The sequence below is a fragment of the Lactuca virosa genome, chromosome 7 (genome assembly GCF_052849685.1).
Source record: "Lactuca virosa cultivar CGN04683 chromosome 7, Lactuca_virosa_CGN04683_v6, whole genome shotgun sequence".
Lineage (NCBI taxonomy): Eukaryota > Viridiplantae > Streptophyta > Magnoliopsida > Asterales > Asteraceae > Lactuca > Lactuca virosa.
In genome coordinates, this window is record NC_136432.1 from 286,176,215 (window position 1) to 286,243,346 (window position 67,132).

The following is a 67,132-nucleotide window of genomic DNA, read 5'->3' on the forward strand; positions in this document are numbered from 1 at the left end:
CAGATACCACGTAAAGTTGCAAACTTTACGTGCATGCAAGGCCCTCCAAGGCTATAACATCAAAACTAAGCTTCCTACAAGGTTTTAGTGCATGGAAAGGGGCTAAGCTATATAAAAGGAGCAACTTTATGTCATTGGGGACCTATAGAGGTCCAGATCTGGAAGCATATCCTTGTGATAAGTCCAAATCTGAGTTTGACTCCATTTTGCACCACATATGGTCGTTTACTTCCAAGAAAAGGGATCTAAGCAACAAGAGATCAAGGTAACAACTTTATACCTCAAGATGATGGCCAATACAGAGTAGATGTCAGATCTACTGCTTCTCTCCTTGCTCCTTCTTCTTCAATCTCTAAAATCCTTCACAAATACACCAAAATTGCTCACAAAAGCTCTTTCTCTCACTCAAGAAGGTGCAAGGTCCAACTAGGGTTTTCTCTGGCTAATAAAGTGGTAAGTGAGGCCACAAGAGGCGGATTATGCTCTTTAAATAGGGTGCAAACCCTAAAAATTAGGGTTTCTCTCTACAGCGCCTACTCGTCGAGCCGGGGCCTTCCGACTCGTTGAGTAGGATCCAAATCCCGCGTCCTCATAATAGTCTCTACTCGACGAGTTGGAGCACCCCAACTCGCCGAGTCCATGCACAAAACCTTAAAACTTAGATAAATTAAATAATACCTAGAACAGGTGTTACAAGTCTCCACCACTTGAACTAGACTTCGACCTCGAAGTCTGCTGGCCCAAACAAATCCAGGTAGTGGTCTCGCATCTCATCCTCCGGCTCCCAAGTCCACTCGGAGCCCCTCTGGTGCTGCCATTGCACCTTCACCAGCTTCACTTCCTTGTTCCGAAGAACCTTAGTCTTCCTATCTAAGATCGCAACAGGCCTATCAATGTAGTTCAGGCTCTCATCCACCTGAATGTCATCCAGAGAAACGACTGCGGCCTCGTCGGTGACACACTTCCGTAGCTATGACACATGGAAGGTGTTGTGAATCTGGCTAAGCTCATCCGGCAGATCCAAGCGATAGGCCACCTTTCCCACCCGGATCGTAATCCTGAATGGTCCCATATATCGGGGCCCTAGCTTGCCCCTCTTCCGAAACCCGATGACTCCCTTCCATGGTGACACCTTTAATAATACAAAGTCCCCCACCTGGAACTCAAGATCCGATCGTCGCCGGTCAGCATAACTTTTCTGACGGCTCTGCGTGACCCGCAGCCGTTCGCGCACCTGCACCCTGTGTCTAGCCACCACCTCTCGTGCATAGATGTCTGCCAACTTTTCAGTGGATATACTCTCAGAGATCGGAATAAAGTGGGCACTCTTTGTCAAACGGTCTACAATCACCCATACGACGTCCACACCCATCGCCGTCCTCGGTAACTTCGTGATGAAGTCCATAGTGATATCTTCCCACTTCCACATAGGAATGGGTAGCGGCTTAACCTTGTCATGAGGCCGCTGATGCTCGGCCTTGACCTTCCTGCAGGTCAAGCACCGCTCCACGAACCAGGCGATCTCCCGCTTCATGCAGGGCCACCGGTAACTCAGTCTCAAATCTATATACATTTTTGTAGCCCCTGGATGTATAGAGAACTTGGACTTATGTGCCTCCACCAATATCTTCTGTCTCACTCCTCCAGTCACCGGTACCCACACTCGACCACACTATGTCAGAAGACCTCGGCTATCCTTAACAAACAAAGGATATTGTCCCCAAATCCGCTCTATCTTCCAATTCTCCTTCTTCACCCCCTCGACCTGAGCCTCCTTGATCATATCCAACAATTGAGAGATCACCGTCATCCTCAGACAAACGTTCCCAATCAGGGAAACTGCCGCCTTGTGGCTCAAAGCATCGGCCACCACGTTGACCTTCCCTGGATGGTACAAGATCTCACAGTCATAATCTTTCAGCACATCCAACCACCTCCTCTGCCGCGTGTTGAGGTTTTGTTGATCCATCAAATACTTCAAACTCTTGTGATCAGTATAAATAGTGCACTGTACCCCATATAGATAGTGCCTCCAAATCTTGAGGGCAAACACCACTGCCCCCAATTCCAGGTCGTGAGTGGGGTAATTCGCCTCATGAGGCTTCAATTGCCTCGAGGCGTAAGCTATCACATGCCCCCTCTGCATCAGTACCGCGTATAACCCTGATATCGATGCATCACAGTACACCACCAAATCATCTAACCCCTCAGGTAGTACTAGAATCGGAGCCTCGCATAACCTCCGTCTTAGGGTCTCAAAAGCCAACTGCTAATCCATACCCCACCGAAATGTCACATTCTTCTTGGTCAAGCGAGTCAAAGGAACAAAAATCTTGGAGAAATCCTGGATGAATTTCCAATAATAGCCCACCAGACCCAAGAAGCTACGGATCTCGGAAGCATTCTTCGGCACTTCCCACCGCATCACTGCCTCAACCTTGGCTGGATCAACCCAAATGCCCTCCTGGTTGATGATGTGCCCCAAAATCTGTACCTCTCGTAGCCAGAAATCACACTTGGAGAACTTGGCATACAGCCTCTCCGCCCTCAGGGTCTCTAACACCTCTCTCAGATGCTGCTCATGCTGCTCCTTGGTCTTAGAATAGACCAGGATATCATCAATAAAAACGATCACCGACTGATCTAGCGTCGGTCTGCACACTCTCTTCATGAGATCCATGAACGCTGTTAAGGCATTGGTGAGCCCGAATGGCATCACCATGAACTCATAGTGCCCATACCGAGTCATGAAAGCTGTCTTCGGTATATCCTCATCCCGAATCCTAATCTGATGGTATCCCGACTGTAACGCCCGTGTTTCTAGGATAGGCATTAATATTGACATAATGGTCTAAGTTAACCTTTGTAACTCATTTAGAAGAAATGAAAAGGAATTATGTGTTTTATGCTTAATTATTAGGGTTTAATTAATTAAGAATAAAAATGAGCGTCAAAAATTAAATTTTAGACAAAGCCGATATCTATAAAGAACCTTGTAGTGGGCGTGACAAGGATTACGGATATATAAAGAATGCCGAAATCCGAGTTATAACGAAGAAGTTATGACCTGTCGAAGTTTCACGATAAACCGGCACGGTGCCGAATGTCGCAAAAAGTGAGTTTTTGATAAACTACTTTTTAGCCTCAGTGATCTAAACGAAACTCGTAGTGTTCGTTAAACCGCGAGTAGGTATAAAAAGAACACCCAAATCTGACTTCGTATGGCGAAGTTATGATTTTTCGAAGTTTCAGCTTAGCAGTAGACAGCTAAAAACTCGAATTTTAGATCGAGTGATTTTTAGCCGACACGACCTAAATGAGAATCGAAGGTCTCGTAAATAGTTGCACAACGGTAAAAAGTCTGACGAAAACGGACGTCGGATGAAGAAGTTGTGAATTTTTAACAGATTTCCTGTCTCGGTCTGTTAAAATAATAATATAAAAATTAAAGTCAAAATTAGCCGACAAAGTCTAAACGGAAGTTGTAGAGCGTAATTTTACCTACGTGTGCATATAATGAACGTCAAAAACGGAGCTCGTATGCGAGAGTTATGGATTTTAGAAGTTTTTGCATAAAAACCGAGAAAATTCGCATAGTCACAATTGCCACGTCACCCTCGCTTAGAATGTGACACGTGTCCGAAATCTGTGACTCATGCGAAGCCACGTGGCGAAGCTGCTAAGTCATCCGAGCACATGGCCTTATCCGAAGCGGTCCAGTAGCCATGCGACACGTACCCTCTTAGCACGAGACCGAACCCTCGCTGACTCCCACAGTGCCTAGGCTTCGGACCAGTAGACATCGGTCCAATAGGAGACTGCCAGCGAGCCTTCGTAGGTGCGACCCACGTGCAGCCCTCGTGCGAGCCTCCTCTGCGAGCCGTCGGATCCGCGGAGCGTGGCCACTTCTCAGCCATTGGATCAGGAGGCTCGGCCTTATAAATACAAGGGTGCGAGACCTCCCGGGGGTACTTTTGAAAATTGTCAATTTTAGCCCCTAAACTCATATTTCTTTCATATTATCACCCCCCGAAGCCCCGGTATCAATTATAAGCCCCGGTATCAATTATAAGCCCCGGAATACGCCCCGAAGTGCCCGTGAAGCCCGGAAAATTTATCTTTTCGGTTTCGAAGCCCGACCCTTGCAGAGCCCGGTTTCTCAATAAAACTCCCGGTTTTATTAGAAACGATCATTTTAGGAAACGAATTGCTGCCCGATGTTCATTAAATCAAGTGAGTGTATAGTCACTTTCACCTTACACATAGATATGAAGTATTTACCTTAAAATACATGCTATGTGTAAATATATTAATTGTTTATTTGAGGTGACTGTTGAATTGATGTTTTATACAAGTTTTAAACTGTATATATATATTTTGATCTACAAATATGTTGGGTAAAACATGGGTAGATTAATTAGATGATGTGTGATAAAATAAAAGTGATGAGAGGTATCGATGTTTAAGATGATCTAGTCATCTAGCAGAGTATAGACAACGGCCACAGACTATTTTAGATAGTCCAGTGGAACGTTAGTAGACTTGTAATCGGTACGTATGTTTGAACTATATGTTCATAAAGTGTTCTTGAACTATATGTTCATTAGGTGTTTTTGAACTATGTGTTCATCCATTAGTTCTTCCTTTTGACACTATTACGTGTCGGGGTATGGGAGCGTACGGGAGTACTTTATCAGTATTTTCCCTATACTTTTATTTGGAAGAACTTTGGAGTCTTTGTTCTTTTATGAAGTGATTGGACAAGGTTCATGAGTTAGTGATATAGATCATGAGTTAAATAGTGAGTGGTGAAATATGGGAAAAGCTTTTACCCAGATGTTGGCGTGAGTGGTGCAATATGAGAAAAGCCCTTACCCAACGTTGACCCCCGTCATTCAGCAGAGTATGGATGACAACCATGGACTGTTTTGATGGTCTGTGGAACACTAGCAGGCTCGTAACCTGTAGGTGTTAATGGACTTAAGTGTTCATTCGTTGTACTCTAAACCCCCGTCATTCAGCAGAGTATGGATGACAACCATGGACTGTTTTAATGGTTTGTGGAACACTAGCAGGCTCGTAACCTGTAGGTGTTAATGGACTTAAGTGTTCATTCGCTGTACTCTATTCCCCTCATGAGTGCCTTTAGGGCAAGTAAGGCTGGGGAAAACCCCTTAAGTATGTTCATCAGCTGTATGGAAAAACCCATTGACATGTATTGCGGGGGAGAACTTCCGTGGGAAATACCGTCGATGAATAAGAGCTATGGACTTAGTATATGGAAAACCCATTGATATGTATTGCGGGGGAAAACTCCCGTGGGAAATACCGTCGATGAATAAGAGCTATGGGCTAGCACATGGCGACGATGTGACTTCGTGCCTATTTGACATAAATTGCTGAAGGAAAGCAATGTTGTCACCTTGTTGGTTGTTTTATGTTAGGATGTCTTGTTTGACATAACTTGCTGAGGGAAAGCAGTGTTGTCACCCCCGATGTTTGTTTTATTTGACATAACTTGCTGAGGAACCCCCAAAGCAATGTTGTCACCCCTAGTGATAATCCTTAGGCTAGGTCCCTTATGATAGTTGTTTTAGGGACGTAAAGTGAGGATAAAGGGAATGGGTAATTAGGGTTATTTTTGTTGATGGAATTAATAAATTTATTGTTGATTGAGAACTTAATAAGTTTATTATTTATTGTGGGTTGAAAACTCTATATGCTCACCAGGCTCCCAAGCCTGACCCACTCAGTTTATTTGTATCACAGGTATCGATACGAAGTTGCTTTACACTAAGAGATTAAAAGAGAAGTAGATCACTAGTGTAAATGAATGTAAGTTTTGTTTATGCTTATGTTTTTGTATTGACAATGACATCCCAATGGTTTAAGTGATTAAAATACATTTCTTCGGAAATGATTTGATAACATTTTATCATGTTTGGTTTTGGGAACAAATTCCGTAACACTTTTAATCAAATGATTACTCTGATTTTATTTTAAAAAGCATAAACGAAATCGGTCTTTTCTGGCCGTGAAATTGGGGATGTCACAGTTGGTATCAGAGCATTAGTTTAAGCGAACTAAGAAATTGTAGGATTTCTAGACTTAAACTTAGAATGCTAAGTGATGATTGTGAGATGAGTGTCTGCTATATTTTAGACACGAGCACAAGTTTATTTTAGGAAAGATGCCTAAAATGTTTTATGTGTTAAATATTTTATGTTATAGCTATAAGGATGCCTTATATGCTATTATTTGTTCGGATCTATGGTCTGTTGCCGACCGGATCTGGAAACCTTATGTGTGTAGGATTCAAAGCGTATGATTACGAGATTAGAACTAACATGTAAACGTTTCAAAGTGATAAGGAGATTTATACGTTTATCGTAAATAAAGCTTTCCTATCTTAAATTCTCGCCCGGTACACCGAACGTCTGCTTGGGTGTACAAAACGTTATGGTGAAGACTCGTAGAGAATTGAGTAGATGGAAGAAATGAAAAGCTTATGATAGTGAATGATACCTATCAGAAGATATCGTAAGAGTGGTATCTTGTCTTAGAATATGTTTGATAAAATAATGAAACGTTTAGAGGATTATGGGACGTCTGAAGTACACCTCCGATTGGTAGGATGATGAATGGTTGGTGAATTTCTTGAAGTTGTTCCATCATCTGGAATTTCTATCACCAACCAAGTTGAAGTAGAATTGATGACTGAAGATACGCATGGAAGAAGTCCTAGTAGAGTCTAGGAAAATTCTATAATTAATTGGACACATTCGTATGTGTTAAATTGTTTTGTGATTTTAGGATTTGGGGACTGCGAGACAGTACTTGGGACGAGTATGAGTAGGTGTGAATAGTAGTAGAGATCTATACTACTGGAAGCACAGGACTCACACTTGGATCAGGGAAAGTCACAAGGTTACCAAGGAACTCGTAATTGATTCCGTCTTATTCTAGTATGTCGTTACCATCGTTTCGGTAATGACTAAGAAGATGATTGTTATTCCGACCCTAGTGGTCATATCGAATTGAGTCCGACTACGATGAGTTTGTTATGTAGTTCAGAGAACCAAGTTCGATGTAGCAGTTGACTTAAGCCGAATTGAAGTAAAGGCTGATCAAAGCGATCAATAGAAGTATCGCGTTCGTTGTTAAAGAAGTTGGGTTAGTTTGTGTTCTGACCCAAAGGGATAAAGTGATAGCGTATGCATTGAGGCAATTGAAGGAGCATGAAAAGAACTACCCCACTCATGATCTGGAGTTGGCAGTGGTAGTATTCGCCTTAAAGATAGGGAGGCACTATCTTTATGGTACTAAATGCAAACTTTTCACTGATTATAAGAGTCTTCGATATCTCTTTAATCAGAAGGAATTGAACATGAGGCAACGACGCTGACTAGAGTTACTCAAGGACTACGACTGTGAGATGCTTTACCACCATGGTAAAGCAAATGTTGTTGCTGATGCTCTCAGTCGGAAGGTAAATCTTGAAAAGAAAAGGCCAAGAGCGTTGAGAATTGAAGTTGTCTTGACAATTGTGGAAAGTATAAAGAACGCTCAAGAGGAAGCTTTAGAGAAAAAAATGACCGAAAGGAAGAACGTTTGGGATAAAACGTTAGTGTTTGATACAAACGGTCAAGGACTGAAGGTATTCAAAGATAGGATTTGGGTACCTAAGATGGGAGGAGTAAGAGATCTTCTGATGGAAGAAGCTCACAAGACCATGTACTCGATTCATCCCGGCAGTATAAGAATGTATAGGGACCTAAAACCCTAATACTGATGGCCGACGATGAAGCTCGATGTTTTTAAGTATGTGGCCGAGTGTGTAACATGTGCTAGGGTTAAGGCACAACATCAGAAACCGTATGGGAGTTTAGAACCTTTGCCTGTACCCATGGGTAAATGGGAAGGTATCACTATGGATTTTGTGACTAAACTGCCCAGAACAAGGAACGGTCACGACATGATTTGGGTGGTCGTTAATCGCTTCACTAAGAGTGCGCATTTCATAGCAGCCAACGAGAAATGGTATATGGATAAACTTGCGAATTCTTATGTGAAGGAAAGTGTGAGGCTTCACGATGTTTCGTTAACGATTGTATCCGATCGTGACAGCCGTTTTACCTCAAGATTTTGGAGGAGTCTATAAGCGGAATTGGGTACCAAGTCGTGTTTGAATACAACTTACCATCCACAAACCGATGGTAAGAACGAATGAACAATTCAAACATTGGAGGATATGCTGAGAGCATGTACCCTGGAATTCCAAGGTAACTGGGGTAAACACTTACCTCTAGTAGAAGTTTCCTATAATGATAGTTTCCACTCGAACATCTAGATGGCACCTTATCACGCTTTGTATGGGGAAAAGTGTCGAATGCTGTCATGTTGGCTGGAAGCTGGGGAAAAGCAGTTTATGGGACTTGAAATAGTCCATCAGACTGCTGAAAAGTTGAAAGTGATTAGGGAAAGGAGGTTAGTTGCTCAAAAGAGCTATGCTAACAAGAAAAGACAACCGATATCATTCGAAGTTGGAGATTCGGTTTTACTTAAAGTCTCGCCGTGGAAGGGACTTATAAGATTTGGTAAGAGGGGAAAATTGAGTCCAAGGTTTATTGGACCATTTAAAGTTCTTCAGAGAATCGGGAATCAAGCTTACAAGCTAGAATTACCGGAAGAACTGGAGGGTATTCATAACACCTTTCGTGTGTGTTATTTAAGAAAATTTACGGGAGATGTGCCTGACATAATTCCCATTTCTAAATTAAGGTTGGATGAAAACAAGAGGTTGATTAAAGAACCCGAGGAAATCGTTGACCGTAAGACTAGGAAGTTGTGACGTAAAATTGTCGAATTAGTGCTTATGTGTTAGAAACATACGAATGGGCCAAATCTCACCTGGGAAACGGAGAGTGACATGAGGAGTCGCTACCCGTATTTGTTTGCTGATGTGTGATTCCGGGGACGGAATCATTCTAAGGGGGAGAGAGTTGTAACGCCCGTGTTTCTAGGATAGGCATTAATATTGACATAATGGTCTAAGTTAACCTTTGTAACTCATTTAGAAGAAATGAAAAGGAATTATGTGAATATTATGTGAATTATGTGTTTTATGCTTAATTATTAGGGTTTAATTAATTAAGAATAAAAATGAGCGTCAAAAATTAAATTTTAGATAAAGCCGATATCTATTAAGAAACTTGTAGTGGGCGTGACAAGGATTACAGATATATAAAGAATGCCGAAATCCGAGTTATAACGAAGAAGTTATGACCTGTCGAAGTTTCACGATAAACCGGCACGGTGCCGAATGTCGTAAAAAGTGAGTTTTTGATAAACTACTTTTTAGCCTCAGTGATCTAAACGAAACTCGTAGTGTTCGTTAAACCGAGAGTAGGTATAAAAAGAACACCCAAATCTGACTTTGTATGGCGAAGTTATGATTTTTCGAAGTTTCAGCTTAGCAGTAGACAGCTAAAAACTCGAATTTTAGATCGAGTGATTTTTAGCCGACACGACCTAAATGAGAATCGAAGGTCTCGTAAATAGTTGCACAACGGTAAAAAGTCTGACGAAAACGGACGTCGGATGAAGAAGTTATGAATTTTTAACGGATTTCCTGTCCCGGTCTGTTAAAAATAATAATATAAAAATTAAAGTCAAAATTAGCCGACAAAGTCTAAACGGAAGTTGTAGAGCGTAATTTTACCTACGCGTGCATATAAAGAACGTCAAAAACGGAGCTCGTATGCGAAAGTTATGGATTTTAGAAGTTTTTGCACAAAAACCGAGAAAATTCGCATAGTCACAATTGCCACGTCACCCTCGCTTACAATGTGACACGTGTCTGAAATCTGTGACTCATGCGAAGCCACGTGGCGAAGCTGCTGAGTCATCCGAGCACATGGCCTTATCCGAAGCGGTCCAGTAGCCATGCGACACGTACCCTCTTAGCACGAGATCGAACCCTCGCTGACTGCCACGGTGCCTAGGCTTCGGACCAGTAGACATCGGTCCAATAGGAGACTGCCAGCGAGCCTTCGCAGGTGCGACCCACGTGCAGCCCTCGTGCGAGCCTCCTCTGCGAGCCGTCGGATCCGCGGAGCGTGGCCACTTCTCAGCCATTGGATCAGGAGGCTCGGCCCTATAAATACAAGGGTGCGAGACCTCCTGGGGGTACTTTTGAAAATTGTCAATTTTAGCCCCTAAACTCATATTTATTTCATATTATCACCCCCCGAACCCCCGGTATCAATTATAAGCCCCAGTATCAATTATAAGCCCCGGAATACGCCACGAAGTGCCCGTGAAGCCCGGAAAATTTATTTTTTCGGTTTCGAAGCCCGACCCTTGCAGAGCCCGATTTCTCAATAAAACTCCCGGTTTTATTAGAAACGGTCGTTTTAGAAAACGAATTGCTGCCCGATGTTCATTAAATCAAGTGAGTGTATAGTCACTTTCACCTTACACATAGATATGAAGTATTTACCTTACAATACGTGCTATGTGTAAATATATTAATTGTTTATTTGAGGTGACTGTTGAATTGATGTTTTATACAAGTTTTAAACTGTATATATATATTTTGATCTACAAATATGTTGGGTAAAACATGGGTAGATTAATTAGATGATGTGTGATGAAATAAAAGTGATGAGAGGTATCGATGTTTAAGATGATCTAGTCATCTAGCAGAGTATAGACAACGGCCACAGACTATTTTAGATAGTCCAGTGGAACGTTAGTAGACTTGTAATCGGTACGTATGTTTGAACTATATGTTCATAAAGTGTTCTTGAACTATATGTTCATTAGGTGTTTTTGAACTATGTGTTCATCCATTAGTTCTTCCTTTTGACACTATTACGTGTCGGGGTACGGGAGCGTACGGGAGTACTTTATCAGTATTTTCCCTATACTTTTATTTGGAAGAACTTTGGAGTCTTTGTTCTTTTATGAAGTGATTGGACAAGGTTCATGAGTTAGTGATATAGATCATGAGTTAAATAGTGAGTGGTGAAATATGGGAAAAGCTTTTACCCAGATGTTGGCGTGAGTGGTGCAATATGAGAAAAGCCCTTACCCAACGTTGACCCCCGTCATTCAGCAGAGTATGGATGACAACCATGGACTGTTTTGATGGTCTGTGGAACACTAGCAGGCTCGTAACCTGTAGGTGTTAATGGACTTAAGTGTTCATTCGCTGTACTCTAAAACCCCCGTCATTCAGCAGAGTATGGATGACAACCATGGACTGTTTTAATGGTTTGTGGAACACTAGCAGACTCGTAACCTGTAGGTGTTAATGGACTTAAGTGTTCATTCGCTGTACTCTATTCCCCTCATGAGTGCCTTTAGGGCAAGTAAGGCTGGGGAAAACCCCTTAAGTATGTTCATCAGCTGTATGGAAAAACCCATTGACATGTATTGCGGGGGAGAACTCCCGTGGGAAATACCGTCGATGAATAAGAGCTATGGACTTAGTATATGGAAAACCCATTGACATGTATTGCGGGGGAAAACTCCCGTGGGAAATACCATCGATGAATAAGAGCTATGGACTAGCACATGGCGACGATGTGACTTCGTGCCTATTTGACATAAATTGCCGAAGGAAAGCAATGTTGTCACCTTGTTGGTTGTTTTATGTTAGGATGTCTTGTTTGACATAACTTGCTGAGGGAAAGCAGTGTTGTCACCCCGATGTTTGTTTTATTTGACATAACTTGCTGAGGAACCCCCAAAGCAATGTTGTCACCCCTAGTGATAATCCTTAGGCTAGGTCCCTTATGATAGTTGTTTTAGGGACGTAAAGTGAGGATAAAGGGAATGGGTAATTAGGGTTATTTTTGTTGATGGAATTAATAAATTTATTGTTGATTGAGAACTTAATAAGTTTATTATTTATTGTGGGTTGAAAACCCTATATGCTCACCAGGCTCCCAAGCCTGACTCACTCAGTTTATTTGTATCACAGGTATCGATACGAAGTTGCTTTACACTGAGAGATTAAAAGAGAAGTAGATCACTAGTGTAAATGAATGTAAGTTTTGTTTATGCTTATGTTTTTGTATTGACAATGACATCCCAATGGTTTAAGTGATTAAAATACATTTCTTCGGAAATGATTTAATAACATTTTATCATGTTTGGTTTTGGGAACAAATTCCGTAACACTTTTAATCAAATGATTACTCTGATTTTATTTTAAAAAGCATAAACGAAATCGGTCTTTTCTGGCCATGAAATTGGGGATGTCACACCGACCATAGATCAATTTTGGAAAACCAAGATGTGCCCTATAGTTGATCGAACAAATCATCGATCCTCGGTAACGGATAACGGTTCTTCACCGTTAGTTTGTTCAGCTCTCGATAATCAATACACATCCTGTGTGACCCATCCTTCTTTTTTACGAACCGGATCGGAGCTCCCCACGGGGAACTGCTCGGTCGGATAAACCCTCGATCTAGCAGCTCCTGGAGCTGCGTAGATAGCTCCTACTTCTCGGGCGGTGCTAGCCGGTACGGTGCCCTTGCTATCGGTGCGGCACCCTACACTAAATCAATGCGAAACTCCACTCGTCTCTCCGGAGGCACTCCCGACAACTCCTTGGGAAATACATCTCGAAACTCTTGTACAACCGGCACACTGCCCACATCCGTCGTGGGCTCAACGCTCGTATCCAAGATATAAGCCAGAAATCCCGTACATCCCTGCTGTAGAAATCTCCTAGCCCTCGCATCTGAACAAAGGGTTGGCCCCTGCAAGGCCCTCTCACCATGAATAACCAGTTCTCCCCCACTTGGGGTTCGAACCCTCACGAACTGGCGCTCGCAATCGATCATGGCCCCATTGGCCCCCAACCAGTCCATCCTGACAATCACCTTCAGCCCTCGCAACGGTATCGGGACTAGATCAACACGGAACCTATCCCCAAGCACATTCAGGACACAGTCCTGATACACCCTCGCAGAACTCACAGTGTGGTCATCTGCAATCTCCACCTCGAGCGGGGAATCCAAAGTTCCCGGCGCATCCCGAAACTTCTTGGTAAGCGCAAGAGACACGAACAATCGGGTAGCTCCTGAATCGAACAAAACATGAGCTGACATACCATTGACCAAAAAGGTCCCTATACAAGCACAATGTACACATACGCAATGCAAATAAACATAGAGCAGAGAAGAATAAACACGTACCAGCCACAACGTCTAGCGATACCCGAGCCTCCTCGGTACTCAACTGAAGTGCATGGCTCTTCACCGCTGGAGCATCCGCTGGAGCAGGGCGGCCATCAGTAATCCTCATCATGGCGGGCGCAGGCGCCGCCACTCCTCCTCCCCCTCCCTGCAACCTCGGATAATCGGCCTTTTTGTGGCCAGTCTGGTTGCAGTGGAAACATATCAGGCCCTTCTTGAGGCAATCCCTGCTCACGTGGCCCGGCTAACCATACGTATAACATACCTAGTCCGTCCCCCGGCAAGCTACCCCATGAGATCTCCCACACTTGGCACACCGGCCACGGCCCTACTGGCCCCTACTGGAAGTGTCTGAGGTCTTAGGATTTTTAGCCTGACCTACCGTTGCATATGCCTGCTCCGGCTTCCGCTTGGTGCGGAAGTCCAACTCCATCTCCCGTTCACGGGCCTTCTCCGCCATCTCATTCAAGGTTTTGCACCCTGTGAAGCTCACAAACTCCCGGATATCATCCTTCAACATGGAATGATACCTCGTCCTCCGCATATTCTCATCGGTAGCATATTGTGGGATCAACAATGCTCGCTCTCGGAACTTGGCGGTGATCTCCGCCACAGTCTCGGTGGTCTGCTGGAGCTCCTAGAACTCCCTCACCAACCGTTGCACCTCAATAGATGGTGCAAACTCCAAATCAAATCACCGAACTAACTCGGCCTATGTCATCTCAGCCACACCGGCTGCTCCCACCTGACTAGTCACCTCGTCCCACCAGTCTCGGGCTCTGTCTCTCAACATACATGAAGCAAAAACCACCTTTGTCACATCCGGGCAAGAACTCGTACACTAGGCGTTCTCGATATCCGCCACCCAGCATCGGCTAACAATGGTGTCCCTGACCCCAAAAAACTTCGGCGCTCCGCACGCCTTGAACTCCCGGAACGAGGGAGTTCGGGCCCCGACCTGGCCCGCAACAATCTCGCCTCTGAATGACCTAAGCTTCTCCTCCATAATCTCCATCATCCCCTCCTTGACCGTCCAAAAGATCACTGGGGTAGCGTCAAGGATGCCCTTCGTCACGTCGGGTGCAATGAGCTCACGCAACCTCTCATCAATGGGCTCAGTACCGCTGCCCGACCCGGATCGAGATCCTGATCCTCCTGCTCCAAATCGTGTCACCACCATGCTGAACTGAAATGTCATAACTCATAACGATCAGGATATCTATATAGGGGATCTTCCCACCAGTCCTCCTTAGAGCTGTCATCATCTAACATTGGTTCGGGTACAGGTCATGTGCTTTTAGTAGTACGGGCCCAATACTACCTTCCACACGTACCTGTACCTTTCCCAAGGCTCTACCTGATAACCCCAATTCGTCCCAAAATAAATCATATCCCACAGACTACCTCATATCTCAAATCCTAGGCTGTCCTAAGATTTGCTATACTCACATCAATCAGACCAATCATAACAGGTTGCCTTTATGCATGCAAATTATACACAGAAAAGGATCAAATAGACTTTCGAATAAGAGATTCTACCCCAGGACCACAACCAAACGAAGAACAGGAAATAAGGCCAAATCAATCATTGTAATGCTATGAGCTTCTAACCGTATACAATTTTAAAAGCATACACATAGCAAGATCCATACGATTATCATAGCTCCAATATCAGCATAACATGGCTAACACTTTGGGGAACTACTTACTTGGCTCGGCCGATCACACGCGTTGCACTCTAATCTTTTCCATTCTTTAAAAGCTTTAACTTTTATTTTATTTTTTAAAACAATTCTACCATTTCCTTAGTTTGAGTCCTGACACACCCAAGAGTGTGCCTGAATCCGTCAAACGAAGGCTCAGATACCAACTTGTATCGACCCGATTTTTCAAAAGAAAATTTTCATTTTTAAATAGTCAAAACACTTTTCCATACACCATGAAATCTCAATACAATTGTTTTCAAATTGATATCCATAACAATATTATTTCCAAACATCAGAGTGTCCCATAAAAATGCCTGAGAGAGTGCACGCCGTGTCATCAATCCATGCCCTTGCCCTTGGGCTCGGATGTACCTGAAACAAATCCACAAACTGTAAGCTAATGCTTAGTGAGTCACCCACTGCCATTGGTATGGTGAGAAGACTCACCTCTCGAATGCTGAACTGACAAGCTAAGATCAGATGTATCCCACGCACTGCTCCTCCTCAACTGCCTATAACCAACATGTGATTAACTTGTCATAATCCCATAATTACCCTCAAAGTTAGCCCTGGTCAACCCTGGTCAAATTCAAGGTCAACATTCCATGTTGACCTCAACTCGTCGAGTGCATCCTAGCAACTCGTCGAGTTCCACCCGAGTCCATTCCACTGAATCCCGCGTCAACTCGCCGAGTCACCCTAGTGACTCGTCGAGTTCATCAAATGTCCAGAAAACTAAATTCCATCAAGAATGTCAAATACATGATCCAGGTTCCTCTTTCTCCTCTATTCTTACCTCTAATTTTGATTTTGAAACTTCTCATCTTCTCCTCTATAAAACCTTATTCGGAAAAATCATGCGGGTTTCAATTGTGATTTCCTCCTCCATACTCGATCCCTACTTCTACTCTCTATGCATCTCAGGTAGGATCAGTTCTTTCTCCCTTTTTCTCCTTCTTCTTCTTTGTGTTCTCAGGTACGACATCATTCTCCCCTACTTTTCAACTTGTGCATCCCATTCTGATACTTTTCTACTTGATACAATCATCGGCGACTCAAAACCATCAAACGCTTCAGCATCTATCGTATTCGGGTAATTCATCCCAATCCATTAACCCCTTTCATTTTTCATTAAAAAACCCTAATTGAATTGGCAAGTTCATGAACCAGATGTAGCACATCCCAAACTGGGGATTTAACCAAACCCGATAGAGCCATTGACGGAATCTTTGGATTTGGTCGACAAGGACTCTGTGTAATCGTGCATCTTTCTTCACAAGGGATCGCTCCAGATGCTTTCTCTCATTGTCTCGTCGCAAACGGTGGTGGTGGTGGGATTTTGGTTCTAGGTCAGATAATCGAGCCAACCATGATGTATACTCCATTAATCCAGTCATGGTAATTTATAGATTCATATCTAACACTAACAATCCTTATCTCTTATCATAAAACATTAACAATGCTTCGATGATTTTAAGACCCCAAGACTATCTTCTTCAACAGAACTCGGTGGTAATTTATAGATTCATATCTAACACTTTAAATTATACAGAAATTGGGATTACGTGAACGATTATAATCTTGAAAAGTAGCAAACTAATGATCTCTTTTCTATAGGGTGGGGCTTCACTGTGGTGCATAGGGTTTCAGAAAATTCGTGGACAGGGAATTACCATTATAGGAGGTATATATAATAAACAAAAATGTCAAAAAAAGATTACTTTTTCATTGTTTTTAACTTGTATTGTTATTAATTTGATGCAGATCTTGTTTTAAAAGATAGGATTGTTGTTTATGATCTTGTTGGTCAACGAATTGGTTGGACGAATTACGATTGTAAGTTTCTCAATCATATGAACAAAATGACAAAATTTGATCTTTGGAATACTCTACATTCTAATTTGGCTTTTGAAAGTCAAAATTTGATGGGTTTTGGTTTCGATTGTTGATGTTATCAGGTACGCCATCTGTAAATGTGTCGACGAGTTCAAGTGGTGGAAGAAGTGAATATGTGAATGCTGGTCAGATCGGTGGTAGTAGTAGTGGTAGTTCATTACAAAATAATCCTTACAAATTGATCTTAATTGTAGTGGATTTTGAGCATATATATATATATATATATATATATATATATATATATATATATATATATATATATATATATATATATATATATATATATATATTTGAGTAATTGTAATTATTTGTGTAAATTTGGTCTTTTCAAATAAGCTCTTTTTTCTGATAAATTTACAGACACCCAACATTTATAACCATTTATAATGGTGATGTAATTTTACGATCTTGCCCTTGGCCCAGGCACGAATGCTGTTGAAGTCATTGGTGATAATAGGTGCATCATGTGGGTTAATATTAGGTGTTGTTGGAACAATTGTTCCCTGGTTATTCTCCCAGATTTTTTCACCTGATCCTCATGTCATAAAGGAGGTCAGTGATGATAATACTGTTGCACAAGGCCCATTTCAAGGTGATTATAATACTGTTGCACAAGGCCCATTTCTTGTAACAGGTTCTATGCACAAGGCCCTTTTCTTGTAATGGGTATGCAATGTAATCTCTCTTGCTTAGTTGCTTCTTGACCTTTGATAAGTGGTATCTTACCCTAGCCTATGTTAACATTTTAAGGGAAGTCAAAACTCAAAAGCTATCTATATGCATATTGTTTTATCTTTTTCAAAGTAAATAAGATTGCTAATTATGTATTTCTTTTGACAAATTGGATTTATGATTTGGAAATTGTGTAGGATTTTTGTGTTGTTCCTAATCAAGAGTTGGGATTGATATTGAAGCTAAGAGACATGATGATTGGTTGGATACATGAAGGGTTTCAGAGCTTCTTCAGACAGCTTAATGACGAGTTACTGAAACAAGAAGGTGCCCCTTTATAGCAATGTAGTATTAGGTTATATAGTTAGGGAACCCTCTTAATAACAATGTACAATCAGATCCCTTTAATATCAGTGTATTACATTTTTTGACATGATGTTATTGGATGAAATTGATTTTTTTGGGATATATGTGTTTTTATATTTTTGTATTATGCGTAAAAGAGTATCGTAAAGGCACATCGTATATGCATATTGTAAATGGTTGCTGAAGTTTATGACACGCAAATGCGTGTACTCTTCATTTATGACAGGGGCTTTAATGATACGCAATTCGTGTCCTAAAGGTGCGTCATAAGGTTACGACACGCAAACGTGTGTCGTCTTCCTTTATGAAAGGGCCTTCCTTGATACTCATTGTGTGTCGTAAATGAGTGTCGTAAATGCGCGTCGTAAATGCACGTCGTAAATAGACGACGCACAAAAGCGCGTCGTCTCTCGTTATGACAAGGCCTTCCTTGACACGCATTTGCGCGTCGTCTGAGCGTTTTACGACACGCATTGCGCGTCGTAAAAGGCTGTTTTTCTAGTAGTGTTTCTCAGAAACTTCTTCTATAACAGGCCTTTCTGGTGAATGACGAGGCCTGTGGGCCATTTTCTTCAATCTTTTAAGAACCCCAGATATCGAAGGCATGACCTCCTTCGCTGGTTGATAAGTTTCTTCATGAGTAGGCTTAATGACTTCCTGTTGAATAGGAACAGGATCAAGCTTCAAATAGTAGCCTTAGTAACCTTCTTTGGTGTAGACGTAGTAGCAGGCTTCGACGGACTAGCCTGAGTTCCTTTCTTCGAATTCTTTGTGCGTTTGGAAGGGCCAGCAACACCCTTCGCCAATAATACCCCAGTCTCAATCGAAGGATTGATGGTTTGAAGATAGGCAATTAGAACAGGATCAGAAGGATCTACTTTGCGAAGCATTGCATCAGGAATCCTCGTAACAGTGGGAAAAAATTCCAAATCATCCTCGACAGTCTTAGGATGTTGATAGATTCCAAACTCAGCTTTAGGATCATCAACAGGTACCAAAATCCCTTCTTTTTCGTAAACATACTGCAATATTAGGCTCCAGTAACAAGCACATGAAACTCCATTCACCATATTTGTGTTAGCAATGCTGTTTCCAAACTCTTGCCATAGTTGGGTTGCATAATCAACCTATAAATCGTAATATAATCCTGTGACCATAGCATAAACCTCCAGTTTTGCTTTATCCAAACCAACAGTGCATCCTGTCAAGCATCGAAGGAAGATGCCAAAAAGAAAGTTCCAAATGCAAGGTAGAGATGATTTCTTGAAGTCACTCATTCTGGTAAGTGGTGGTTGATGACCCATCTCATTGAACATATGAACAACATGTTCATTCGTAACCTCATAGAAAGGTTCAACATTAGGAATGTTCAAGATTTGGGCAAACTGCTTCTTGGACAACTTGTACTTCTTTTCATCGGTCAATTGAAAAGTAAACACCTTGGTTGTCTTGTTAAACACATCAGTAGAGGCAGCAAGCGATAACCATGTCATCAGAATTGAAAAGGAGGCCAACATAGCAGTAGAGAAGACAGAGTGATTCAACGCAACAATGAGCATCTTCATTTCTTCAGGATAAGCATCAACATTAGGTTGAACCATGTAATTCGTGCTTTGAATCTTCAACAGTGGTTATGATGTAGACTCATCAGTGGTTTGGGAAGGATCAATGTTCACATTTGTGGTCGTCATTGTTAGGGTTGAAGGTATATAAGAGAACAGTGTGTAGAAGAGAAGAATATTTGGGAAATCTTTAATTGGAGTGCGTAAAGTTGGAATAAGATCACCCAAAACCCTTTTATACGTAAACCCAAGTTTGAATTTGAAGCGGTTATGCATTAAAATCGTGACACGCGATGCCTTGAAAATCGGGCCTATAGCCATAAAAATAGCCACGTCAGAAGAGTGATGATCACTTTTCCTTGAAAATCATGAAGCAACCAAACCGTCACACCAATCAGTCATTTCGCGTGCCCCACGAGGATAAGAACCGTCAGAGACCCTTCGGCATGGAGGTTGGGCTCTTTTGCTTTTGGGTTGCGAAGCGAAGTCATATGCCAGGCCTTTCGAAATCATCAGTTTGAGTTGGTATTACTCAAAACCTCAAGGATTTCGGTGTGTGCATAAGTGTGTCAAAGATTGAGATGAGATCAAGATACAAAAAAATTTAGATCTGTGATGTCAATTAAAAATCGACATAAATACAATAAGATCCCAGGCAAAGATCACTTCGTTCTACATCAAGAGAGATGTCGGACAACTTGTGTGTTTTCCCGTGAATTACAATCGAATACTCATAGAAGAGTATCGAAGGGCTTCTTTTCAAGGCTTCGTGGGTAGGCTGAATTTTGTTACATATCACAACTCAACATAAGTGTGAGAAAGTGTAAACAAAATTACTTGTATGACCAGTGTAGCCAGTGACAAGTGGTATTGGAAACATTTTCAAGTAACTCAAGTTCAAAAAGATATTCAGACAGAAATCATATTTTAAGAAAATAAAGTGTTGGATCTTGTTGTGCAAAAATGTCTTGGGTTGAGAACATTTTATCAAGACCACTCAAAACAAAGAAATATGATTTTGAATATAGAAGTATGGTACTGAAACAATTGTTTTGTGAAAATCTTGAACATAAATTTCTTCGTCAATTCCTTAAAGATTTCGAAATGGTGGGTTTCACCATCATCACGGTCTCATCAACCATGATCATAAACACAGACGTTGTACATACATAAATCCTAGTTGGTTCGAACCAAAGATCTCTTAGGTATATGTCATATTGTGTGATCGTGAAATAATTTTATGATGAAAAAGATTGATTTAAGAAACGAAATGTACCTCTGCTATATGTGGACCAAGTAGGAAACTCTTAACTTGATATGAGAAGAGTAAGGTAGCTCAGTGACTAATGTGAATATAGCCCGATTGGGAAGGAATCCTCGTGATGAGAAATCCATTAAGGCTTCAAAACACATTGAGTCTAGGAGGCTTGGGACAACATGCTGCAACATACTTCTAGGGACACCTAACTAGTGCAAAGTATCGAAGTAATACCTTTCCCCAAAACTGCAAATGCAAGTGCCACCAAGAGACTTTTAAATCAATCTACAAAAAACAAGTTAACCCAACACACAAAAAAATTGGCTTTTTGTTTTTGTAACGAAAAGAACAAAAATAATAAAATCTTTTTGGTATTTTTGATTTTTGAATTGAAATAACGAAATAAGAAAATCTTTTTGATATATTTGATTTCTAAATTGAAATAACAAAATAAGAAAAAAAATTTGATATTTTTTGATTTTTCAAAATACAAAGTCTAAAGAAATCAAGAAAAAGGCATTTGACCATTGAAACGTAATGTACCCCATATTGATTTGATGTTGTGTTTGGAGTAGTGAAGTGAAGTCTGATTCGGTCAGAGGAAATGCAAAAACAAAGCGTGTCGAACGCTGAATCGTGAACAGGAACATCTGGACCATTCAGTGATATGTCAACACAACATGACTTTATGACGAAGTCCCATTTGGAACAGCATTTGCATCAATCATTCCTAAGCCCGAAAAAATCCTGAGAAACGTCTTTTCATCCAAAGGTTTGGTAAAGATATCTGCAAGTTGATCCGTTGTCCTTAAAAAATGAACTTCAATGTTGTCATCCTCAACATGATCTTTCATAAAGTGATAGTGAAGTGCAATGTGTTTGGTTTTCGAATGTTGCACTGGATTATGACAGATGAGAATAGCACTTTGTGAATCATAATACAACAAAATTTTCTTCATGTTGATTGCATAATCACGCAGTTGGATTTGAACCCATATGATTTGAGAAGTGCAAGCTGCAACAGCAACATATTTTTCTTCTGTTGTGGAAATCGAAACACAAGTTTGTTTCTTTGATTGCCAGCTAACAAGCTTCCCATCCAAAAGTTGACATCCACCACTTGTGCTTTTTCTATCGAGTTGACAACCTGCAAGATCCGCATCAGAAAATGCATGTATGAAAAACCTATTTTTGAAGGGTGCCACAAGCCCAACGAAACTATGCCTTTGAGATAGCGAAAGATGTTCTTGACAGCAGTAAGATGAGGTTCTCTGGGATTCGACTGATACCTAGCACAATTGCACGCAAAAAACATAATATAAAGTCTACTGGTTGTTAGGTAAAGTAACGAACCAATCATGCTCTTGTACAATGTGAGTTCGACAACTGGCTTGTCTAATGAAGGACCAAGATGCGTGCCAACAGCCATAGGTACTCTTAGTTTCGAACTGTTCTTCATGCTAAACTTCTCAAGCAGATTTAGAGAATACTTCTCTTGATTGATAAAAATTCATTCTCTGCTTTGACGAATGTTTAAACCCAGAAAATTATTGATCTTCCCCATCATGCTCATCTTAAATTGGCTTTTCATCATATTCTCAAACTCATTCGACAATTTAGGGTCAGTAGAGCCAAGAATAATATCATCAACATAAATTTGAACAAGCATGAGATGATCCCCAACTTTCTTTCGAAAGAGTTTGGGATCAATATATCCTTGTTTAAATTTCGATGATTTTAAGAAATTAGTAAGAGTGGCATACCAGGCCCTTGGTGCTTGTTTGAGACCATAAATCGCCTTATCTAAAATATAGCAATGATCAGAGTATTGTGTACTTACGAATCCTGGCGGTTGTTCAACATACACCGTTTCTTCCAAGACTCCATTAAGAAATGCACACTTGACATCCATTTGATAAACATCAACGTCCTTGTGTGTTGCATAGGCTAAAAAGATTCGAACAACCTCGAGTCTTGCGACGGGGGCAAAGGTTTCTTCATAATCTATACCTTCTTGTTGCTAATACCCTTTAACAACTAGCCTAGATTTATTTCGCACTATGTTTCCTTCTTTATCAGTTTTATTTTTGAAAATCCATTTTAAGCCAATAACTGATACATCATGAAATTTCAGAACAAGCCTCCAGACCTTGTTTCTTTCAAACTCAACCAGTTCGGATTGCATAGATATAATCCAATCAGGATCTTCCATGGCAATCTTTACTGACTTTGGTTCAATTTTCGAAATAAACACATTGAGCATACAAAATTATTGATTTAGATTGAGTACCTCATTTTTTTCACGAAGTTGAGCGCTAGTCAACGTTCCATCTTGAGGATCACCAAGAACTTGTTCTTTGGGATGACTTCGAGTCCGTTTGTCCATTGGTGGATATGCAGGATCAAAATCTTGTTGGATTAGTGTCTAAGTCCATAACTATTTTGGTATGTACTTGACCCGATTATGAGCATGGTCCTTTTGGGTTGCCTTCACCATAGCAATATGTAGGATAAATTAAGGAGAGAAAGGTTTAATTATGATTTATTAATATATTATAAGAATAATATATTAAAGGAGAAATCATATTGTTTAATTAATATTAGTCAAGAGTTAATTAAGAGTTAATTTTGTGACTAAAAGAGATTAATTAAATTAAGGGGACTGATATTGTAATTATAAGATAGTTACAAAGTTGGGCTTAGGATCCATTAGATGGCAATGGACGAATTCTATATGGAGGACCATAAAGAAATCGTCCAAGGGCCTTCTGGAATGGTCAATTGGACTGCTTAGGGCTTAAGGAGTCAGATTAGGGTTTCCTAGTTGTAAACCCTAATAGCCTACATGTATATATAGGACCCCTATGCCACAAAAACGTGGACAAGTGTTCCTCTAGGGTTTCCAGCCGTTTTTGGTGCATCCACTCTCCTCCCTCTTCATCCAAGTTGCTTAGTGGTGTTTGTGACTCCATTAGAGGTGCAACACTTGAGGCACTAAGCTTTCTGAAGCCAATCAAAGCAAGGATTGATTGTTATTGCTATATAACTATCAAAGGTAATTACTAAACCCTTATTTCAGTTCTTATTTGATAGATCTAGGGTTTGTAAGTCTTGGATTCATTGCATGTACAATAGAGAAACCTAGATCCAAGCATTAGGGTTTGTATGAGCACATAGGATTGTTTTTATGCTTAAAACCCATCAGTGGTATCAGAGCTTTGATTGGTTTCTGTTGTATATGATGCAATTGTCGTTTTTCTGCTGAAAATCAATTTTTTTTGCCTCTGCCCGACTCAACTCGGCGAGTCAGTATCTGGACTCGGCGAGTTGGCCCTACTCGGCGAGTTTAGGACTGACTCGGCGAGTCCGGGAGTCTGACAGAGTATATTTCAGGATTTACTTGCTGTTTTGTTGTAGGATTGATGCCAAAATCGTTTTTTGATAATAAAATCCGAATTTTATTGTATGTAAATGATTATCCTTACCAAAACAAAAGATAATTTCAAATCTTTCGAATAATAGTTTCTCTATATGATAAATATAGATTATTCAAATTATTTGGTAATTATCTTGTGACTAAAATTGGATTAGGTCAAATATAGATAATCACAAAATTAATTGTTTGATTTATATTATATGTTATTTGATCCCTAGTAAGTTTGAATAGTTTCAAATTACCCCTTTAGGTTTTATAGTTTAAATTTGAACTTAAAAGTTTTGTTTTTGAAATTTAAATAGTTAAACCCTAATGTTTTGAAAAGTTTCAAAACTTGCCCTCAAGTTTTGGAATTTAAAATTTTGATTAAAAGTTTAATGTTGAAATATTTAAATTCTAAAACCTAATGTTTTGAAATGTTTCAAAACTTGCCCTCAAGTTTTGGAATTTAAAATTTTGATTAATAGTTTAATTATGTAATATTTAAATTCTAAAACTCTAGTATTTTGAAAAGTTCAAATTATACCCTCATGGTTTTGTTAAGTTAATTAAAAGTTTAATTAAAAGAGAAAGTTAATAAAACCACCTAGTATTTTAAAAGTGTAAAATACACCCTATACTATATATATGTAACATTAAAAGTCTAATATTATATATATGAGTAAAGAGTCAGTCTTACCGTTAGTAGGCCTCATTCACGAAGCTGGTCTATAAGGGGTGTTTAAGGAAATTGCCTATAAAATGGCGATTGAATGGGTATCCACTCTTACCCACCGCACTCTTGAGTAGTGGAGGGTCGTTAGCCGAACGGGTAGGATACGACGAAACCTTCCATTATAAGTATAATGAAGTACAAAGTAACTAAATGCTTTTACAAATTCCCAATCTTAGTTACTTTAGGGCAAAATGTGAATTTGTATGCTAATCCATGGAATTACACTTCGTACCCTTGTCAAATGTTAGTGGAGCGTGTGTGGCTAACCGGCACACTAATTTGGGATTGACATTGGTGGCGAAGGGTGGCTCGATGTTTATCATAGATCAATGGAGCGTGTGTGGCTAACCGGCACATTGATTAGGTGATAGTAGCAATTGGGTGCACCACGTGATTCGTATGGTTATTCACACCTTGTTTGTGATCCTCGGCATCCCAGTCACAAATAGAAGGGCATAATCGAGATTAAACATGCCATTGAAAGTTCAATGAATCTCAAAAGATCTAGGAGTTTCAATTCATTTAAAACTTAAATTTCTTTTTCGTTTTTCATGGTGGGAATTGGTAAATCGTCATTTACCTACCTTCAAATATTCTGCAACTAGATTACGGCATCCCTCTTCTAAGTTGTAGAATGTTGTGTTGGATCCTAGCATTGATGTTTCATTTGGGTGTTACATCAAGGATTCTTATCAACTAACTTGAATTTTCTCCCGTTTTGTAGATGTCTAAATCTTACAATGGTCTTCCCAAGTCCCTTGGAACAAGCTTTCCAAATGAAGATGACGTTCCACGATACGATCAAGGAAATGAGAGTCATGCTTCACTTCCTCCACCTCCTCCAATTATTCTCCCTAACCCACAAGTTAAAAGGCTTGAAAAGTTCAAGCTCACTCAATCCCTTTTGGCAAGTAAACACGAAGATGGGAAACATGTGTGTGCACACATCTTAGAGATGAAGTCACACATTGATAGGTTAAGGATGATGGGTGTCGATATCTCAGAAATGTTGGCTGTTGACTGGGTTCTTCAGTTACTTCCTGAATCATATAGTGAGTTCGTTAGAGAGTACCACATGATGGACCATGACGTGACCCTCATTGATTTGACCTATTTGCTTATAGTTGTTGAATCAGAAATGATTTGGCGTGCTGATCGAGCAAATTTGTCTAGCAAATCAAACTCCCAAACTTCAATGGACATTGAAAATGGTGACATTGGAAATCCAGAAAAGGTAAATTCTGAGATAGTTCCTTGTGCCATTCCAAAAGAGTCCATCTGCTTCTACTGCCAAGAGAAGGGGCATTGGAGACGAAGCTGCCCTGTTTACCTGAGAGATCTAAGAGATGGGAGAGTCAAGACGTATGGCTCTACTTCAGGTAAAATCCAATAACTAACTCTATAAGTTCCTATTCTTTGATTTTCAATACATGATGTGATAAGATTACATTTTGATGTTTTGTAGGATCGAAGAAAAGAGAGGAAGCTTAAGGGAAGAAGTAAGCTGAATCTGATCGTGAAGAAATGGATTTCAATCGCATTGCTTGAAGATCGGATTTTTGAGCTACTACTTTAGAGTTAGAATAGATTGCTTAGAAATTGAAATAGCATAGTTTTCATTTGAATTGCATTGTAAGGACAAGTTTTTCCGCAATAAAATGAATTTTGATTTCGTCCTATTTATTTATCCTTGCAATGGCATATGTGAAAATGGATGTTTATGTATTTCTAATTTTAGCAATGTTGAATTGGATGTGATTCTTGATTATGTTATTTGTGAAATGTCGAGGATTTGCCAAATAAAGGAAGATTCTCATCGCCCAAGTTTCAATTGGACAGAAACTTGGAATCATACAACTTGGTTGCGTGATGAATGAGAAACTTCATATTTTGGAAATTAGACTAATTCTTTGGCAAAGTGTCAAGAGAAGGACCAGGAGATCGAGTACACTAGGTTGTGCGTTGATCAAGTCCACCACAAGAGTGATAAAGATATTCGTCATGATTTACTAAAGTTTAGTAAATATGATTATACTTATAAGATTAAGTATAATTCTGAGTTGATTGAAAGAGTTTCAATCAATAGCAGAACGAATAAGAAGAATCAAGTAGGCAGAAAGATAAAAGTTTCTCTATTCTAAGAAGAAGGGAGAGTACCTTTTATTGTGTTTTATGATAAGTCTTAATGATTAAGAACCATATCTCAATTGATCCTCTAAGTGAGTCTTAGTGCAAGAAGTCAATCATACTTCGTTCCCATATCAAGTCTTAGAGTCAAGATTCTGACATGAGTGACAAGTCTTAAGTAGGTTTATAACACTCGATAAATGTGGAATTTGGAAAAGTTTTCTTATTCTTGCACATTTGAAATTGGTAAGTTGTGATGTCTTGGATAAGACAAAGACCAACCAGGACCAATTGTGTGAAGTGTTAAACTTGACAAAAGGCTACACTAACTCTTGAATATTTGTTTGTCAAGAAATGTTTCTTGACAAGAGAATCTTATATGTCAAGAAGTCAGTGGGAGTCTTAATGGTCTTGAAAAGTTTCAAGAACAAATCAAGAGTAAACCTAGTTGATCATCACTAGCACATGACTTGAGGTTTAAAGCCTATCGTGGATTACATACTCCTTTTCTATGCCATTCCAATTGAGTTAATTATGCGTGTGAGTTCTATGAGTTCTCATTTGAATGCATAAAGACAAAGCACCTTGATCAATGGAAAATACATTGATATGAAAGGGTGAGTTGCTTGGAAGACATGGTGGGCATTCATGTTACCATGAGGCAAGAAATCAAGATTGAACAAGTTCAGTCCATATGGTTTTGGATTTGTCGCAAACTTTCGTTTTGACAAATTCACATGGATAGGAACACATACATCATAAAATCTAAGTGTCATAAGGTTTTCCTCCTTCATGAAAATGATTGTGAGGAAATGCTTTCACTAAGAGAGATTTTAAGTAGATAGCAATTGTGAAAATTGTATTCTCAAATTCGATTATGATTACGGCATCCCTTTTCATAGTTCGAATTGTGAGATTTGGCAATTGATCTGAATATTTGGGACTTAGTATCGTAAATTCTGAATTGTTTAGACACACATGTGAGCTATCTAAGGCAAAGGTGTATGAGCTTAAAAAGCTTAGATAAAGGCTTATCAAAGCATTAGGTATTAGAAATGTGAACTTAAGGAATTCAATAAGCATTGTTTTCTGGAAGTTCAATTGTTTTCTGAATACATGTCAAAGCTAGTGGGAGCATAAGTGTTATGCTGGTAAGAAAATATCATCATGTTAGTGGGAGCATGATTATTATGGTAAGTATTGCAAGTTAGCAATATTAATTATAGAAAACAAAGATTCACTTTGCAAAGTTGCAAGGGTTGAAAAGTTGTTTTGCTATGATTAAGGAAGAGAATATTATACTTCGTTTCAAATTTCTAAAGCTTAGATCGAGAAATATTAATAAATTTAGTCAAGGATACATAGTGCATTCTCAAAATTCGATTATGATTACGGCATCCCTCTTCATAGTTTGAATTGTGGGAACAGGGCACATAAAATATTATGGCAGAAGGATGATGAAGTATCATGTCTTTATGTGAGACATTATGCATCGTGTCCAATACGCTTTGGGTATAGGATCGATTGCATATGCTATAATATTTGACCATTCTAAAATATTCCAAATGCCTAGGGCATTAAGAGGGAAAAATGACTAGAGTCGGTTTTGACTAAAATAATTAAACAACTATAAAAGGACGATCTGAGATTCACTGAGGATTTGTCGCTTGTGAGTAGTTGGAAGTATAGTACTGGATGGACTATATTGACATTATTATGAATAGATAAGATTCTATTAAGAATGAGTTGTCATATGGCAAATATGGAAATGTTTCCATTAATGGGAGTTGGATATTAAGAAATATGTCTAGATTAGAAACTTTTATGCGAGAAGGATGTTCAAAGGAATGTACTTTGAATGTGAGACTTCACGTCTATGGAATTGTCTTGTAACAATTTCCGATAGAATACCTTGTAATTTCATTAGCCAGGTCTTGGTGACTTTTGTGCTATGACATTACGAAAGAATCATTGCATAAAATGTTAGAATCTTACATATTCTAAAAGTGGCAAGAATTTGGTATTCTTATACTAATAAAGATTAGGGGATTGTGAAATGAGTTTCATTGGAAAAGTTTTTCAATTGATCTATTTCACAAAGTATGGACCATAGGAAACCAAAGTGTGCATGGAGCATGGGACAATTGTGGTTATAATTCAAGTAATAAGTTGATTTTCTGAAACAGTAAGCAATGAATAATGAGTAATCAATATGGTGTTTAAATAAAAGTGTTTTTATTTACGCTCAAAAAAATTTGGGACCATATAGGATTAATATTATTATTGCGTTTCACTTTGCATGTTTTGACTTCCAGAATAACTAGGTTATTCGAACCTCCACAGTCGGTCATACGTTGGAAGTAGGTATGAAGGAAGACTGTCATGAATCTGTCTGTAGATTGTCTAAAGTGTTTAGACATAGCACAAGTTTGCTGCAAAGTTCATGAGTACTTTGATAAGATTAAAGTATTGGATCAAACCCACGCTCACTAGAATCACTTCATGGTTTTATCACGCGTGATTGGTGAGATGATAACATTGTATATTCTTGAAACCGAGACGTGTGAGTTGTTATTTGCTGGTCGGTTGCACATTGATGATAAGTAAACGCACCAGTAACTTGGTGTCATAAAACTTATCGTTGTGTGTGATTCGATTAGTAGGTGCAAGCAAGCATTTGAGTCAAAGTTTATCCATTCCTTTTACCCAAGGTGGGATAAAAAAGATATTTGTGGGCCCCTCGATGATTTAGTGATGACAAAGGAAAGTGCTCGGCCGGGCCAGGACTGATTTGATTTGTTCAATTAGTCAGTCGTCATAAATCGGAAATCGGGAAACGACACATAGACTGAGAGAATGATTTCAATCCATGTCTCATATCTATACGATATCTTGTAGAATGGAGGAATATATGATCCCTTATCTAAAGGACACACGTATCTGATAAGATCAGAGTTGACAGCGGCTTTTGAAAGCTACGATTGCTGATCAGGTTCTAAATTTATGCAAAATAGTTATTAGACTTATCCAAGTGGGAGACTGTTGGATTAGTGTCTAAGTCCATAAATATTTTGGTATGTACTTGACCCGATTATGAGCATGGTCCTTTTGGGTTGCCTTCACCATAACAATATGTAGGATAAATTAAGGAGAGAAAGGTTTAATTATGATTTATTAATATATTATAAGAATAATATATTAAAGGAGAAATCATATTGTTTAATTAATATTAGTCAAGAATTAATTAAGAGTTAATTTTGTGACTAAAAGAGATTAATTAAATTAAGGGGACTGATATTGTAATTATAAGATAGTTACAAAGTTGGGCTTAGGATCCATTAGATGGAAATGGACGAATTCTATATGGAGGACCATAAAGAAATCGTCCAAGGGCCTTCTGGAATGGTCCATTGGACTGCTTAGGGCTTAAGCAGTCAGATTAGGGTTTCCTAGTTGTAAACCCTAATAGCCTACATGTATATATAGGACCCCTATGCCCCAAAAACGTGGACAAGTGTTCCTCTAGGGTTTCCAGCCGTTTTTGGTGCATCCACTCTCCTCCCTCTTCATCCAAGTTGCTTAGTGGTGTTTGTGACTCCATTAGAGGTGCAACACTTGAGGCACTAAGCTTTCTAAAGCCAATCAAAGCAAGGATTGATTGTTATTGCTATATAACTATCAAAGGTAATTACTAAACCCTTATTTCAGTTCTTATTTGATAGATCTAGGGTTTGTAAGTCTTGGATTCATTGCATGTACAATAGAGAAACCTAGATCCAAGCATTAGGGTTTGTATGAGCACATAGGATTGTTCTTATGCTTAAAACCCATCAAATCTAAAGGTGCATCTTCGAACATTTCATCCGTTTCAGAACCTTCTCCCGCATTGGACATATTATCAGTTACATCTTGAAATGTATCATTTTGAAACAGGATTGGGAAATTGAGGTTGAGTGGGTTTGAAATGTTCATTTTTCTTTCCATTGACTTTCATCTGATTTTGATCTTGAGATTTTGGTATTGGTTGTGATTGATCACGGTTTTAAATATGTTTCTTATATCCAACATTTGGTTGATTAAAAACATGTTGTGTGTTTGAAAATCGTTTTGTATTTCGAAGGTGATGAAAATTCATTTGATCATCATTTTGGAAACAATTCTGTTGAAAAGAATTCTGAGAAAACTTTTTATTTTGAAAATTAGGAACCGTATTCCTTGATTGTTGGGTTTTGAAAAAATTATGATTTCCTTGAAAAGAATTTTCTGAAAATCTCACATTTTGTTGCTTTTTTTCAAGACTCCTTGCTTGAGAATGTTTACCAAAAATTTCATTTCGTGGTTTTTGAACGGTTGGTTTTGGAGGTGATTTGGAAACATTTGTATTGCTTGTTCAAAAATCTTTTTGCTTCAGAGCGGGTTTTGGAATGATTTTGGGTTTAGCAAAAGACTCAGTTTGAGAATTAGTCGGAATGGGTTCAGTGTTTTCTTTTGCAGACGATTTTGTTGACAAACATGTTGTTTCTTTCGAGACTCAATATTTTGCCAATAAACCTTCTTTCGTGCTTTAGACTTCGAAATGCCATGTTCTTTTGAAATCTTTTGAATTTGTTCTTTGAAATTTTGAACATCTTTAGTTGATTTTTGAGAAACAGGTTCATTAGATTGTGTGTCAACACTTGACTTTTCAGTTTTAACAACCCAATTTCGTTTTGATTTTTGTCTTTGAAAAGTGGACGGATTTTTATTAAGATTGTTTTCAACAGTGCTCTGGTTTGAGAAAAACCCTTCAATCGAAATTCTTTGTTATCTGCCTCAACAAGAAAAACCCTTCAATCGAAATTCTTTGTTATCTGCCTCAACAATTTTGTTGATCTCCAGTTTGACTTTGTCTCCATTCCCTGTCGTAACTGACACTTGATTCGGAAATACCAAGTTATCGGTGCATTTAAAGTTTGGATATACCACCGAATTCGAATCAAGATAATGATGACCTTTTTCTTTCATTACTTTTTCTAATTTTTCCGATTCCTCATAAACTTGGTCAACAACAACTCTTGGAATAGTTGTGTCATTCAAAACTTCATCATCATCATCATCATCATCGCTATATGTTTGACTATCCTCAATATTCACATGATCAGAGTCATGAACTTTCGAAGTCGAAGGTTGATCAATGTAATCCTTAACCATAGAATCATCAAAAATTTCTTTTCCTTTGTTTATCGAAGTGACATTAATGACATATAACCAGTGTTGTAAAATTTGCTGAGTTGGCCGATTACTCCTTCGAGTACTCACTACTCGGCCCCTTACCGAGGCGAGTTACAGAATCCCGAGTACTCCCCGATCGGCCCCTTACTGAACTGAGCAGTGTTGTAAAACTCGGTCAACTTAGTGATTAATATGTATAATATGATTAATAATTTATTATTTAACACACACACATGTGATTATTACTACATATATATCTTAAATTTTCAGTAATTGTTCATGAAATGAGACCACTATGTGTTTTTTTAGTATTTGTGTATTCACATGTATCTAATTTGTTATATATTTCAATCAATTTATGATTTTTAACTTATGATTTTGACATATATAATTTCCCTAAAAATATTTCTACATGAATTACCAAATTCGAGTACTCCTGAGTACTCCCGAGTACTCGCTACTCGGTAGTCGGCCGAACAGGTACAGAGTAACGAGTTCTACAACCTTGCATATGTTGGATTGTTTGTTATAGTTCGATGAAGCATGTGTGGTTAACCAGCACATCGAATAGGTAACTGTAACAATGAGGGCACCATGTATATTTGCATGGTTATTCACACCCACTTTGTGATCCTCAGTATCCCAGTCACAAACGAGAGGGGCATATCGAGATTTAAACATGTCATTGAAAAGTTCAATGTATCTCAAAAGATCTAGGAGTTTTTCAATAAATTTAAAACCTAATTTCCTTTTCATGGTGGAGAATTAGTGAATCGACATTCACTAGCCTTCAAATTATTTACTTATTAGATTACGGCATCCCTCTTCTAATTTGTGAATAATGTTGTTGGTTCCTAGCCCTAATTTTCATTTTGGTGATTAATTTGGGAAATTCATTTCTAATCAACTTTATTCTTTTCCATTTCAAATGTCGAACGCAAACAACAACGCTTCTGGATCAAACTCATCTGGTTCATTCTCACTCATGAACTTGTGTGGGAAAGTGATCTTTGATGGGACCAATTTCAGTAATTGGATCCGCAACATTCGCATGGTCACTCGCTACGAGGACAAAGAATATATCCTCGACGAGAAGCTAAAGGAGATTGATATCGAAACTGCTACTGCCGATGAGATCGCGGCCTACGAGGCCCAAAAGTGTGATGCCACGAAAGTCCATTGCATCATGCTCGCGACTATGACTGCTGAACTCCAAAAGTCCTATGAGGACAAGTACCCCTATGAGATGCATCAGGATCTGCTGGATCGCTACCACCAGAGCGCTAGGCAAGAGAGGTATGAGATCATCACTTCGATGATCACTACCAAAATGGGCAATGGAGAGTCCCTTACTGCCCATCTGCAAAAGATGCAGAGATATGTTGATCGCCTGCTGAAGTTGAATGTGAACTTCGATGAAGAGCTGGCAATTGACATCATCCTTCACTCATTGTCTTCCTGCTATAGCCAGTTCCGCATGACCTACCACATGAATAAGGAAGAGGTCTCCTTGAGCAAGCTTCAGGGATTGTTGAGGACTGCTGAGAGCAACCTCAAGGATAAATCTGTTGCATCACCTCCCACTCCAGCTGCTGCCCCTGTCTTGGCAATAGGACAAGGGAAGGGTAAGAAGAGGGAAGTCCTCCTCAAGGGGCCACCACAAGGGAAAGTCCCAAGATGGCACCTCTTCTAGTGGAACCAAAGTTGGTTCTGCTAAACCCAACTCAAACCCCACAGAGGCAGAGTGCCACTACTGCCACAAGATAGGGCATTGGAAGAAAAGTTGCCCTGAATATCTGCAGGCCATCAAGGATGGAAAGATCAAGCCATCTTTCGCAGGTATTTACACAATTAAATCTAATAGTTTATCACATGCTACTTCTTGGGTTCTTGATACAGGATGTGGTTTTCACATATGTTCTGATTTGCAGGGACTAAAAGGAAATAGGGATGTGGAGCGTGGAAGGATGAATTTGATCATGGGAAACAGAAGATCATCGCCTGTGACCAAGATTGGAGTTTATTCCTTAGTGCTTAGTAATGGTTTAGATTTAAATTTAAATAATTGTTGCTATTCGCCAGATATGGCTAGAAACATCATTTCATTTCATGGTTTATATAAACAAGGTTTTAGATATTCATTTCATAATGAAAAGGGTTCTATTTATGCTTATTTCAATAATGTTTTGTATTTTGAAGCATTGCCTTGTAATGGAATATATGAAACTGTGATGGTTGTAGATAACTTAGGAAATGATGTGTTGTGTGTGGATTATTCCAATAGTATGGATAAAGCATGCTTGTGGCATTGTCGTCTTGGACATGTCAACAAGAAACGCATAGCCCAACTCCAAAAGAATGGAGTGTTGGAGTCATTCGACCTTAGGGACGATGACGTTTGCGAGTCTTGTTTACTTGGAAAGATGACCAAGTCACCCTTCACTGGAACTTGTGCGAGGGGTGAGGGTTTATTGGATCTCATACATACAGATGTATGTGGACCCTTTAGATCCACCACAAGGGATGCGAATCGCTTCTATGTAACTTTCACAGATGATTATAGCAGATATGGGTATATCTACTTGATCAAGCACAAATCAGAAACCATTGAAAAGTTCAAAGAGTTTAAACAAGAAGTGGAGAATCAATTGGGCAGGAAAATCAAGATTCTTCGATCTGATCGAGGTGGAGAGTACCTAAGTCTTGAATTCCACGACTACCTCAAGGAATGTGGAATAGTTTCACAATTGACGCCACCTAGGACACCACAATTGAATGGTGTAGCTGAGAGGCGTAATCGAACCTTGCTAGACATGGTTCATTCCATGATGAGTCGTGCTTCACTACCTATCTCATTCTGGGGGTATGCCTTAGAGACTGCCGCCCATATCCTTAACTTAGTACCTATGAAGAAGGTTGCCAAAACACCTCACGAGATGTGGACAGGGAAAGCTCCCTCGTTAGCACATATCAAGGTTTGGGGTTGCGAGGTTATCGTAAGACGAGATACTCACGACAAGCTCGACCCTCGAAGTGAGCGATGTATTTTCATCGGCTACCCACAGAAATCCTTTGGATATCTCTTCTACAGACCAAGTGACAATGTTGTCTTTGTTGCGAGGAGAGGGGTTTTCCTAGAGCGAGAACTCATCAGCCAAGGAGACAGTGGGAGGCAGATCGATCTTGAAGAGCTTCAAGAGTCGAGCGATGAAGGAACCTCTAACACTGGCGCTCAACCCGAGGAGGAAACTCCGGTTGAACCAATTGACGAGTCCTTACCTCTTAGACGTTCCGAAAGAGTTAGTGTTCCACCCCAGCTTTATGGTTTTCATATTACTATGGAAGGGGATACGTTCATTAGTGATAGTACACTAGTGAATATGGACGAACCTAACAGCTATAAGGAAGCCATGGCAGGCCCGGAGTCTGCGAAATGGAAAGAGGCTATGGATAGCGAGATCCAATCCATGTATGACAAACAAGTTTGGAATTTGGTTGACAATGTACCAGGTCGTAAGACAGTCGGGTGCAAGTGGATCTTCAAGAAGAAGACTGGCGTGGATGGAAACGTGCACACTTATAAGGCGCGATTGGTTGCGAAGGGTTTCACTCAAACTCCTGGAGTTGACTATGACGAAACCTTTTCACCAGTTGCAAAGATAAAGTCTATCAGGGTGATGTTGGCCATTGCTGCATTTCATGACTATGAAATATGGCAGATGGATGTCAAAACCGCTTTCCTTAATGGGAAGTTGGTTGAGGATGTTTACATGGCTCAGCCAGAGGGTTTTGTCAATGTGAAGCATCCCAATAGAGTGTGTAAGCTTGAGAAGTCCATTTATGGACTTAAGCAAGCGTCTCGCAGATGGAATCTTTGTTTTGACGAGAAGGTCAAAGAGTTTGGCTTTCTGCGAAGCGAAGATGAATCGTGTGTATATGTCAAAGCCAGTGGGAGTGTAGTAAGCTTTCTCGTATTGTATGTCAATGACATACTACTCATAGGAAACGACATCCCGACCCTGCAGGAGGTTAAGTCCTGGCTCGGTAAGTGCTTCGCTATGAAGGACCTCGGAGAGGCTTCCTATATTCTGGGAATAAGGATAGTGAGAGACAGAAGTAAGAGACTAATAGGACTTGGTCAGAATACTTACTTGGACAAGGTACTAAAACGTTTTAGTATGGAGAATTCAAAGAAAAGGGAGTTACCAATCCAGAGTAATGCTAAGTTGAGTAAGACTCAGAGTCCGAGTACTGAAGTTGAGATAGCAGAGATGAGCCGAGTACCTTACGCTTCCGCAGTTGGCTCGATCATGTACGTTATGACTTGTACTCACCCTAATGTGGCCTTCGCTTTGAGCATGGTCAGTAGATATCAAGGGAACCCTGGCAGAGCGCATTGGATCGCAGTCCAGAATATTCTTAAGTACCTTCGGAGGACCAAGGAATGGTTTCTAGTCCTCGGTGGGAGTGATGACTTAAAGGTGCGAGGGTACAGTGACGCCAGCTTTCAGACCGACATGGACAACTATCGTTCGCAGTCGGGCTGGGTCTTTACCCTCAATGGAGGAGCAGTAACTTGGAAGAGTTCCAAGCAGGAAACTGTAGCTGATTCAACGTGCGAAACATAGTACATTGCAGCAAGCGAAGCGTCAAAGGAGGCAATATGGTTGAAGAACTTCATTGGAGACCTTGGAGTTGTGCCAGCCATAAAGGAGCCCATGGAGATTTTATGTGATAATGAAGGAGCGGTTGCCTTGACCAAGGAACCAAGAGATCACGGTAGATCTCGACATATCGACATAAAATATCACTTTATTCGACATCGGGTGGAAGAAGGACTCCTCGTAGTGAAGAGGGTATCGTCAGAGGATAACCCAGCAGATCCGCTTATGAAGGGACTGAGCAGGGTTAAGCACTTGCAGCATGCTAGGATCATTGGGTTGAAGGACGATATTAGTTTAGATTAGATAGTTTGGAAACGTGTAATAGATAAGTTGTTATTAACATTCGATGATTAAATAAAGGAGTATTATTTATTAGTAATGTTACTGTCTTATGTTAATCTTTTAACTATTGTTTCATTTTGCATGTTTTGACTTCCTGAATAATTGAATTATTTGATTATATTCAAATTATTTGAACGGTCCACAGTTGTTCATATGTTGGAAGTAGATATGAATGAAGACTGTCATGAATTTGTGTGTAGATTGTATAAAGTGTATTATACATAGAAAATGTTTGCTACAACATTCATGAGTGCTTATGAACTTGTTTTGAGCATTGGAATAAACCCACACTTGCTGGAATCACTTCATGGAATTTATCACGAGTGATCGCAAGATGGTAATATCATATGGTCTTAAAACCTAGATATATGGTTTATTGTTTGCGAATTAGTTGTGCATTGATAATGCGTAAACGCATCAGTAACTTGATGTTATAAAACACATTGTTGTGTATGATTTGATTAGTGGATAATAAATGCATATAAGTCGAAGTTTATCTGTTCCTTTTATCCTAAGAGGGTAAAAGTGATATCAGGGCCCCTCGATGATTTGATTTGACTTATGTGTCGGGCCCGGTCAGGACTGAGTTGATGTGTTCAATTAAGTTCTATGTCAAATGAATCTGAGATCGAGAAACCAATTGCTGGACAATAAGTATGATAATGTTCCATGTGATTGTCCGCACGATATCTAGAACAGAGGATTATACGATCCCTTATCTGAAGGACAGGTTACTAATAAGATCAGAGTTTGACAGCGTCTTTGAGAGCTACGATTGCTAATCGGATTGTGTTTGCATTTATAGTTACTAGACTTATCCAAGTGGGAGACTGTTGGATTAGTGTCTAAGCCTGTAACTATATTTGGTAAGTACTTGACCCGGTTGTGCATGGTCCTTTTGGGTTGCCTTCACCATAGCAACTTGACAGGATGATTTATGAAGAGAGAGAAAATATTATTATATTAATATATTAAAGGAATAATAATATTATTTGATTAATATTAGTCATAGATTAATTAAGAATTAATTAGATGACTAAAAGAGGTTAATTGAATAAAGGGCTTAAACTGTCAAATGTGTGATAGTTGTGTTTTTGGGCTATGAATCCTTATAGATTATAGGGTGGCCGAATTTAGGGTTATGGACTCCTTGAATTCGTCCAAGCCTTGATCTAGAAGGATCCTTGGATTGCTTAGTGCCTAAGTTATTCAATTAGGGTTAAGGATGTAACCCTAGTAGCTCATAGTATAAATAGACCCTTAGGGTTAGAGAAATCGGCCACCTTGCTTCCTTGGGAACCCTAGAGCCGATTTCCACACCTCTCTCCTCTCTCCAAATCATCCTCTTGCTAGTTGGTGTTTGTAAGCCATTAGAGGAGTGACAATTATGACTCTAAGCTCCAAGAACAAGAAGATTCAAGCAAGAAACTTAAGGTATTCTTCTAGATCTGATTTCATATGTTATAATTCAATTGTTTTCACTAGATCTAGAATTGTAAGCCTTGGATACATTGCATGTTCAATTAGAGAAACCTAGATCCAAGCATTAGGGTTTGTATGTGCACATAGGAAAGTTCTTATGGCTAAAACCCATCAGCATATAACTGTGAACAATCAACAACTTCCTCCTCCTCAATTTCACTGATATTGTCAGAATCATCTTCGATATCAACAAGATTGTTTTGTGAGTCAGATGTCGAATTCTCAGTTCTTTTCAGAATTTGTATTTGTTCATTTTTGGTCAAGGTCTTATTCACTATTTCAACAAGATCATTTGCATCTAAACATTCATCAATTTTAACTATACCATATGCATATGATTCATTTGGGACCTTGTCAAACTCAGATATTTTTCTCTCACGGTCATAGGAAATCGAATCAATTTTCTCCCTTTCGAAAGCTAAAAAGGGAAAAAGCTTCATATGTTGTTCTTTACTAATGTCTGACGAATGATGCAATGCAATCAATTTGCCATAAAGGCGCTTCGCAGAATTACAATAGAAATTTCTTTGTTTTAACAAAATACTATTATCAGTTCGCAAACTATCTCTATCACACACAATATTCATAAATTGTAAATCTAAACTTTCTATCTTAGACTTCCTGACCTCCAAAATCCTCTGAGTTTCTAGCAATAATGTTTTGGACCTTTCAGCATCACTACTAGCAGAGATAATCAAATTATTAACATATGTAACATATCTATCAAACTCATATAAAACTGAATGATAAGAACTAGAATGAATATTAAAGGATTCGAGAAGAATACATACCTTAGACGTCATGGGAGATTTGTCTTCACCGGTAGTGACGAAGCACTTGCCAGTGACTCTCTCTTCACCCTCACTTCCTTCTTCGAACTCAGCAAACATGGCACTATGCGTTGGATTATGCATCTCTTCATCGTTAGATCCAGAAGACCAAATCTGATATGTGCCTTCTTCATCATAGCTTCCTTTGGCCACCAATGACAACCCTTTCGTCTTTGCTCTTACCTTTTCGAGCCTCTCCACATAATAGGATTCATCTTTTATACTATTCTTCGTCTCATCTCTCTTCTTCAACATACAACATACAATCATTCACCATGTGGTTCGCACCATTGCAGTAATGGCAGTCGAACCCAGAGTCTCCCTTTAGATTTTTCTCAATCTTCGCATCCTCAGTCCTAACTTCCTTCTTCTCCACTTTCTTCTCCTCTCTCACTCCCTTCACAAATGAACTACTTTTCGAATCACTTATTTTAGGCTTCGAATTGAAAGGCTTCTTGAAAAACTTTTTCACTTTATTATTTGAATAAAATGCTATTGTTTCATCATCAGAATTCACAATCAGTCCTTCATCTTATGATCCTTCATTCTCAGCAGACTCAATCTCAACTTCTTTGTTTGTCACCTTAGACATTAAGGCTAGGGGACCACCCAAACTGATTCTTGTTTCCTCAGCAATCTCATTTACTTCCCATTCACGAGCCTTCAACTCATTGTAATGATCACTGAGAGAGAGAGAGAGAGATTGTCGAAACATTGTTGAGTTTTTATCATCAGACCAACATTGTGCCATTCCTTACGAAGCCCCATAAGAAAAGTCACACTGTACTCCATTGTTGATCTGTTGACTCCATATCTGCTACACTTGAAAACTAACTCATTCAGATGATCGTAATAGAGCTCAATTTTCTCACCTTCTTTCTGCTTGAATTCTCATAACTCAAGAAAACATTGCTTAACAGAACTCTTTTTAGTTTTCTCGCTTCCTTGATACTTCTCCTTCAGTGTATCCCAAATTTCCTTAGCAGTAGAACAACCACAAACATAGTTGTACACTACAGGTGGAAGAGAACCTCTCAATTCACGCAAGCACTTCTTCTCATTCCTCTTCTTTCTCTCTGCTTGATTAGAAACTTTTGGACTGGAAGCAGCAGATCCAATATTTTGTAACAAACTCGGAGATCCGACATCACCAGTGATACATTTCCAGAGATCTTCATCAATTCCATTCAGATAGTCTTCCATCCTATCTGCCCACTGATCATAGTACTCAGGGATCAACATAGGGATTTTGGTTGAAGAACCAAGAAGATGTGAATAAGAAGTCATTGTGTTCATAATGAATTCGCCATTGTTGTACGTATGAGTTTTTTTTTTTGAAAAAACTTAAGAAATTAAGATCTGATGGATGAAACTTTTAAAAATCAAACACAGAATACTTGATTTAACAAACTAAAAGCATAATCGAATCAATATAGATGATCTGAATAGATTTTCAGAATCAAAAGTGCGGAAAATTTTGAATCCGGAACAAGACTCAAAAACTTTTGATAACTAGAGAAAATCAGAGATCAGCTATCTAAATCCTGCTCTGATACCAAATGTAGTTGTTATGAATCAAATGTATGAAACGAAATCAGAGTATGAATCAACTAAGAACATAGAATCGTAAATAATGTATGTTTGGCTCAATATATTGCTTTTGAAGATACATAGAGAATATAAAGTACAAGTTGCAACGACTTCGAAAGATACTCTAACTCTAATATCTAACCCCTATTTATAGCGATGACAAAAGCATACAAAAAATACATAAGGGCTTATACATTCACGCTTCGACATTGCACTATACCCTTATGCAAATAAACAATACTGACTTTGATACTAACAAAAGATATAGGACACTTTGACACCTTACAACTATTTCGAACCCAACAGTACAAGCTGTCTTGCATCCAACTCCATTAAGTTCTTAATGCATGAAGACTTTTCGCTCAAACTTCAAATCTTATACGTTTTAAGGGTCCTAAGTCATAAAGTTGGCAACTTTATGCCTTTTCATGCCATATATGCTCCCAAAAACCCATTTTATCTCATTAAGACCTTTCCAATGGTCTTAACTCATGCATGGAGCCATAGAAGTCATCAAGTTTGCATTTTTATGCTATAATCAACCCAAAGGACCTCAGATCTATCCTTCCTAACCTCTGGAGTTGCCCAAACTCCCAAGAGAGGATTTATGGACTCAAAAGAGGACTTCTAGAAAACCCTAACTCAACAAGCAACAAGGATAAGCAAGGTGAAAGCTTTTTACCTTCCAAAGCTCCCCAAGATACTCTAGATGCAGGATCCTCAAGCTCTACCCACGTTCAAGGCTTGAACACTACCTCCTTCTTCTTGCAAATCCACTAGAATGGCCACCAAAATCACCTTAAGGCTCAAAGCTCACACTCTCTTGCAAAAATAGGGTTTTAGGACGAAAAGAGGCTATGGAGGTTGATTAGGGTTTGGTCCAAATGATATAAGTGTGTTTAAATAGTGTCCAAGCCAAGAAATTAGGGTTTTGGTCATTGGCCTCGTATGCCCCGCGTACATGCTCGTACGCCCTACATACGAGCCTCAGCCACCCGCTGCATGCATAAGCGTACGCTAAGCATACCCATATGTACGCCCAACGTACGGAGGGTCCTTATTTGCCAAAATGAAATACTTTGAGGGGAAAAACGGAATACCTGGATTTGAGTGTTACACAACAATATTCCAAAAGCTAAGGTCCAATAGTGGCCCAAAATGGTTCCTCGTGAGTACGCTAAGTGGACCACCTAAGTACGCCCATCGTACAACTTGTGCTACCAAGGGAAAATGGGGCTTCAAGCGCGTACACTCAGCGTACACTTGCGTACTCCTGGTGTACACTCCAGCTTGTCAAAACATCATTAAGAACTTAATGCTTTAAGTCCAAACGTCCATTTTGCAGATCTAGCTCTTGGGAAATGTCTTAAACGATAAATTCACCAACTTGATGCCTTTTCATCACTCAAAGAGACTCAAACCCTAGATTTAGCATTTTACTTCCATCAAATGATCATTAATTCATGCATGGTTGATCTACAACCATCACTAGGAATCTCAGAAAAATCAAAAGGAACAACTCAAAACTTCTGGCGTAGTATTTACTCACAAGAACTCATTCATGGGACCAAAATATGCTCAAATCTCAACTAGTCCAATATCTAATCATAGAATAACCAAGGTCAAGACTTTATACCTCTAGGAAGCTGAGAATGAAGAATAAACCCTGGATTGTGAGTAAAAGAGATGCCTCTTGCTCTATATTTATAGTCAGGAGCCAATGCAATGGACGGTTAAGATTCGACATGTGTGGCACGATCTTGCGCACCGATTTCGGGTCCGGAATCCAACTTCCATAAAATTTTCCGAGTATACAGCGTTGTAGTACTCGATCTCCTGAGTCGGAAACTATAAAAATATCCACCTAACGAGTTCCGTAACTATACGAACGATGCATTTAAAACTATGAATAAAGTGGATTCCCGGTTGCCGCGATTCGATAGGTTTTCGCAAAATCGTCATACTTTCGTTAAACAAAAAGGTAACAATTGAATCAAATACTACATCACATCCCGATTCATAAAATTTTGCTATCTTTTTCTAATAATTCTCGTAAGTCGCCTAACGAATCATTTGAAGATCCGTTATCGAGAAAGTGGTTACTACACTGAGTGATCCTTAAGAAATTTTTGGGCAAAATAAAATAAGTATAGCTTTAGAAACTAGATTTTTGTGCAATAGTACGAAAATTGTCGGAATTTGAAATTTAAATTGTTAGAGCACCTAAGGTTGTGTTTGAAGTTTCGTTTTAGATGGTTGAATTGTGCGTTTTATAGGGTTGATCATAACTTTTGCGTATGAACTTTGTTTTCGACTTTTTTTTTATATTTTTGGAATTGTGTTAATTTGTACTTTCAGATTATGTTATTATTTATACAAAATAATACAAAATTTGCACGCCTAAATTTTCAGATGTTGGATGTTTCGACCCATTTTTCTTATATATTTAAATGTATAATATTGTATTTTCATTAAAAATTGTCAAATATTATACATTAAGTCTATTACTTTGATGTTTGTCACGTTTGCGATTGACGATCGTTGACCAACTTTTGACGACAATCTTCTTCTCAATATACGGGTATACTTACCAAATGGCTTCCCTCTACCTTATTTCTAAATTTTAGGTCTAGTGTGTTCATATTCATCCTCCCATTCAAACTAGAGGGGATGTTAGTGTAATATTAGATGCTTATATTTGTAAGTATCCTCCGGCTTTTGTATAGTCTCGGCTCATTATATGTGTAGGTCCATTTATATGTGTTGTATCTCGACTATATATTAATGGCAAATGATGGTTTAGGAGACAAACTATTGTCTATTCGAATAACATATTAACATATAGTCTATTTTTCTTAAAAACTGTAAGAAATTTTCACTGAGAGAAATACAAAATTAAATGGCTATCGTTTATTTCAATGGAGTAGTTATAAAATTGTCTGATTTTAATATTTAAAGTATAGGGTACTTACTAAATACAAATGTCACAATATAAAAATAAAAAATAAACAATGTAAGTTGCAAAACTTTTTTTTTAACAAATAGAGGAAAGCGATAGACGCATTGATGCATTGCACGTTACCAAGTAGTTTTATTTCTTGGTTCTGGTCAAACTGCAGTCAGACAATTCTACGATGTTGTCTCCAACGCCGGCAACCACCTACACCACCATTCCAATCTCCGGAACTGACGTCATTTTCCGATCATTTCAGAATCTATCATCCTTCTTGTCCCTACACCGTCCCTGGTCGGAATTCATCTCCGGCACTGACTCATTCGACAGGCCAGCCTCACTCACCCTCACCGCTACCAGACTTGGCGTCAACTCGAAATACTTCGGCGTGAACTACGGCATTATCATCACTATATGCGCCGCCGTATCCTTAATCGGAGATCCAACCACACTACTAGTCTTCGCTTCTGTGTTCACCCTATGGCTTGTACTCTACTTTTTCCGTGAAGATCCGATGGTTGTGTGGGGACACCACGTTCATGATCACATCGTGACTGCTGCTCTTGTTTTGGTCACCGGAGTTTCTATTTGGATTAGAGGTTTTGTTACAAGTCTTTTGATCGGAATTGCTGTAGGGATTTTGCTCTCGGTTGTTCATGGGGTTTTCAGAAACCCTCAGGGAATTTACCTCGACGAACAAGACGCTGCTTCTGATGGATTGATCTCACCTCCTTCAGCTTCTCCTCGGGATTACAAACTCAATTTCTCCAATTAGTATTACAACATATCTCAACTTACTCCCTTTATTTTTCTAGCTAACCCTGATAGTGATCTGTGTGATAGTTTCCAATTCTTGGATTGGGATTTTTGATTGTTACTAGTAGATAGAGATTTTTCTTTCTTACTTCCTTTTTACTGGTTTGATTTGTGAGGTGTGACTTAGATTGTTACTTGTGTTATATAAATATATATGATCAATTTGATCATATTTCTACTGTGTTTTTACTTTTTAGTGAATTGTTCTTTGTTAGTGTTATTGTGTACTATTCCTTTTTCTTTATCAATGAACTCAAAACCCTAAATTGAATTGGAACTTGACTCAAAATCCAAGGCTGAATCTGACACAGTCATTCTGTAAAGAACAATCAACCTGTTTTAACTGGAAAAGCCGAATAAGAATGAAACTTTACTCTTGGTTTATAACTGTTGATGTTGATTTACTAATGGTAAAACTAAAACAACATGGTAGATTAATCATGTTATGGGAAAATTGATCTGATCTATAAAAAGTAAAAACCTAATCTTGATTCTTGATTCATATCTTACTCCTCATCCTAACTAATTTCGCCAAAGTTTCTTGAGCAGCTAAAGTTTGAGCATGATTATGACCAAGCATCACAGTTCTGATACTAATACAAGTCCTACAAAGCTCTTCACCATTATCAAAACACCCACCTCTCAACAACAATTTGGCTCTCGTCTCCAACAAAGTAGCTTTCAAAAGTGTCACATCTTGCCAAACATATTCATCAATTCTTTGATGCGAGTTCATCTTCTTCTTCCAACAAAGAGATCCATGGCACCAATCTTGTATCTGTGACACAAACGATTTCTCAACTTCTTCAAGCACATTCGTACACACTTTTAGCAACTCCAACGCTGAATTACACCTGGAAAATGTCGTAAACGCCCTTATAGCTAAAGGGAGAGCTGTTTTCTTGATGAAAAGAACCATGTCATGGGCTTTTAATTGGACCAATGGTGGCTCGGATTTGAAACCGAATACTAAGAAAGCAGAAGCCCAAAGATGATCCGAGTTGAAAACCGGGTTTCCTGTTTTTCTAATGCCATGAATCGTTGCTTTTGCTGTGAGTAAATTCCCTTTTAGTTTCGCGAATGTTTGGGTAATCGGGTGAAAGTGAATACAACATCCATGCTTTTGATTTGCTCTTCTAGCAAGACCAAGTTTGACCAACACAAGAGCTGAATCTTCTTCACTTTTTGATGTTTGACTTTCGAGAAAACCCGAACAACAAAAGAAAGTCATGTTTGCACATTTGACCCATTTCTTGAATCTGTTGGTGGAAGCAGTGATGTTATTTGCACTTGAAGCAAGTAGATTTGATGAAACGGGTAACGGGGCGACCCATGCCCCAACTAGAAGCATCTTTGAAGCAAGAACATTTGTACTCCCTTTAGCTTCATGTAAAATTGTAATGCAAAAAATCAAGACTTTGAGTAAAAACTTATTGTTTCCCCAAAATACTTCTTCAAAATGAGATGAGTTTATCTCATTTTCGTCTAAACGGATATGATTTATGGCTTCAAAGAGGGTGGAGGGTAAGATTGCAAGTTCAGAAAGCAACGACCCGATTACCCATAACCCGAAGCTTGACCGACCCAATTTCTCATCAAATTTACCCAAAATTTCAACTTCTTGACCCGGGTATTCTTTTCTCCTTCTTCCTTTCATTAACAACATTGCGTCTTTTAATGGCAGGGGTTGAAGTTGAATCGGGTCAAATGTCATTACTTTTGGAAGCCGGGTTGTGATGATGACGTGGGAGCCACCTGTGTTTCTTGGTATCAAGTCATGTAAGTCTTTCCCTTCCCACCAATCTTTTTCTGTTTCAAGATTATCGATGATTAACAAATATGGCATATCGCGAAATAATTCCCGTTTTACCCTCTTGAAAGCTTCTGTTTCTTGTTCATCAAAGCTTCTAATCCTTCCTCTTTCTTTTTCTTCGTCTGCGCTAACATCTAATCCTAGATTTAACGATAAATTTAGAATATTCTGTAGGAAATAACGAACTTCCCCACCGACCCACAAAACCATCTTGTATCTTTGAGAATATCTGTGAGCAAACTCTAATGCGACCTCTGTTTTCCCAATTCCAGGTTCGCCATTGATGCACACAATGCTGCTTCCGAAGCTTTTGTATTTCCCGCTTTTCGTTTTTTTGTATTTAGGTCTCTTCAAGGAATTTCTCCCGATTACAGGTTCCACCCATGCTTCTAATTTCGGTTCTTTACACTTTCCGACTTCCAAATTTATAAACTTCCGATCGATTTCACTTTCCTCATCTGCAAGCCCTTCTGATGTTCCAGGTGTTCTAACGTGTGTGTTGGTTTCGTTTTCATCAGTGCATCCAAAAAAAGCAGTTTCGATCTCTGTTATCTCCTTTTCTCTTCCGACGAAGAATCTGTTCCTAGGGTACGGCATTTCATCGCTATTATCGATTTCTTTTTCAGCGACACTCATCCTCCCGAGTTTTCCCTTCAAAATCCCTGCAGTTCTTGTTACACAGTATCTCCAGTTTCCTTCGTTTGCTTCGAGCTTAAACTCCTGCAACTTCATCAACCCATCAATGGCGTCTTTGCATTCTTTACTCTCGGAACTCGTTAGAACGTTTGCGACTTCGTTTGTGTCAAAGTCGAAGAACAACGGGATTAAATTCTTTTTTTGAGCGAAGAATCGAATCTCTTCGAGACTGAGATAACTCGAGAGACTATCTTTGGTGACGACGACAATCCCGAACGTGACGGAACAAATTACTCTGTCGGCGATCTCGTGACTCTGGGAATCGGCGTATTTTGCTCTGTCGGCAACGAAACACGCGATACCTTGAACCTCGAGCTCCGATTTCAACCATTTACAGAACCTTACCAAGTTCGGATTTTGACCTTGACCATGGTATCCAATGTAAACATCGCAACTCCTCAGTTTTGCATTCGCTGGGGAAACAGACCCTGTCACGAAGGAAATCCGAGGAACGGGAAACGAAAACGAGACACGTGGCGCCGTTGTGGTTGTCGGATTCATATTAACATCTGAAGAAGGAAGATGAACAGGAACACAGTTGACGATTTTGAGCTTGGTATCGTCGGAAAAATCGTATCTTTCCGATGGGGGAGTGTAGGAGGTGCTGGGAATATCATCGTTCTCGGAGCCACAATAGGATACGGGAGTAGAGGGGTGAGTGAATGTCGACGGTGTGGTGGTGGTGGTGGCGGTGGAGCCGCCGTTGTTGGTTGTTTCGGTTTCGTGAGGGTGATTCAGGTCTTCTCTGGTGGCTCTGGGAGATATGTAAGGAGATTGAAGGGCGGAAACAAAGGCGGAGGATGGCGGCGAGATTAACGATGGTGAGTTATATGGAGATGATGAAATCGAAACAATGTTGGTCACGATCTCTTTTCTTGGTTTCTGGGTCGAATTTGATATTTTGATTGTGAGGTTTTTGGTTTCTTGATTCATGTTTGAAGAATATGAAAATCTAAAAAAGATAGGGATTATTATTCATGAATCACAATCACATCAAAGGAGAATCAATCATGAAACAGAAGTTAGATTCTATAATTTGCTCAAATTTATGGTGACAGAAGAAGTCAAAAAACAGATGATTGTGACTGTGATTTTCAGAAAAATACTGTAATGAATGCAACAGTGGGAAAGAAGGAAGAACAGAACACAGAAGAGGTTACACTTACATACATGTGAAATGATACATCATCTTTCTTTCATCTGTGGGCCTTTTTTTCACAAGTCAGAAGTACCACCAAACCCCACCACCATTTTTAACCTTTCAAGATTGAAAGTACAAGCTCAATAGCCAAACGTACAACCCTAACTTCATTTATGATTTCTCTCTCATGAACATGAACATTGAACATGGTGAGAGTGAGATCTGATTTTTGAACATAAACTAATGAATTAAGTGGCTTAAAAAGAAGGTGCAGAGTGAGTGTATTAAGGTTTAAACAAACAATTTAAGGCATAAACTAAGAATTTATTTTTATTGGGGTAGGCATTGGACAATTTGTTTTTGTTTTATGTGCTGTCGAGTTTTACAAATTTGAAAATCTTGGGAAATTACTAAAATGGACAGAGGGATTTGACTGGAATCTAACATGGGGGTCTGTCCAGATTGGTCAGAAAAGTAAAATATTAAGAGATGGAAAGAGGCTTTGGGAGATGAAAGCTAGCTCAGAGCTTTGTTGGCAACGGTGATATACACATATAGTATTATATATTAAATATATTAAAATAATTAAATATATTTAATTTTATTTAAAATGATTGATTCTTTAGCCAGGGAAAGGAGGGCCAGGTCCAGGGGTAAATGTTAAATGTGCTTGCTCCCCTTTGTCTGGCATGGGTGATGTGGGAGTGGGTGTTTCTGAAAATGAATACATATTTGATGTATCAAGTATGGCATACTTTCATTTCCTTTCCCCCCACCATTTAATACTTTTTTCCTTTTCAATCTACCAAATAACCACCATACTCCTTTATTCACTATCATTTTATTGCTCAGAGAGCATCCATCATGTTATGTATCATTACTTTTTTAAATTATGTAATATATTAAAAAAATAAATAAATAAATAAAGAAGAGGAAACGAAACAACACTTGAAAAATCTCACTTGTGCAGCCTTGGGTAATGAAAAAGCTCCGCCTTAAAAAATTCAAATATCTTTCATTTTCAAGTCATCGTGGATGCTCTTGGTTGATGCATTTTATACAAAAGGTATCTTTATATGAACTTAGACAGATTTTTGGGTATTACCTTTTCACAAAAATACAATAACAACTAATATCCACTTCTAACAGGATAAAATGTTAGATAATAGACAAAAATTTAAGTTGTTGGTCTTTGTGATTTGCCAAAATGCATGGTGAGAACAATTATGATAACACCTACGTGATTGTTCATTGTTTCAGTCATTTTGTGTGTTATATCATCATCAAGGTTCTAAAAGGCGTGTCATATCGTCGAGAGGTGGCTTCACCGCCAAGAAAACACCCTTAGCATAATTGTTAGGCGTGACACCTGTCATGACTTGTCTAGGTGTGCAACATCGTGACATGGCACGTGTATTTTTTTTCAAGGCGTGTTTTTTTTTCCTTTCTGATTGGGCATGAAACCAATGATTTTTTCTTAACTTTTTGTTATAAGGTGTTGATTTAACCTTTCTAAAACCTTTATAGTTGAATTAATTTATTTTTCTCCATATATATAAAATTGTTGCCTTAACTTACGTCTTGAAAAACATCATCTTTCGCCATGACTCGTAAAAGATTAAAGCTTGACTTAGCCACCAATATGAACAACATATAAATGCCCAAAAAAAAAATTCTCTATATTTCTCCATAAGGCACGCCTAAGCGCCTCAAACCATCGACATCCCACCTCCTAGCATAGAGTTTAAGATAGGTTTGATTACACCAACACAAAATAAATGAGTATCACCCCCTTTCCAAACAAGAAGCATTACTTTTATTCTATAGATGTTTGGTCTTCATCATTATTCCATGTTTTTTTATCCTTTTTTATGTGTCCGAATGTGTTGCTATATTTTAGTTTACAAGGTTTGTATTAGGCTTTGTTTGACAACGTTAGCTGAATAACTAACTTTTTGTTTATGAGCTAGATTATCAATAAGTTATCTCAAGCTAGCTTATCGATAAGCTATTTTTGTAGTCTCATTAAATAAGCTCAAAAAATAAACTAGCTTATGCAGGCCTTAGTGTTATTTATATTTGGGTAACTGGTTTGGTGTTTGATTAAAACATTTAAGAGCAAGCCAACTAGTTTGGGTGAGCAATAATCACCTCACATAGTTTAACAAAAATTATGTTGCCTTTTCGGGTCGACTTAGAAAGAAAAATCAAAGAAAAACAAAACCCTTTCACAAGAATGCTTAGGCAAATTTTGAAGTTCGGTATTTCACATATAATGTGATAGAGGCTGGTTAATTCATCATTTGGGCATTCTTAACGAGCCAAAAGCAAAAGTTTATGATTGTCTGTTCATTAATGTAAACCTAGTAATATATTTTGTGATATTCATTTGTAGAATTTGAATATAGGATCTTTAGGTAATCTTGACAAAAACTAATATATGATTAAAACGAGTTTAATTGAAACAAAAATGTTGGACGAAACCCAAAAGTTAAAGATGAAGATTTTGAAACCTGATGAAGAGAAAGTTGAAAATGTTTGTCTTTTCCATCCTACGTGGAAAATTTTCGATTTTAAGGTTTCTTGGAATCTATTCAAGTTGAAACATTGTTGGGTTCACAATCTTATTGAAGAACAAAAGAAGTAGAAGATGGAAGTCTTATTCGGTTCTAATTATTTCTATTCACTGGAGAAGTAGTAAAATTTGTTCATGGTTTGTTCAGTAGTTTGTCAGTAAAATTTGTTCATGGTTTGTCCAAAAAAGTTTATGTACTCAAGTTCTAAATATTTTTTATGCTATTTATATAGCAAATTATGATTTTTTTTATTCATGCATGGCATAAGATGTGCATTGATTTTTATATTATAATATAAACATATTATGTATTGAGATGGTCGATTTTGTTTAGGCGGGGAATATGTTGCTTATATTTACCTTTATGTATGATATATTATTATTATTATTATTATTATTATTATTATTATCATCATGTCCTCCGTTTAAAAGTGTTTTTTAAAACATCTACAATACATTGAACTCCATAGACGTCAATGATTTGACCATCATTATTCTATATTTCATATAATTCTATAATTTTTTTTCCTACAATGCATTGAACTATATAAAGTTTAGTGGAATATATTTAAATATTTATTTAAGAATTAGTAAATTTTATTTTTCCTAGCGAAGGGTTTAGTAGTAGCCATTAAACTCATAAGTTAATTAAATGTCAAAACGACATCTCACAATAATATGTTTTTATCCATTGAATGACAACTATGCTTAATACCTTATTCAACTTTCTCATTGAACTTTTCATTATAAATGCTCTAACATCCACTATTTTCGTTTATCCATACGGCTCCTCTGTCATAAAAAATTATCTGACCGAGGAAACAAGTAGATCCTTGGTTGATTTTGATTATGGAAACTACTTTTTCCTTCGATTGTGAATCGATAAGCAAAAACAAGCAAAACTTTGGACATAGCTTCTATACTCTAATTTAAATGTTTCATGTTAGGCTCTTAAACCGATTAGTGGAGATGTCCATAAACATTTATATTTTTTAAAACAAATAAAAATATTTGTAGGTTTAAGTATCAATAATACTTAACTAGGTGTGAAACCCCGCTCTGCGGGGTTCGGTTATGACCATAGTTTTTAGTCTTTTGTTTATCGGTTATGACCGTTTTTTATTTATATTGCTATATGCTTTTGGATCTGCATCAAGGTTCGTGGAGGGTATTATAGTCCTTATGGTGCTTAAGTTGGCTTATCTCTATCGTCATCATGGCAACAATAGCAATTACAACCTGCAAAAAACAGCGACATACTTTCATTACTTTGTTTTTATAGCATTTTTATTAAGTAGAATGCATTAATAAGAAAGAAAGTGAAAGTAGACTGCTATAAAGCAAAATAAACTAAATACCCTCGTAGCTTTTCAGTTTTCATAGGTTGTAAAATTAGTGAATTTTAGATGTAATTTGATTAATTTCGTGTTCTTTGTCGTATTTGGTAATAATCAATCATATGGTGTATTACGTTTTAAATAAGCAAAAGAGTCGAAAGTACAATTCTGCAATTGCAGTTTTTTTAAAAATCAAATATGATAAATAAAAAACATACATTTTCCATGACATGGCAGAATGTCCAAAAAAGATGTTGAAGCTTGCACATTGTGTGCCGAAGTTATTGGGTGCTCACCCGGGTTGTTTGCTTGCTAAGGAAGTGCTTTCTGCATCATCCTTCCTCCTCAGCAATATGAACTCAAAGAGGAACAAACGCATGGCGGGAGGGGTATTAGAAACTGAAATATGTGGGAAATGTGGACTGAACGTGTTTGTTGATATTAATTGGCAAGAGTAATAAGTAATTAAAAAGAATGGGTCGGGAGGGGTATTAGAAACGGAAATTGTCCATACCAACTAATCTCTAAATCATTGCAGACTGGTTAATGTCAATCCACCAGTTGTAGATTCAATACAACACCAATAACTCTACGACAATCCACCAGTTGTAGATTCAATACAACACCAATAACTCTACGATTACAATATCCTAATAAACGAACTCTAAAAGTACTCTAAACTAATCAACGAAAGTTCATTGCTAACATGTGCATTTAAATATCCTACATAACCTGTCCGTGAAGATTGGCTATTGATGTTTTCTCCCCATTGCCTCGGTCATCAATCCGTCAGTATCTAGACAAAAAAAAATAAAGAATCGGGACGAATTGTTGCTTATATAAACCACTTTGAAACTTTTCCATTATACTTTCTATCAATTCTAGTAGAAAACAACAGAATCGGAATCGGAATCCCCAATTCCAGAGTTTCAAACATTACAACCATAGTAGTAAATAGTAAGTGCATACAAGAATATCCAAAGCAAAATGAATATACATATATACAGATATGATGATTTAATACGAAATAATAAAAGAAATATACCATAAAGTAGCCTGACTGTGTTAAAATAACAACTAACTATACACATGCCTTACCTGCAATGTCCAATAACATCAATGATTTTCAGTCAAAGATTGGGTTGTGCCAGCATAATCACACTAATAAAAAAAACTACTCAAATATATATAAATTAGATTGGTCGTAGTGACCAAATGAGAGTGAGAAAGAACTCGCAAGACGGTTTGCACATCATTTGAAGGAGTAAATGTAATGGTATGCTCGAGTTTTTGTGAATGGGATTTTGTTTCTAATGACGAATTTATGAAGACAACATGTAAAGAAGGTGATGAAGTTGAAGGTTCAAATAGATAATCCATGTAAGCAGGACTGGATGCAACTTAAAAAAATATACAAAGCAACATGAATGTACATATCATTTATGGATGAGATCATTTTCGTGCAATACAATAATATAGGGTAAACTTTTAGGAGATGTTGGTAACGATGGCGTTGGAATGATTGTGATTTATGGTTCTAGTCAAACTTGTAACACCTATTCCAGGTAGTTATTTGATTTAGTTAATTTCAGGGTTTTGGTGCATGGACTCGGCGAGTTGGGAGTGCAACTCATTGAGTAGGGGCATTTAATCATGAACGCGGATCGGGACCAACTCGCCGAGTCGGAAGACCCGATTCAACGAGTTGGAGCTGTAAAGAGAAAACCCTAATTTCGGGGTTTGCCCCGTATTTAAGGATCATTATTTGCCCTTGTGGCCTCCCTTAGCACCTTATCTCCCTACAGAAAGCAGTTTGCGTCCGTGAACACCCTTGAGTGAGAGTAAGAGCATTTATGAGTGATTTTGGTGGATTGTGAAAGATTTTTAGAGCTTGAAGAAGAAGGAGCAAGGAGAGAAGCAGTAGATCCGACATCTATGCGATTTTGGCCACCATCTTGAGGTATAAAGTCCTGACCTTGAGCTTGAGTTACTTAGATCCCTCTTCTTGGAAGTAAATGGCCATTTTTGGTGCAAAATGGAGTCATACTCGAATCTGGACTTATCACACGGATATGGTTCCAGATCTGGACCTCTTTAGGTCCCCAATGACATAAAGTTGTCTCCTTTAGGCAGTTCCATCCCATTCCATGCATTACAACCTTGTATGAAGACTAGTTTTGGTGTTGTGGCCATGTGAGGTCTTGCATGCACGTAAAGTTTGCAACTTTATGTGACATTTGCACTAGGGAAGGCTAGATCTGAAGTTTGGGACACTGGATCCCACTGGAGAAGGCAGAAAACGAGAAGAACTAAGGGAACTCTCCGAGTCCTATAATCGACTCGGCGAGTCGGCCAAAGAGTTTACGGCCAGGGCTTTGCGGTTGAGGGTTTGAGACCGAAAACATTATGGAACTCGACGAGTCACTCAAGTGATTCAGCGAGTTGATGAGTTATGCAAGGAACTCGACAAGTGACTGGTTGTACTCGACGAGTTGAGATCAACATGGACTGTTGACCTTGACTGTGAACTTTGACCTTGACAGTTGACCTTGACCAGAGTTGACTCTGAGGGAATTTATGGAAAGTTTTTAAGCTAATCACTTGATGATTATAGGTAGTTGAGAAGAGGCAGCGTGGGACATATCTGATTTCAGCTTACCAGTTCAGCATTCCAGAGGTGAATCTTCTCACCATACCAATGGGTCTAAGGCACCAAGGCCGACCCATTTCATACTAGTTGGTATACTCGTTGTGTAGAGGCGTGTGGCATGATTTTGTTGTAATATGCGGTAGAGATAGCCTTCATGGATATGGTAGAGATAACTTTTATAGCTAAAAGTAGAGATAGCCTTTATGGCTAATGGTATAGATAGCTTTTACAGCTAATGGTAGAGATAGCCTTTATGGCTAATGGTAGAGATAGCTTTATAGCTAAGATGTTATGTGGTATGTGGTAGAGGTAGTCTTTATGGCCATTATGATATGTGTTATGTGATTTGTGCTTGGGGTATGCTTTGGGGGGGACTCACTAAGCATTAGCTTACAGTCTGTGGATTTGTTTCAGGTACATCAGAGCCCAAGGGCAAGGGCAAAGCTTGATGGCGCGGCATGCACTCTCTTGTACTTTTGTGGGACACTCTGATGTTTGGAATAAAAGTTGTATTTGAATTATGTTTTGAAAACAATTATAACTAGATTTCTTGATGTTGGAAATGTGTTTAATCATTCAAAAATGAAAATTTTTTTTGTAAAAATTGGGTCGTTACAAGTTGGTATCAGAGCCTTGGTTTGAGAGATTCGGGCACACTCTCGGGTGTGTCAGGACTCAAACTAAGGAAATGGTAAAAATGGTTTTCAAAATAAAAGCTAAAAACTTTTAAGGAATGGAAAAGATGAGAGTGCAACGCGCGTGATCAGAAGAGCCAAGTAAGTAGTTCCCCAATATGTTAGCCATGTTATACTGATATTTGAGCTATGATAATCGTATGGAATTTGCTATGTGTATGCTTTTAAAATCATATACGGTTAGGAGCTTATAGCCTTAGAATGATTGATTTGGCCTTATTTCCTGTTCCTTGTCTGGTTATGGTCCTAGGGTAGAATCTCTTATTCGAAAGTCTATTTGATCCTTTTCTGTGTATAATTTGCATGCATAAAGGCAACCTGTCATGATTGGTCTGTTTCAGGCGGGTAGAGCAAACCTTAGGACAGCCTGGGGTTTGGGTTAAGCGGTGGCTTGTGGTATATGATTTATTGTGGGACGAATTGGAGTTGTTAGGTAGAGGTTTGGGGAAAGGTGCAGGTAGGTGTGGAAGGTAGTATTGGGCCCGTACTACTGAAAGCACAGGACCTGTACTTGAACTAGTGCTAGATCTAATATCTTTGAGGAGGACTGATGTGGGAAGATCCCCTATATAGATGTCCTAATTATTATGGTTTATGACATTCCAGTTCAGCATGGTGACGACACGATTTGGGACAGGGGGATCAGGATCAGGATCAGGATCGGGCAGCGGTGCAGAGCCCGTTGATGAGAGGTTGCGCAAGATCATTGCAGCCGAGGTTACGAAGGGTATCCTTGACGCTACCCCAGTGATCTTTGGGACAATCAAGGAAGGTATTATGGAGATAATGGAGGAGAGGTTCAAGTCGTTCATGACTGAGATTGTTGCCGACCGGATCGGAGCCCGAACTCCCTCGTTCCGGGAGTTCAAGGTGTGCGGAGCACCGGAGTTCCTCGGGGTCAGGGACCCCATCGTTAGCCGATGCTGGGTGGCGGATATTGAGAACGGCCAGCGCACGAGTTCTTGCCCGGATGCGGCCAAGGTGGGTTTTGCCTCGTGTATGCTGAGAGACAGAGCCCAAGATTGGTGGGGAGAGGTGACCAGCCAGGTGGGAGCGGCTGGTGTGGCTGAGATGACGTGGGCCGAGTTTGTTCAGCGATTCGATGAGGAGTTTGCACCACCTATTGAGGTGCAATGGCTTGTGAGGGAGTTTCATGACCTTCAGCAGACTACCGAGACTGTGGTGGAGATCACCGCCAAGTTTCGGGAACGAGCTTTGTTGATTCCACAATACGCTACCGATGAGGATATGCAGAGGACGAGATATCATTCCATGCCGATGGATGATATCCGGGAGTTTGTGAGCTTTACAGGGTGCAAAACCATGAATGAGATGGTAGAGAAGGCCCGGGAGCAGGAAATGGAGTTGGACTTCCGCACCAAGCGGAAACCGGAGCAGGCACAGGCAGCGGTGGGTCAGGCTAAGAAGCCTAAGACCTCAGACACTTCCAGCAGGGGTCAGCAGGGTCGGGGCCGGTGTGCCAAGTGCAGTAGGGTGCACAGTGGAGCTTGTCATGTCACAGGGTCGGGATGCTATGTATGTGGCCAGCAGGGCCACTTGAGCAAGGACTGCCCCACGAAGAGCTTGATTTGTTTTCACTGCAACCAGGTCGGCCATAAGCAGGTCAACTGTCCGAATTTGCATGGAGGGGGGAGCTGTGGCGGCGCCTGCGCCCGCCACTTTGAGGATTACCGATGGCCACCCTGCCAAGGCGTATGTTCCGGCAGTGAAAAGTCGCGCATTTCAGTTGACCACCTATGAGGCTCGGGCAGCACCAGACGTTGTGGCTGGTACGTAACTATTATTCTCTGCTCATTATGATTTGTACGACTTATGTATATATTATGCTTGTATAGGGACCTTTTTAGTCAATGATATGTCGGCTCATGTTTTGTTTGATTCGGGTGCTACCTGATCGTTTGTGTCTCTTGCGCTTAGCAAGAAGTTCTGGAACGCGCCGGGAACTTTGGATTCCCCGCTCGAGGTAGAGATTGCAGATGACCGCACTGTGAGTGCTGCGAGGGTGTATCGGGACTGTGTCCTGAATGTGCTTGGTGAGAGATTTCGTGTTGACCTAGTTCTGGTACCGTTGCGAGGGCTGAAGGTGATTGTCGGGATGGATTGGTTGGGGGCCAACGGGGCCATGATCGATTGTGAGCGACAGTTAGTGATGGTTCGAACCCCACGTGGGGGAGAACTGGTGATACATGGTGATAGGGCCTCGCAGGGGCCGACTCTCTATTCAGCTGCGAGGGCTAGGAAGTTTCTGCAACAGGGATGTATGGGATTTCTGGCCTATGTCTTGGACACGAGGGTAGAGGCCATGGCAGAGGTAGGCAGTGTGCCGGTTGTGCAAGACTTTCAAGATGTTTTCCCCGAGGAGTTACCGGGAGTGTCGCCGGAGAGACAGGTGGAGTTTCGCATCGAGTTGGTGCCTGGTGCCGCTCCAATAGCAAAGGCACCATATCGATTGGCCCCACCTGAGATGCAAGAATTATCTACGCAGCTTCAGGAGTTGCTAGACCGAGGGTTCATACATCCGAGCAGTTCCCCGTGGGGAGCACCCATCCTTTTCGTGAAAAAGAAGGATGGATCGCACAGGATGTGCATCGACTATAGGGAGCTGAACAAACTAACGGTGAAGAACCGTTATCTGTTGCCAAGGACCGATGATTTGTTCGATCAGCTGCAGGGTGCGTCTTGGTTTTCCAAGATTGATCTTCGGTCGGGATACCATCATATGAGAATTCGGGATGAGGATATACCGAAGACGGGTTTCAGGACTCGGTATGGGCATTATGAGTTCATGATGATGCCGTTTGGGCTCACCAATGCCCTAGTAGCATTCATGGATCTTATGACAGGGTGTGCAGACCGATGCTGGATCGGTCGGTGATCGTTTTTATTGATGATATCCTGGTCTATTCTAAGACCAGGGAGCAGCATGAGCAGCATTTGAGGGAGGTACTAGAGACCATGAGGGCAGATAAGCTTTATGCAAAGTTCTCCAAATGTGATTTCTGGCTGCGGGAAGTACAGTTTTTGGGACATATCATCAATCAGGAGGTCATTTCGGTTGATCCAGCCAAGGTTGAGGCTGTGATGCGATGGGAAGTACCGAAGAGCACATCAGAGATCCGTAGCTTCTTGGGTTTAGCGGGCTATTATCGGAGATTTATCCAGGATTTCTCCAAGATTGATGTGTCATTAACCCGCTTCACCAAGAAGAATGTGACCTTTCGGTGGGGCACGGATCAACAGATGGCCTTCGAAACCCTGAGGCAGAGGTTGTGCGAGGCTCCGATCCTAGTACTACCCGGGGGGTTAGACGATTTGTTGGTATACTGCGACGCATTGATTTCAGGGTTGGGTGTTGTACTGATGCAGAGTGGGTACGTGATAGCTTACGCATCGAGGCAGTTGAAGCCTCATGAGGCGAATTACCCCACTCACGACCTGGAATTGGGGGCAGTAGTGTTTGCCCTCAAAATTTAGAGGCACTATTTCTATGGAGTGCGATGTACCATTTATACGGATCACAAGAGTTTAAAGTATTTGATGGATCAACAGAACCTCAACATGCGACAACGGAGATGGCTGGATGTTCTGAAGGACTATGATTGTGAGATCTTATACCATCCCGGGAAGGCCAACGTGGTGGCTGATGCCTTGAGCCGCAAGGCGGCAGGTTCCCTGATTGGGAACGTTTGTTTGAGGGCGACCGTGATCTCTCCATTGTTGGATTTAATAAAGGAGGCCCAGGTCGAGGTGGTGAAGAAGGAGAACTGGAAGATAGAGCGGATTAGAGGCCAGTATCCTTTGTTCGTTAAGGATAATCGTGGTCTTTTGACGCAGTGTGGTCGGGTATGGGTACCGATGACTGGGGGAGTGAGGCAGAGGATAATGGAGGAGGCTCACAAGTCCAAGTTCTCTATTCATCCAAGGGCTACAAAAATGTATAGAGACTTGAGACTGAGTTATTGGTGGCCCTACATGAAGCGGGAGATCGCCTGGTTTGTGGAGCGGTGCTTGACCTGCAGGAAGGTCAAGGCCGAGCATCAGCGGCCTCATGGAAAGATTCAGCCGCTACCCATTCCCATGTGTAAATGGCAGGAGATCACTATGGACTTCATCATGAAGTTACCAAGGACGGCGAGGGGTGTGGATGCCATATGGGTAATCGTAGACAGACTGACGAAGAGTGCCCACTTCATTCCGATTTCCGAGAGTATATCCGCGGAGAAGTTGGCGGATATTTATGTACGAGAAGTGGTGGCTAGGCACGGGGTGCCAGTGTCGGTAGTCTCTGACAGGGATGTCCGGTTTACATCCAGGTTCTGGAAGAAGTTCCACGATGAACTGGGTACTCAGCTACATTTTAGTACAGCGTACCATCCCCATACAGATGGCCAAAGTGAGAGAACGATCCAAACACTTAAGGATATGTTGCGAGCATGTGTGTTGGATTTTGGAGGGAGTTGGGATACGTATCTCCCACTAGCAGAGTTTTCGTACAATAACAACTATCATGCCAGTATCGACCGAGCTCCATTCGAGATGTTATATGGTCGGAGGTGTAGAACCCCGATTTGTTGGGACGAGATTGGACACCAGGTCATGGGGAGCACTGAAGTAGTGCTCAACACTACCGGGATGATTCAGCAGGTGCGCGACCGGTTGCGGGTCGCGCAGAGCCGTCAGAAAAGCTATGTTGACCGACGGCAATCAGATCTTGAATTCCAGGTGGGGGATTTTGTATTGCTAAAGGTGTCGCCCTGGAAGGGGATTATCAGGTTTAGGAAGAGTGGCAAGTTGGCGCCTCAGTATATAGGCCCATTTAGGATCATGGCCCGGGTGGGCAAGGTGGCATATCGCTTGGATCTGCCAGAAGAGCTTAGCCAGATTCACAACACCTTCCATGTGTCTCAGCTTCGGAAGTGTGTCACTGACGAGTCTGCAGTCGTTTCGTTGGAAGACATTCAGGTGGATGAGAGCCTGAACTATATCGAGAAGCCGGTTGCGATTCTTGATAGGAGGACCAAGGGTCTTCGAAATAAGGAAATAAGACTAGTAAAGGTGCAATGACATCATCGAAGGGGCTCCGAATGGACCTGGGAGCTGGAAGAGGAGATGCGAGAGCACTACCCGGAGTTGTTTGTGATGGGTTTTGAGCATTCTAACACTCCTATGGTGTACATGCAACCCTAGAAACCTTGGATCTATGTTTTCTCTATTATACATGCAAACGTTGATTTTTCCAAGGTTTCATCCTAACTAGCATATCATGGGGTATATGTAATATAAAAACTAGTAGAATGACATACCTTTCTTGTAGCTTGGATTCCTTAAGACCTTGTGAGCCTAGCACCCCAAATGTGATGCCTCAAATGTTTCACACAACACCACAACTCTTGGAATAACTTGAGAGAAGAACACTTGTGCACAAAATTCGGTTAGCCCTCACTCTTATGTCTTAGTCCCGATTTTGCTTGCCATGGGGCTCTTTATATAGTGTGCCACATGTAGGGTTACACCATGTAAACCCTAATGTGCATGACTTTTCATTTCCTCCATGATCCATGGGTTTTAACCTCCATGGAGCACCCTATGGATTTTAGCCCAATCCAATGAATCATGGATCATAAGCCCACCATATAAGAATGGATGATTTACCAAATCAATCCACATATATTTAATTAGTCTCTTTTGATCACAAAATTAATTCCAAATTAATTCTTGATCAATACTAATTAAATAATATGATTTCATATTAATATATTAGAGATTATAATATATTAACAAATCATACGTGTCCTTTTTCTCATTTTGTCTATCCAATTGTTATGATGCCATGCAACCCAAATGTACCATGCTAAATCAGGTCAAATACATACCAAATATACTTATGGACTTAGACACCTTATCCAACAGTCTCCCACTTGGATAAGTCTAATAACTATAGCTGCAAGTATGACTTCAGGATCCGACCAGCAATCGTAGCTCTTTCAAAGTCTCGTGGAACTAAGACGATGCGCCATTTAAGATAAGTGATCATATATTCCTCCATTTTAGATACCATATGGACTGAGACATGGATTATAATCATACTCTCTGTCCATCTGTTGTTTCCCGATTTCCGATTTATGACGACCTACTAATTGAACAAATCAAATCAGTCCAGGCCCGACCGAGCACTTACGTTTGTCATCACTAAATCATCGAGGGGCCCACAGATATCGTTTTTATCCACATGGGGTAAAAGGAACGGATAAACTTCGACCCAGATGCTCGTTTGTACTTACTCATCAAATTACACACAACGATATGTTTTATAAAAACCAAGTTACTGGTGCGTTTACATATGTCAATGTGCAGCCGACTTGCAACTACAACTCACATGTCTCCGTTTGAAGAATATAATATATTATCGTCTCATGATCACTCGTGATAAAATCCATGAAGTGATTCAAATGAGCGTGGTTTGAATCCAATACTCGAATCTTATTCCAGGAGCACTCATGAACACTGTTGTAAACTTGTGCTATGACCAAAACACACCTCTACAGACCCATTCATGACAGTCTTGCCTCAATACCTACTTCCAAAGTATGATCGACTGTGGATGGTTTGAATAACCTAGTTATTCGGGAAGTCAAAACATGCAAAGTGAAACACAAGAACAATACTAATCCTATATGGCCCCAAAGCTTTTGAGCCATATTGATTACTCATTATTCATTGTATAATGTTTCGAATAATCAACTTAATACTTGAATTAAAACCATAGTCATGCCATGCTCCAAGCATGCACACTATGTTTGTTTAAACAAGAGTTATGACATGCTCCAAGCATGCACACTATGTTTGTCTATGGTCCTTACTTTGTGAAATAAATCAATTGAAAAACATTTCAATTATGCTCATTTCACAATTTCAAATCCATATTGCAAGTGTAAGAATTCCAAATTCTTGTCACTGCTAGAAAGTGTTACATTCTAAACTATCATGCAATGATTTTTTTTGTAATGTCTAGGTACCAAAAGTCACAGAGACTTGACCAATGATATTACAAAATATTTCTTTGGAGATTGTTACATGACAATTCCATGGAAATGAAGTCTCAAATTCAAAATACATTCATTTGAACATCCTTCTTGCATAAAAGTTTCTAACTTTCTCATCTATTCTTCAACTCCCAATATGGAAACACTCCATATTTTCCATACGACAATTCATTATTAATAGACTCTTGTCTATTCATAATAATGTCAATATGGTCCTTCCATTATTATACTTCCAACTGTCCTTAAGCGACCAATCTTTGGCGAACCTTAGATTGTCCTTAACAGTTGTTTAACCACTTTAGTCAAATCCGGTTCTATTCCTTTTTCCCTCTTAATGCCCTAGGCATTTGGAAAATTAGAACACGAGAATATTATAGCATATGCAATCGACCCTATACCTGAAGCATATGGGACACGATTCATAATGTCTAACATAAAGACACGATACTCAATCAGTCTTTTGCTATAAATTCTTTATATTTGCCATGTTCTCATAACTCGAATTATGAAAAGGGATGTCGTAGTCATAATCAAATTTTGAGAACGCAATTAACATTTCTATATATAGAATTTCCTTATGTTGAACCATTCCAACATAACATTCATATATATTTGACTAAAATTGATTAAAAAAACTCAATCTAAGCTTTTAGAATTGAAATTAAGTATGAATTCATCTCCCTTAATTATAGCAAAACAACTTTTCAAACCCGGCAACTTTGCAAATTTGAAACTTTGGTTTTCTATAATTAACATTGCTAACTTGCAACACTTAACATAATAATCATGCTCCCACTAGCATGATAATTATTAGCATAACACTTATGCTCCCACTAGCTTTGACATGTATCCAGAAATCAGTTGGACTTCTAGAAATCAATACTTATTGACTTTCTTTCCAAAATTCAGATTTCTGATACTAGATGCTTCGATAAGACTTTATCTAAGCTTCTTAAACTCATACACCTTCCCTTCGATAGCTCACATGTGTGTCTAAACAATTATGAAGAGGGATGTCGTAATCATAATGTTTAGACCTTTTGCCATTCTTACTAGTCCATGTTAGTGTGCCGATTAACCACACACGCTCCACTAACGACTTGGAGAATGCAAATATGATAATTGCTATCTACTGAAAATCTACTTAGTGAAAGCGTTTCCTCACCATCATTTTCATGAATCGGAGAGAAACCTTATGACACTTAGATTTTATGGTGTATATGTTCCTATCCATGGGAATTTGTCAAAACCATAATCACAAGACAAGGTTAGTGTCAAATCCAAACTCATATGGACTGAACTTGTTCATTCTTAATAACTTGCCACCTGGAAGCACAAGGGCCTACCATTGCTTCCAAGTTGTTATGCAACCAATTGAGAACTCTCAGAACTCATATGCATAGTCAACTTTAACTGGAATGGGCACATAAACAAGAATATGTCAACACGATAGGTCACAAACCTCAAGTCGTGGGTTAGTGTTTAACAATAGGTTTACTCTTGATTAGTTCTTGAAACTTTCAAGATCTTTAAGACTCCCATTGACCTCTTGACATATAATATTCTCTTGTCATGAACCATTCCTTGACAAATCAAATATTCAAGAGTTAGTGCAGATTCTTATCAAGACAAACACTTCACACAATTGGCCTTAGTTGGTCTTTGTTTTATCAAAACCTTATTCTCTGATACCACTGATGGATTTTGAGCATTCTAACACTCCTATGGTGTACATGCAACCCTAGAAACCTTGGATCTATGTTTTCTCTATTATACACGCAAACTTTGATTTTTCCAAGGTTTCATCCTAACTAGCATATCATGGGGTATATGTAATATAAAAACTAGTAGAATGACATAACTTTCTTGTAGCTTGGATTCCTTAAGACCTTGTGAGCCTAGCACCCCAAATGTGATGCCTCAAATGTTTCACACAACACCACAACTCTTGGAATAACTTGAGAGAAGAACACTTGTGCACAAAATTCGGCTAGCCCTCACTCTTATGTCTTAGTCCCGATTTTTCTTGCCATGGGGCTCTTTATATAGTGTGCCACATGTAGGGTTACACCATGTAAACCCTAATGTGCATGACTTTTCATTTCCTCCATGATCCATGGGTTTTAACCTCCATGGAGCATCCATGGAGAACCCTATGGGTTTTAGCCCAATCCAATGAATCATGGATCATAAACCCACTATATAAGAATGAATGATTTACCAAATCAATCCCCATATATTTAATTAGTCTCTTTTGATCACAAAATTAATTCCAAATTAGTTCTTGATCAATACTAGTTAAATAATATGATTTCATATTAATATATTAGAGCTTATAATATATTAACAAATCATAAGTGTCCTTTTTCTCATTTTGTCTATCCAATTTTTATGATGTCATGCAACCCAAATGGACCATGCTAAATCGGGTCAAGTACATACCAAATATAGTTATGGACTTAGACACCTTATCTAACAGTTTGGGTCAGTAGACTTCGAGGACGAAGTCTAGTTCAAGTGGGGGAGACTTGTAACACCTGTTCCAGGTAGTTATTTGATTTAGTTAATTTCAAGGTTTTGGTGCATGGACTCGGCGATTTGGGAGTGCAACTCGTCGAGTAGGGGCATTTAATCATGGACGTGGATCGGGACCAACTCGGCGAGTCGAAAGAACCGACTCGGCGAGTTGGAGTTGTAAAGAGAAAACCCTAATTTCGGGGTTTGCCCCCTATTTAAGGATCATTATCTGCCCTTGTGGCCTCCCTTAGCACCTTATCTCCCTACAGAAAGCAGTTTGCGGCCGTGAACACCCTTGAGTGAGAGTAAGAGCATTTCTGAGTGATTTTGGTGGATTATGAAAGATTTTTTGAGCTTGAAGAAGAAGGAGCAATGAGAGAAGCAGTAGATCCGACATCTACACAGTTTTGGCCACCATCTTGAGGTATAAAGTCGTGACCTTGAGCTTTAGTTACTTAGATCCCTCTTCTTGGAAGTAAATGGCCATTTTTGGTGCAAAATGGAGTCATACTCGAATCTGGACTTATCACAAGGATATGGTTCCAGATCTGGACCTCTTTAGGTCCCCAATGACATAAAGTTGTCTCTTTTAGGCAGTTCCATCCCTTTCCATGCATTAAAACCTTGTATGAAGACTAGTTTTGGTGTTGTGGCCATGTGAGGCCTTGCATGCACGTAAAGTTTGCAACTTTACATGAAATCTGCACTAGGGAAGGCTAGATCTGAAGTTTGGGACCCTGGATCCCACTGGAGAAGGCCGAAAAGGTGAAGAACTAAGGGAACTCGCTGAGTCCTTTAATCGACTCGGTGAGTCGGCCAAAGAGTTTACGGCCATAGAGTTTACAGCCATAGAGTTTACGGCCAGGGGTTTGCGGTTGAGGTTTGAGACCGCAAACATTATGGAACTCGACGAGTCACTCAAGCGACTCGATGAGTTGACGAGTTATGCAAGGAACTCGACGAGTGACTGGTTGTACTCGACGAGTTGAGATGAACATGGACTGTTGACCTTGACTGTGAACTTTGAACTTGACAGTTGACCTTGACCAGGGTTGACTCTGAGGGAATTTATAGAAATTTGTTAAGCTAATCACTTGATGATTGTAGGCAGTTGAGAAGAGGCAGCGTGGGACATATCTGATTTCAGCTTACCAGTTCAGCATTCCAGAGGTGAGTCTTCTCACCATACCAATGGGTCTAAGGCACCAAGGCCGGCCCATTTCATACTAGTTGGTATACTCATTGTGTAGAGGTGTGTGGCATGACTTTGTTGTAATATGCGGTAGAGATAGCCTTCATGGCTATGGTAGAGATAGCTTTTATAGCTAACGGTAGAGATAGTCTTTATGGATAATGGTAGAGATAGCTTTATAGCTTAGATGTTATGTGGTATGTGGTAGAGGTAGTCTTTATGGCCGTTATGATATGTGTTATGTGATTTTTGCTTGGGGTATGCTCTGGGGGAACTCACTAAGCATTAGCTTACAGTCTGTGGATTTGTTTCAGGTACATCGGTGCCCAAGGGCAAGGGCAAAGCTTGATGGCGCGGCGTGCACTCTCTCGTACTTTTGTGGGACACTCTCATGTTTGGAATAAAAGTTGTATTTGAATTATGTTTTGAAAACAATTATAACTGGATTTCTTGATATTGGAAATGTGTTTAATCATTCAAAAATGAAAATTTTCTTTGTAAAAATTGGGTCGTTACAAAACTCATTCCTCTTTTATAGAAGGGTTGCCAAGTATGTTTCATTATCATTCACAATTTCATTATCATATCGCATGTAGGTGGAATCCACACCAA

General features: G+C 39.5%; 2 protein-coding genes across 2 annotated transcripts; one reads left to right on the forward strand and one right to left on the reverse strand.

Annotated features, from left to right (window-relative positions):
* Positions 1-44,126: 44,126 nt before the first annotated feature.
* PRA1.G2 (prenylated RAB acceptor 1.G2) lies at positions 44,127-45,021 on the forward strand. The gene has a single exon (XM_079059812.1). It carries the CDS (start codon positions 44,206-44,208, stop codon positions 44,797-44,799), a length of 594 nt encoding a protein of 197 aa, XP_078915938.1. The 5' UTR covers positions 44,127-44,205; the 3' UTR covers positions 44,800-45,021.
* Positions 45,022-45,102: 81 nt separating this feature from the next.
* LOC145124470 (P-loop containing nucleoside triphosphate hydrolases superfamily protein) lies at positions 45,103-48,719 on the reverse strand. The gene is made up of 2 exons (XM_079059811.1): positions 48,516-48,719; positions 45,103-48,301 (listed from the first exon to the last, which is right to left on the reverse strand). The coding sequence occupies exons 1-2, from the start codon at positions 48,536-48,538 to the stop codon at positions 45,340-45,342; spliced, it is 2,985 nt and encodes a 994-aa protein (XP_078915937.1). The 5' UTR covers positions 48,539-48,719; the 3' UTR covers positions 45,103-45,339.
* Positions 48,720-67,132: the final 18,413 nt, after the last annotated feature.

Excerpts from the sequence above, each read along its gene's own strand:
- PRA1.G2 (XM_079059812.1), top strand. The coding sequence starts at position 44,206 with ATGTTGTCTCCAACGCCGGCAACCACCTACACCACCATTCCAATCTCC.
- LOC145124470 (XM_079059811.1), bottom strand. The coding sequence starts at position 48,538 with ATGATGTATCATTTCACATGTAT. Across the intron at positions 48,302-48,515 it reads ATGTATCATTTCACATGTAT|ATTTTCATATTCTTCAAACA; the intron begins GTAAGTGTAACC and ends TATCTTTTTTAG.